This window comes from Symphalangus syndactylus, chromosome 20 (assembly GCF_028878055.3).
Source record: "Symphalangus syndactylus isolate Jambi chromosome 20, NHGRI_mSymSyn1-v2.1_pri, whole genome shotgun sequence".
In the NCBI taxonomy this organism is placed as follows: Eukaryota; Metazoa; Chordata; class Mammalia; order Primates; family Hylobatidae; genus Symphalangus; species Symphalangus syndactylus.
This window is the reverse complement of record NC_072442.2, coordinates 47930359-47991291: the sequence shown is the minus strand read 5'-3', so window position 1 is coordinate 47991291 and position 60933 is coordinate 47930359. Positions and strand designations below refer to the sequence as shown.

At 40.9% G+C, this 60933-nt stretch overlaps 1 protein-coding gene, 1 non-coding gene and 2 pseudogenes across 7 annotated transcripts; all 4 read right to left on the bottom strand.

Moving 5' to 3' along the window:
- Window positions 1-3900: 3900 nt before the first annotated feature.
- Window positions 3901-50789, bottom strand: EFCAB3 (EF-hand calcium binding domain 3). 6 transcript variants are annotated; one of them, XM_055257559.2, is made up of 12 exons: window positions 50740-50789; window positions 49709-49813; window positions 46172-46225; window positions 42034-42084; window positions 37002-37092; window positions 32629-32705; window positions 28099-28242; window positions 26490-26561; window positions 24967-25087; window positions 9523-9716; window positions 8983-9167; window positions 3901-4586 (listed from the first exon to the last, which is right to left on the bottom strand). In XM_055257559.2, the coding sequence occupies exons 2-12, from the start codon at window positions 49740-49742 to the stop codon at window positions 4260-4262; spliced, it is 1350 nt and encodes a 449-aa protein (XP_055113534.1). In that variant the 5' UTR covers window positions 49743-49813; window positions 50740-50789; the 3' UTR covers window positions 3901-4259. The 6 variants fall into 6 exon arrangements, with proteins under 6 accessions (XP_055113534.1, XP_055113535.1, XP_055113536.1 ...); XM_055257560.2 differs by lacking the exon at window positions 26490-26561; XM_055257561.2 differs by lacking the exons at window positions 42034-42084; window positions 46172-46225; window positions 49709-49813; window positions 50740-50789 and adding an exon at window positions 39270-40627.
- On the bottom strand, window positions 21488-22469 carry LOC129470124 (small ribosomal subunit protein uS12-like; annotated as a pseudogene).
- Window positions 36887-36950, bottom strand: LOC129470827 (U7 small nuclear RNA). Its single transcript, XR_008653349.1, has one exon. It is a non-coding gene; the product is annotated as a U7 small nuclear RNA (small nuclear RNA).
- On the bottom strand, window positions 37695-39622 carry LOC129470521 (large ribosomal subunit protein P2-like; annotated as a pseudogene).
- Window positions 50790-60933: the final 10144 nt, after the last annotated feature.

Genomic DNA, 60933 nt, shown 5'->3' with positions numbered 1-60933 from the left:
CAGGAGGCTGAGGCAGGAGAATCGCTTGAACCTGGGTGTTGGAGGTTGCAGTGAGCCCAGATCACGCCACTGCACTTCAGCTTGGGCGACAGAGCGAGATTCCTTCTCTCACACACAAAAATAAATAAATAAATAAAAGTAAATAAATAATAAATAAAATAGCTGGGCACGGTGGTGGGTGCCGGTAATCCCAGCTACTCGGGAGGCTGAGGCAGGAGAATCGCTTGACCCGGGAGGCGGAGGTTGCAGTGGGCTGAGATCGTGCCACTGCAGGCCAGCCTGGCGACAGAGCAAGACTCCGTCTCAAACAACAACAACAACAACAAGAAAACCCAATTACATTCATCCATTTTAAGTGTACAGTTCAATACATTTTCATAAAAATCTGTATTTGTGTAATCCGTATCACAGTCTAGTTTTAGAACAACGCCTTGAAGTTCTCCCATGCCACTTAGCAGTTGTAGTCTGCTTTTTAACTTAATAATAACTTGGGGACATTATTCTTTTGTTCGAAATATTCTTTTACAACATCACTTAATGTCCTTCTGGTATTGTTTCGTATAGCTATATCATGCTTTATTGGACATTTAGGCCACTTTAAGTTTCATACTATTAAAAATTTAACGGCTGGGCGCAGTGGCTCACATCTGTAATTGGGAGGCCGAGGCAGGTGGATCATGACGTCAGGAGTTCAAGACCATCCTGGCCAGCATGATGAAACCCCGTCTCTACTAAAAATACAAAAATTAGCCAGGTATGGTGGTACACACCCGTAGTCCCAGGTACTCGGGAGGGTGAGGCAGAAGAATAGTTTGAACCCTAGAGGCAGAGGTTGCAGTGAGCCACAATCACGCCACTGCACACCAGCCTGGGCAACAGAGTGAGACTCTGTCTCAAAAAAAAAAAGAAAAAAAGAAAAAAATTCAACATGGTGTACATCTTTGTAATGAAATAATTTTGTACATTCATGATTATTTCTTTATGATTAGTTTCTAGAAAAGGAATTGCTGAGTCAATGGTTATAATTAGCTCCATCACTAAGCTCTGTGAGGTTAAGTCATTTTACTTGTTTGTTAACTGTTATATGTCCAGGTCCTAGAACTAGGTCTGGCACACAGTATGCAACTCAGTAGATAATTGATGAATGAATGGATGGATGAGTACCCTCTTGCTACACCATATTTCAGCACAGAGATGCCAATTTACACTGTCATCAACAGTGTGTGACAATTTAATAGAAAGAATGTATTGCTGTACATTTTAGATTTTCCAGGACAGATCCTACTAAAAATATTCTGCCCTGTTATCTTACTGATGCAAGGAAATATTCCAGGAATTGTAACATTTTGGCATCCAAATTATATCTCCTAGATTCCCTGTTATACCCACAGCCATATGAAAAGTCTCTTGTCAAGTCATAAATCTTGTTTTTAGCTAGAAAATATGGCTGCTTATCTATCTATAAGGTTAGTTCTTCTCTCCAACATTGTATCTTTATAAATAATAGCAGGTATATTTAGACTCTTTTAACTATTCATGGTAACACTCACAAAATTACCTCAAGGCCATTTCAATAAACAGTTTTGGGGGCACTATGTTCATTGCTTTTTCCTGGCATTTTATAATTTTACAGCAGGGCACAGTAATTCGTGCCTGTTATCCCAGCACTTTGGGAGGCCGAGGGTGGCAGATCACCTGAGTTCAGGAGTTTGAGACTAGCCTGGGCAACATGGCGAAACCCCATCTCTACTAAAAATACAAAAATTAGCTGGGTGTGATGGCACGCACCTGTAATCCCAGCTACTTGGGAGGCTGAGGCAGGTGAAACGCTTGAGCCTGGGGAGGTGGAGGTTGCAGTGAGCTGAGATCACGTTGCTGCACTGCAGCCTGGGCAACAGAGTGAGACTCTGTCTCAATTCTTTTTTTTTTACATTATGAGGCACTGTCCCCATCAATATTGGACATATTTTCCTTTTTCTGGGTCAAAATTTTTCTAGAATAGTGATTTAAAAAGCATTTGTTTGGCCAGGCGCGGTGGCTCACGTTTGTAATCCCAGCACTTTGGGAGGCCGAGGCGGGCGTATCACGAGGTCAGGAAATCGAGACCACGGTGAAACCCCATCTCTACTAAAAAATACAAAAAATTAGCCGGGCGCGGTGGCGGGCGCCTGTAGTTCCAGCTACTCGGAGAGGCTGAGGCAGGAGAATGGCGTGAACCCGGGAGGCGGAGCTTGCAGTGAGCCGAGATTGCGCCACTGCACTCCAGCCTGGGCGACAGAGCGAGACTCCGTCTCAAAAAAATAAATAAATAAATAAATAAAATAAAAAGCATTTGTTCTATATGTTGAGTGTGATGGACTGGTTTGCACCCACACACCTGCAAACCAGCTTCTTGGACAACATTTACAAATAGTTGATCTCATCCCTTACATTTTTAGATCAGAATTGGCACAAGAAATAAAACACTTTGCCATCCTGACGCTAGATCAGAAGGTTAATATAGGTTTAGTCTTGATACATCCAGATTTCCTGAGTCCAAAAGTGGTCTGTCTCTCTGTGGGCAACCCTTGAGAACCACAGAAAAATACCCCGATGGGACTGGGCACAGTAGCTCATACTTGTAGTAACAACACTTTGGGAAGCTGAGGTGGGAGGATCACTTCAGCCCAGGAGTTTGAGACCAGCCTGAGCAACATAGGGAGTCCATGTCTCTACAAAAATAAAAAAAATTTAGCCGGGCATGGTGGTGCGCCCCTGTAGTTCCAGCTTTGTGAGAGGCTGAGGTGGGAGGATTACTTGAGCCCAGGAGGTTGAGGCTGCAGCGAGCCATGATTATGTCACTGCATACCAGCCTGGGTGACAGAGTGAAACCCCGTCTCTAAACACACACACACACACACACACACACACACACTACAAACCAAAACAAAAAACCCAGTAATGGATGATACACACTTAAAAACATGATTGAAAGGGCAAATTTTATGTAATGTATATTGTACCATAATAAAAAATTATAATCCCCCAAACTTGTAATATAGTTATATATGTGCTTCTTTATTAAATGCATTAAAAAACAGCAACAATAAATACAATGGATGTGATCAGCTATTCATTTTGTTTTGTTTTGAGACAGAATCTTGCTCTGTCACCCAGGATGGAGTGCAGTGGCATAATCGCACTTTACACTCACCATAAACTCACTGCAACCTCCACCTCCCAGGTTCAAGCGATTCTCCCGCTTCAGCCTCCAGAGTAGCTGGGATTATGGGTGTATGCCACCATGCCCGACTAATTTTTGTATTTTTAGTAGAGACAGGGTTTCACTATGTTGACCAGGCTGGTCTTGAACTCCTGACCTCAGGTGATGCGCCTGCCTCACCCTCCCAAAGTGCTGGGATTACAGGCATGAGCCATTGCACCTGGCCATGTTCAGCTATTTGTAAGAGCAATCTAAGTGTGCAGGTGTGTAGCTAAGGAGCCTTGGGAATACCCAAATTTAATCAAGGTTCTTTAGGGCTTGCTGATCTTATTCCTTGAAACTGAAAGGTCATCCTCATCTGCTGTCTCTAGTCTCTTTCACAAACAATTGAAAACCTAACCCAGTTTACACTCACCATAAACGCAGAGGTTTATTGCTTGGAGGGCCCTTAGCTCAGGCCAACTTTTCTCCTTCCTGCTGAGGCTTAGGCAGTCTTAAGCCAGGTAGGGGCAGCAGAGTGCAGCTGGTTGCTAGGGAACTAACAGCCCAGCATCTATTTACTAGTAAACATTTAGGAAAGGGGGCCGGGCGCGGTGGCTCACGCCTGTAATCCCAGCACTTTGGGAGGCCGAGGCGGGCGGATCACAAGGTCAGGAGATCGAGACCATCCTGACCAACATGGTGGTAACCCCATCTCTATTAAAAATACAAAAATTAGCTGGGTGTGGTGGTGGGTGCCTGTAATCCCAGCTACTTGGGAGGCTGAGCCAGGAAAATGGCTTGAACCCAGGAGGTGGAGTTTACATTAAGCCAAGATCATGCCACTGCACTCCAGCCTGGTGACAGAGGAAGACTGTCTCAAAAAAAAAAAAAAAAAAAAAAAAAAGATTTAGGAAAGGGAAACCATTTTATGACTTAAACTTTTTTACTGGTCAGAATCCAAAAGATGTCAAAATTTCCAGCTTCTAAGAATGTACTTAGTCAAAAGCAAGAAACCACAATTTTGATAACTATGAAAAAGTAGTTTGTGATGAGCTGTTTAGAAAATGTAGAAATTTCATTGTTGAAATCCCTTTAAACCTTTCCGTTTTCTTTTTCTTCCTGAGTCTGTGTCACATTCACTGGTATCTGATGAGGAAGAGGATCTGGAGTTATGGGAGGAATTTCTATTCACATAGGCATCATATAACCTTAAGTCCTTAGGAGAAAGTAATTCTTGGCAAACATTCCAGGACCATGTATAAGTAGAAAAGGTGTCATAAAAGGACTCATTTCTAGAGTCTATCCCAATCAAATCCCCTCGGATCTTCTGCCAGAGATTGAGCATTTCTTTCCGGTGTTCAAGGGCAATTCCTAAATTATAGGTATCAGTAGCTCTCTTCACCTGCAGTGAGAGACCAGAAGTTTATTGTAGTTACCTTAAAGTAGCTTTGATTTGTGGACCACAATGATAGATACCCCAAGAGTTATGTCCCTGGGCTACTCGAAAGTCACTGAATCTATACATTGGGTGGTGCCTCGAGAGGACATGTGAGCTAGGAGTTGATGGACAATCAAAATGTACTGCTTGGGAATAATGAGGTAATAAGAAATTTTATAAGGATATGAAAAATACAATGGACTAAAATAGGGTGAAGTATGGTATGGAGATAGGCTATGGATATAACAAGAGTGCCAATTCAGCCACTCAGTTCAGCCTAGGATAGGGAGAACTGACTGGGAGAAGATGCTGAGCTGAGTAGGTCCTGAAGGATGTGATCAAATTGAGGGAGTAAGTGGTGAGGGGAAGGTGTTCCAGGGAGAGGGGACAGCATAAACAGCTTAAACAGAGATCCCAAGGCAGTAAATATCCTGGAGGTGTGGTAAGAGGGTTCAGGCACTTGGTATTGCTGGAGTGTCAAGTTTAAAGTGGGAGGAATAAATAATGACAAAGGACAGGCAGGCCCTTACACTTAATCTTATAAGTCAGTAATATCTGTGAGGCTGGCAAAAGCCTGTTCCTCAGTGAAAATCATGCTGTAGTGACCCACTGTTTCTAATGAAAGTGAAATCAATCCCTTAAGCAGAAAATAGAGTTGAAATTGCCATCATTGAGAGGGACGTGTTCACTTTTAAGCAGGACAGTGCCATTCACTTCCAGGGATCCACATCTCCTGACCCTGAATGGGCATCTAAACCCCAATCCCAACCCATCAGGGCCTAGATCTGTAGGATCTACCTACCACTTGTTAACTTGTGAACTTGTTATTCTGGCTTTAGGCGCGCTCTCTCTCTCTCTTGCTTTCTGAAACATGGGGTTTTGCTTTTTTTTGAATACATTTTTGAATGTTTGTCATTTTATTTCATGCAGTATTCACATATATATATATATATATATTTTGTAGAGACAGAATTTTACCATGTTGTCCAGACTGGTCTCGAACTCCTCGGCTCAAGCAATCCACCTTCCTTGGCCTCCTAAAGTGTTGGGGTTACAGGCATGAGCTACCATACCCAGCCCTATCCAATATTTTAATGTGGTCATAGGGAGTCTATGTGTGGGGTCAGGTAGTGTTCATGTATCTCAGTTACTTTCTGAAACTTGAAAGTACCATTTCTTTCTTTTCTTTTTTGTAGAGATGGGGTTTCACCATGTTGCTGAGATTGGTCTCAAACTCCTGAGCTCAAGTGATCCAGCCACCTCAGCCTCCCAAAGTGCTGGGATTACAGGCATGAGGCACTGTGCCCAGCCTATTTCTTGGTTCTAATGAACATTTATTTTATTTTGAGATGGAGTTTTGCTCTTATTGCCCAGGCTAGAGTGCAATGGTGCGATCTTGGCTCACCACAACCTCTGCCTCCCGGGTTCAAGCGATTCTCCTGCCTCAGCCTCCTGAGTAGCTGGGATTACAGGCATGTGCCACCACGCCCAGCTAACTTTGTGTTTTTAGTAGAGATGGAGTTTCTCCATGTTGGTCAGGCTGGTCTCAAACTCTTGACCTCAGGTGATCCACCCGCTTTGGCCTCCCAAAGTGCTGGGATTACAGGCGTGAGCCACTGCGCCTGGCCTCAGATGAACATTTATAAATATACAATTATATTAGATTAGATGTAATATACTACATAGTATATTAGATATACTATATATGTATATAACTATAAACATATAGTTTAATAGAAATAGCATTAAATGTAGTATATTATAATATTTGTAAATACAGTACATATACAGTAGGTATAGATGTAAATATACATATGTATGCATGTAGTATAATAAATATAAATATGTAGTGTATTAGAGGTAATATACTAGTAAATATGTAATAGATGGTAACAAGTGTTATGAAAAAAATCAGGAAAGGGGGTAAGGTATTGGGGGTTGTGATTTTATTTGAATACATATATATATATTTATTTGTGCAAAAATTTTTATTTTAAATTTATTTTTAATTAAAAAATTTATTTTTAGAGATGGAGGCTCACTATGTTGCCCAGGCTAGAGTGCAGTGCATTCACAAGCATGATCATAGCACATTACAGCCTTGAACTCCTGGGCTCAAGTGATCCTCTTCCCTCAGCCTCCTAATCAGGTGGGATTAGGGGTGTGTACCATTGCACCCAGCTATTTAAATACTTATTTAAAAAATAATTTATTGGCCAAGCATGGTGGCTTATGCCTGTAATCCCAGCACTTTGGGAGGCTGAGGCGGGTGGATCACCTAAGGTCAGGAGTTTGAGACCAGCCTGACCAACATGGTGAAACCCCCGTCTCTACTAAGAATACAAAAATTAGCCGGGTGTGGTGGCGCATGCCTGTGGTCCCAGCTATTCGGGAAGCTGAGGCAGAAGAATTGCTTGAACCTGGGAGGTGGAGTTTGTAATGAGCCAAGATCACGCCACTGTATTCCAGCCTGGGCAACAGAGCAAGACTCTGACTCAAAAAAAAAAAAATTATTAAAGTGAAAATTCATGTAACATAAAATGAACCATGTGAAGTGAACAATTCAGTGGCATTTAATACAATGACAATGTGGGGATTGTTATTTTAATGGGGTTGTTAGAGAGGCCTCCTAAAGTGACATTTGAGACAAGACCTGAAAGAGGTGAGGGGAGAGCTATGATGCAGCTCTCTGAGGAACAACATTAAAGCAGAAGAAATAGCAAAGCCACAGACCATGAGGTGAGAGCACATCTAGTCTGTAAGAGGAAGAGTAAAGAGGCCTTGAGGATGGAGTGGAATGCACTGGACGGTGAGCAGTGGAAGATGAGATTGTTGGATAGGCAATGAGAGCCTAGATCAGTAATGGCCAATAACATTTTCCTCAATAATGGAAATTTTCTATATTTCTGTGTCATCCAGTATAGTAGCCATTAGCCACATATGGCTATTGAGCATTTGCAATGTGACTGGTATGACTGAGGAACTGAATTTGTAATTTTATTTGATTTTAATTAATTGAAATTTAAACAGCTACTAGTGGCTACAATTATTGGAAGGCTCAGGTTTTGATTGTGTGGGACATTGTAAGCTATAAAAATTTTGGTTTTCATTCTGCGTGATATGAAAAGCCATTGGAGGGTTTCAATCTGATTTTAACAGAACCACTTTGGCTGCTGGGTTGAGAATCGATTGAAGGGGACAATAGTAGAAGCAAGGGGACCATTTAGGGAGCTATTGACATTATTTCTGCTGAGATTATTAGAGACAATCTAGCATATAATATGCTCTCAGGAAATAAAGTATTTGTATTACAGTATTCTTTCTTCCAAAAAATACTGAGTTACCTGTGAGCCAAATTCATTTTAGATGATAGGGATACCTCAGTGAAAGAAATACAACCCTTGTGTACATGAATGTTATATTCTAGTTGGAGAGATTGACAATAAACAGATAAGCATCTGGCGTGGAGGAGTAGTTGAATGTTGGGACATAAGTTTAAAAGAGGATAAATGTCCTCTTATTTCCATCTTCTCAGTGATATTTGCCTGTGGGTGTTACTTCATTTGGAGAAAGACAAAGTCTGAACTTGAGGTCATTTGTGACAGTGATACCCCTCTGGGCCTCTTAAACTCTATGTGTGGAGGGGCCTTCTAGGAACTGTACAGTGATGTGAACAACACATGGACCTCTGGAACCCAGAGCTCTGCAGGGTGAGCTGGCCTCCAGTTAAGTTTCCATTCTGTTTCTTAGGCCTAGAGGCCTTACCTGGGGTGAGGCCAGAGCCTCTTGAGAGTTTATCTAGAAACTTGGGCATAGTTGCTGGAGACCTTAAAATTTATGATGACAAAAGTATATCCTGGGAGGGGGGGCAAAAAGACTAGAGTCAACAGAACTTGAAGCAAGGCCAGAAGGTGCAGCTGGGACCATAAATGGGGATCTAGTCGAGGGCAGGATGGCCCCTCCATCACAGCACTGCTCCTTTGGGTTGTGGGCCTGGTCTTCTCATCACATGGTGTTTGCCCATCCACAATCTAGAGTGGATGGAGGGTGTCCAGAGTGCAGCTTCTGGTCCCTGAGTGGTTGGGGGAGCAGTCAGAGATAGGAATGGATAAACTATTTTTGTTATTATTCCTATATTCCCCATCCCCAACCCCAAAGCTGTATTTTTTAGTAAGTTTAACTATTTGTTGAAATTAAATGAAATGTTAATACCTGGACTTAAATTTAGGAACATGGTTATGGCATCTGGTTTGAAAATAATGACTAAAACTATTTGTTGTAAAAAGCATGTTATTAGTTCTGTTAAGTTAGTGCTTAAAAATCCAAGTATTTAACTAATGTGACATAATCTAAATCTCACCTGTGTTTTCCAGTCTCTTTTATGGAAAAAATAATCCTCAAAGAAATTCAAAGGCTCCTTTCTTTTTAGCATCTCTAATTTCTGCATGTCTTTGAATGGCTTTCCCATCACCACCCCATCCACATTAGGTAACAATGGAAAGATGGGTATTTTTGAATATGGGCTATCTGAACCAGAATTGCATCCTAAAAAAGATAAAAACAAAAATGATATCACAAACAATGTAAGAAGAAGTTCACATAAAAGACCAGCATGTGGTGCCTATTTTGCTTTGTCTATTCTCCTCAGTGGCCATGGCCCTCATTCTTCACTCTCCTGCTCCCAGCCCCCACCCATCCACAGACTCTAGGCTTCATCAGGTGTCTGAGGATTCAGTTACATCTACATTTGCTTTCAAATGACATCTGTATGACACAGAGTGGTCACTCAGAATAGGCTGTGGTCCTGTTCTTACGGCATTTGGGCTCTAGTACTTCTTTCTGACCAGTCATATACAAATAAATCCTTTACGACAGTAGAGAGAGAACAAATGGCTCTTACTCTTGAGCTCTTCAAGAAATTTAAATAAATCATTTTCTTTCATTATTGCAATCCGGGCAGCATTAGCAAAGGCAGCCATGCTTGAGCTTGGAGGTGTGCATATGTCTGGCTTAAGTGTCCTTTTTCCATAGCCCGTAGTGTAGGGACTCCACAACATTCCTGGGCAAGTATGCTGGAATTTTCTTTGGAAATAGCTTTAAAAAAAAAAAGCAATTCAGAAATGGATACAAAGAGATATAGGACAAAAATTTTAAAAAGTCAAGTTGCTAGTTACATATGCTGAAGAAACTTATTTTAAATCGAATTTGCATATTCACTCAATAATATTTGAGTGCCTATTTCTGTGATATTTATAGAATATTTACTGATACCTTCCACAGGCCATTTGACTATTTATATCTGTATTCCTTGGCTTTTGGTCTCCTTTTTCTCCCCAAGGCTTCCCAGAGTTTTTGTTTTTTGTTTTTTTTTTTGAGGCGGAGTCTCACTCTGTCGCCCAGGCTGGAGTGCAGTGGCGCAGTCTCGGCTCACTGCAAGCTCCGCCTCCCGGGTTCACGCCATTCTCCTGCCTCAGCCTCTCCGAGTAGCTGGGACTACAGGCGCCCGCCACCACGCCTGGCTAATTTTTTTGTATTTTTAGTAGAGACGGGGTTTCACCGTGGTCTTAATCTCCTGACCTCGTGATCCGCCCGCCTCGGCCTCCCAAAGTGCTGGGATTACAAGCGTGAGCCACCGCGCCCGGCCTGTTTTTGTTTTTTTTTTAGAGAGAGATGAGGTCTTGTTATGTTGCCAGGCTGGACTGGAACTCCTGGGCTCAAATTCTCCTCCCTCTTGAACCTCCTGAGTAGCTGGGACTATAGGTACCTGCTATCATGTCCAGCTCTGACCTCCCTGTTTTGTTTAGAAAAATACGTATGAATTACGATCCTTGACAAACACTTAAGTGGTACCAGCTTGAATACAAACATTAATTATTATTACTTTGTGTTAGGTTTAAAAATGCAACTTTTGTTTTAAATTAAAAGAAATTCTCATTGCAGAGAATTTGGAAAACATAGAAAAGTATAAAAAAGAAAAGAAAATACTACCAGTAAGCTTATGATCTGGAGTAAATCACTATTGATTGCATTTCTTTCCTATCTTTTTTTTTTGGAGTGTATGTGTATGAACAGACTTAGAAGATGTGTTACTGGGCGTTTTAGGTTATACATCCTTTAAGAATAAGTACAGCTGGCAGGCTGTATATGATAAAGGACTCTGATCCATAGTATAAACATCTGACTTACAAACATGCATGCCTCGAATATCAGTGACTGTGGTGGTAAGTGATCAGCTTCCTCCTTGCTGCCAGAACAGTGGACTTCTCTCTGCAGCTATGGTAGGGATCTGCTTACTGCTGCTGAGGTGGAAGGACTTGCTTCTCACTGCTTTGGTAGTGGAACCTCTCACATCTCAGTGTTCTGAGCAGAAGAGCATCACTTCATGCTGTCTCAGAGGACAAAGTGTAGGACCTTGCTTCTCATTAATACATAGGCTGATTTCTTCCTGTTACAGCAATGGGAGGCTTCACTACTCTCTGGGATGGTGACAGGCAACCTTTCCTTTCCTCTCAGGAAGAGGGAAAGGACTCATTCTAAATGTTGGGGCTGAAGCAGTGGTTGGTAGGAAATGTGCCTATGGTGTTCTGATTACAGTCTGACTTATGATCAGATACTTTCTTCCCTAGCCTTGAACTCAACCATTGACGATGTCATCACTTGCCTCTGAAAATGGCATAATGTAATGTAATTCCCACCAGGTCCTTCAAGGCTCAGTTTTTCTTTCCCTCAGAGTATTCTCTATATACCCTATGGCTCTGAGTGTGGTCTTCAGCACCACTGGGAAAATACAAATTGTGGGAAATACAAATTCTTGGCCCTGACTACACACCTATTAACTTAGAAATCCTGTAGCCTAACAATGTGTTTTAACAATCACTCCAGCTGATTCTGACACAGTGCAAGTCTGAGAACTTTTGCTCCTGTCTATAGTTTCCTTTCTTTTTTTTTTTTATTATACTTTAGGGTTTTAGGGTACATGTGCACAATGTGCAGGTTTGTTACATATGTATCCATGTGCCATGTTGATTTCCTGCACCCATTAACTCGTCATTTAGCATTAGGTGTATCTCCTAATGCTGTCCCTCCCCCCTCCCCCCACCCCACAACAGTCCCCGGAGTGTGATGTTCCCCTTCCTGTGTCCATGAGTTCTCATTGTTCAATTCCCACCTATGAGTGAGAACATGCGGTGTTTGGTTTTTTGTCCTTGCGATAGTTTACTGAGAATGATGTTTTCCAGTTTCATCCATGTCCCTACAAAGGACACGAACTCATCATTTTTTATGGCTGCATAATATTCCATGGTGTATATGTGCCACATTTTCTTAATCCAGTCTATCGTTGTTGGACATTTGGGTTGGTTCCAACTCTTTGCTATTGTGAATAGTGCCGCAATAAACATACGTGTGCATGTGTCTTTATAGCAGCATGATTTATAGTCCTTTGGGTATATACCCAGTAATGGGATGGCTGGGTCAAATGGTATTTCTAGTTCTAGATCCCTGAGGAATCGCCACACTGACTTCCACAATGGTTGAACTAGTTTACAGTCCCACTAACAGTGTAAAAGTGTTCCTATTTCTCCACATCCTCTCCAGCACCTGTTGTTTCCTGATTTTTTAATGATGGCCATTCTAACTGGTGTGAGATGGTATCTCACCGTGGTTTTGATTTGCATTTCTCTGATGGCCAGTGATGATGAGCATTTCTTCATGTGTTTTTTGGCTGCATAAATGTCTTCTTTTGAGAAGTGTCTGTTCATGTCCTTTGCCCACTTTTTGATGGGGTTGTTTGTTTTTTTCTTGTAAATTTGTTTGAGTTCATTGTAGATTCTGGATATTAGCCCTTTGTCAAATGAGTAGGTTGCAAAAATTTTCTCCCATTCTGTAGGTTGTCTGTTCACTCTGATGGTAGTTTCTTTTGCTGTGCAGAAGCTCTTTAGTTTAATGAGATCCCATTTGTCAATTTTGGCTTTTGTTGCCATTGCTTTTGGTGTTTTAGACATGAAGTCCTTGCCCACACCTATGTCCTGAACGGTATTGCCTAGGTTTTCTTGTAGGATTTTAATGGTTTTAGGTCTAACATATAAGTCTTTAATCCATCTTGAATTAATTTTTGTATAAGGTGTAAGGAAGGGATCCAGTTTCAGCTTTCTACGTATGGCTAGCCAGTTTTCCCAGCACCATTTATTAAATAGGGAATCCTTTCCCCATTTCTTGTTTTTGTCAGGTTTGTCAAAGATCAGATAGTTGTAGATATGCGGCATCATTTCTGAGGGCTCTGTTCTGTTCCATTGATCTATGTCTCTGTTGTGGTACCAGTACCATGCTGTTTTGGTTACTGTAGCCTTGTAGTATAGTTTAAAGTCAGGTAGTGTGATGCCTCCAGCTTTGTTCTTTTGGCTTAGGATTGACTTGGCGATGTGGGCTCTTTTTTGGTTCCATATGAACTTTAAAGTAGTTTTTTCCAATTCTGTGAAGAAAGTCATTGGTAGCTTGATGGGGATGGCATTGAATCTATAAATTACCTTGGGCAGTATGGCCATTTTCACGATATTGATTCTTCCAACCCATGAGCATGGAATGTTCTTCCATTTGTTTGTATCCTCTTTTATTTCATTGAGCAGTGGTTTGTAGTTCTCCTTGAAGAGGTCCTTCACATCCCTTGTAAGTTGGATTCCTAGGTATTTTATTCTCTTTGAAGCAATTGTGAATGGGAGTTCACTCATGATTTGGCTCTCTGTTTGTCTTATAGTTTCCTTTCTTCCTTGAAATTCTAATCTTTGCTTAACAATTTATGTCACATTATATTTTATAACTAATTGTTTCATGTATATTACATACCAAAACTAGTGGCTTGTGTTTGTATTTGCTGTCTTTATTATTATTATTATTATTTTTTGAGATTGAGTTTTGCTCTCGTTGCCCAGGCTGGAGTGCAATGGCGCGATCTTGGCTCACTGCAACCTCTACTTCCTGGGTTCAAGCGATTCCCCTGCCTCAGCTTCCTGAATAGCTGGGATTAAAGGCATGCGCCACCATGCCTGGCTAATTTTGTACTTTTAGTAGAGACGGGGTTTCTCCATGTTGGTCAGGCTGGTCTTGAACTCCCAACCTCAGGTGATCCATCCGCCTCGGCCTCCCAAAGTGCTGGGATTACAAGCGTGAGCCACCGCGCCCAGCCTGCTATTTATTATTATTATGTTTATTTTAGAGACAGAGTCTCACGGTCTCCCAGGCTGGAGTACAAGGGTGCAAGGCTCACTACAGCCTTGAACTCCTGGCCTCAAGCAGTCCTTTTGCCTCTGCCTCTTGAGTAGCTGGGACCACAGGTGCAAGCCACCCTGCCTGGCTAATTTTTAAATTTTTTGTAGAGAGTTTCCCTACATTGCCCAGGCAGGTCTTGAACTTCTGGGCTCGAGTGATCTTCCTGCTTTGGGCTCCCAAAGCTTTGGGATTACAAGAGTGAGCCACCATGCCTAGCCTGTATTTGCTTTTAATAACTATATAATTTTGCTAGATTTGCATATCCCTGTTTCCCGGAATTCCTGGGCATATCTAAAAATATAGGAAAGATATTCTTTGCCACACAATATTACAAAGTATAATAAAAGAAAATAGGGCCAGGCGTGGTGGCTCACGCTTGTAATCCCAGCACTTTGGGAGGCCAAAGTGGAAGGATCACCTGAGGTCAGGAATTCAAGACCAGCCTGGCCAATATGGTGAAACCCTGTCTTTACTAAAAACACAAACACTAGCCGGGCGTGGTGGTGGTGGTGCGTGCCCATAATCCCAGCTACTTGGGAGGCTGAGGCCAGAGAATCGCTTGAATACTGGAGGTTGCAGTGAGCTGAGATCGTGCCATTGCACTCCAGCCTGGGTGACGAGAGCGAAACTCTGTCTCAAAAAAAAAAAAAAAAAAGAAGTATAATAAAAGAAAATATACATTCTATAAACCTATATTCACAATAAAGGATCAGTCTGTATAGGGGCCCAAGTGTTCTGGGCAAGCCCAGTCTTTACTCATTTCCCTCACTCACCTCCAGTGATGTCCTGGCTTGTAGTAGGCTTTTCCTCTGCTGAGGTTTCACACCTTCCTGACAGTCCAGTGAATTCACTGACACCATTCTAACTGTGTGATCCTGGGCATATTATTCAATTTTTAAGGTGCCTCAATTCCCTTATCTGGGAATAGGGGTAATGATAGTATCTACTTCATAGTGTTAAATGAAATAATATACATAAAGACTTCAGGGTGGTGTCAGGAGCATAGTAACAACTCAGCATATGTAAGGTGTTGTTGTTATTTCTCTAGTTCCTCGCAAGATCCATGATCAAACACACAGGACTTCTATATACTTCACTTTTTGTTTTCTTGAAGAGATCTACCCACCTGGAATGGTTTCAGTGCATAGTTATTGACCCAGAGTTATTCGTCACCACCATCCTAGGGAGGAAGTCCCTTTGTCTGTCTCCTTTTTGGATCTTCTGTTTCCTGGATCCTGTTTTCCTTTTTTTTTTTTTTTTTTTTTTTTGAGACAAGGTCTTGCTCTGTCACCCAGGCTGGAATGCAGCGACCTCCTGGGCTCAAGTGATCCTCCTGCTTCAGCCTCCTGAGTAGCTGGGACTACAGGCACATGCCACGTCTGACTAATAAAAAAATTTTTTTTTTTTTTTTGCAGAGATAGGATCTCCCTATGTTGCCCAGGCTGGTCTTGAACTCCTGGGCTCAAGTGATCCTTCTGCCTCAGTCTCCCAAAGTGCTGGGATTATAGGTGTGAGCTGCCTGTTTTCCTACTTATGTATACTCCCTCATCTTGGTAGGGTGTATCCTTCAATAGCTTCCTAAGGAAGAATGCATAAGTACATTTTTTGAGGCTTGGTAACTGGAAAGTGTCTTTTCTTTTTATACTTTGCAGTTTGGCTGGGTAGATTGGAAATCATTTTTTCTGAGGCACTGGTCCATTATTTTCTGGCTTTCAGTGCTGTACTTGAGAAGTCTTATGTTTCCTTTTTGCATGCAGAAAAGTAAATTTTTTTCCTTATTGGAAACTTTTAGCATCTTTTTCCTGATGTTCTGAAATGTTATAGTAATGTGCCATGTGTGGGTATGGGTCTTTTATCATTCATTGTGCTGGACATTCAATGGATACTTTAAACCTATAAACTCATGTATGTGAGTTCTGGGAAATCTTCTAGGACTATTTTTTTTTTGATGATTTCCTGCCTTCATTTGGTTTTCTTGTTCATCTTTTAGAATGCTTACTATTTGGAATGTTGGACTGATTTTCTCATCTTTTTTTTTTTTTTTTTGAGACGGAGTCTCGCTCTGTCGCCCAGGCTGGAGTGCAGTGGCGCAATCTCGGCTCACTGCAAGCTCCGCCTCCCGGGTTCACGCCATTCTCCTGCCTCAGCCTCTCCGAGTAGCTGGAACTACAGGCGCCCGCCACCACGCCCGGCTAATTTTTTGTATTTTTAGTAGAGACGGGGTTTCACCGTGGTCTCGAACTTCTGACCTCGTGATCTTCCCGCCTCGGCCTCCCAAAGTGCTGGGATTACAAGCATGAGCCACCGCGCCCGGCCGATTTTCTCATCTTTTCTAATGCTGTTTTCTCTTTTTCTAATATTCTGAGAGATTTTCTTAATTGAAATTTTCACTTCTTCTATTCTATTTTTAATTTCCAAGAGCTTCAACTTTCTTCTTTCTTTTGAATGTTTCTTTTATATAGTTTCCTATTCAAATTTCATGAATGCAAATTACCCCTCATATCTTGGAGGATATTACAATAATTTTTCTGTATCATGCATTATCTCTACTTCTTCAGTTTGTTCTTCTTTCTTTTTTGTTCTTCTTTCTTTCCTTGTTTTAATATTTCTTTACTATTAATCTAAGATTAATAATTTAATAATAATCTTCCTTAAATATCTTTTTTTTTTTAAAGAGATGGGAGCATCATTATGTTACCCAGGCTGGACGTGAACTCCGGGGTTCAAGTGGTCCTTTTGCCTCATCCTTTTGAGTAGCTGGGACTACAGGCATGTGCCACTATGTCCAGCTCTTAAATGTCCCTTGATTCCTTGGGTGTCTATTCATATTTTAGAATGAGAGTAAGCACTTGTTAAGTCCAATTGGAAGCTCTTTGGTGTGTTAAATCTTATTGATGGGAGCTCTACTGTCAGGTAATTGGTTGGAGCCTTGTTTCATCAAGAGACTTTTTAACTGTGAGTGTGGGTTTTTTCTCTTGGGCTAGTCAATTTCCCTGAAGACTAATCGTCTACAGTTTTACTTGGGTGATATAAGTCTAGCTTCCAACACATTGGGAATATGGAAGGAGAAGGGGGCTAGTGGGAGGTCTTGCCATTCAGTAAGTACATTTTCTTTTCTTTCTTTTTTGAGACAGAGTCTTGCTCTGTCACCCAGGCTGGAGTGCAGTGGCCTGATCTCGGCTCACTGCAACCTCCACCTCCTGGGTTCAAGCGATTCTTGTGTCTCAGCCTCCCAAGTAGCTGGGATTACAGGTGTGTGCCACCATGCCTGGCTAATTTTTGTATTTTTAGTAGAGATGGGGTTTCGCCATGTTGGCCAGACTGGTCTCGAAGCAATCTGCCTGCCTCAGCCTCCCAAAGTGTTAGGATTACAGGCAGAAGCCACTGTGCCCAGCCCCCTTTGCTTCCTCTACTTTCCAGAGCTATTTTTCTTACCTCTTCATTTGTCTCTTGGCCATCAGTCTGTCTTTCTACCAGACTTTTCTATATACTATTTCCAGGTCAAACTCCGCCACTCCTCTATCAAAATCTTTCTTCCTCACTGCTCCCCTCTCCCAGCACTTTGGCTCCCCACTGCTTGGAGGAAATCTTAGAGGAGATTTTCTATAATCTGGATCCAGTACATATTTTCCACCTTATCTCTTCCTGTTTCCCTACACAAATATCATGTTGTAGCCAAACAAATGTAGACTGTTTTCTTTTTTTTTTTTTGAGACGGAGTCTCGCTCTGTCACCTAGGCTGGAGTGCAGTGGCACAATCTCCGCTCACTGCAAACTCCGCCTCCTGGGTTCATGCCATTCTCCTGCCTCAGCCTTCCGAGTAGCTGGGACCACAGGCGCCCACCACCACGCACGCCCGGCTAATTTTTTGTGATTGTTTTCTAAGTCTTTTTCTCACAACATTCTCTTATTGAACTGCTGAATCAGATATTTAATAGCTGTATAATCTTGGGAAAGTCAATTAAATTCAACAAGTATTAAGTGCCTAGTTTGTTTTGTGCTGTGTGTTAGGTGCGGGAAAAAATGAATAAGCCTGACATGGTCCCTGCCCTTCTAGAGCTCACAATCTAATGGACAAGGCTGCCTGTTAAACCTGTAACTTCAACAGTGCAATGTGCTGTATGATAGGGAGAGAAGAGCATGTAGGAGCAAGCCTGACCCAGAATTGGGGGTCAGAGAAGGCCTTTCAGAGGGAGTGACTACTCACAGGGACAGAAAGGATAAACAGGAGTCAGCTAAGCATAGATAGGTAGAGTGGGTTGAATTGTGTTTCCCAAAAAGATGTCCAAGTCCTAAGCCCTGTACCTGTTGTGGGACCTTCTTTGGAAAGTATCTTTGCAGATGTAATTAAATTAAAGATCTTGAGATGAGATCATCCTGGATTTAGGGTGGGTCCTAAGTCTAATGACTGGTGACCTTATAAAAGAAAGGAGAGGGAGATTTGAGACAAAAATAGAAGAAGGCATTGTGAAAATGAAGGCACAGATAGGAATTATGCTGCCACAGGCCAAGGAATGCCAGGAATCACTGGAGGCTGGAATTTCCAGGGAAGGATTCTCGCCTGGAGAAGGAAGGGGTGTGGCCTTACTGACACCGTCTGGCCTCCAGAACTGGGAGAGAATAATTTTTATTGTTTTAAGCCACAGAGTTTGTGGTAATTTTATTAATTAATTTATTTTAGAGATGGCGGTCTTGCTATGTTGCCTAGGCTGGAGTGCAGTGGCTATTCACAGGCATAGTTCTGCTGCTGATCAGCATAGGAGTTTTAACCTGCTCTGTTTCTGACCTAGGCTGGTTCACCACTCCTTAGGCAACCTGGTGGTCCCCTGCTCCTGGGAGGTCACCATATTGATGCTGAACTTAGTGTAGAAACCTGATTGGCATAGTGCACTATAGCTCAGAGCTCTTGGGGCTGAAGGGATCCTCCTGCCTCAGCCTCCCAAGTAGCTGGAACTACAGGCCTGTACCACTGTTCCTGGCTATGGTAATTTTTTATGACAGCCCTAGGAAACTGACTCACAAAGGGGGAAACTGTTTTAGGCAAATACCAGGAGGTGAGAGAGCATGGAGTATTTGAGGATACGAGTTAAACGTAATCTAGGGTGTGAGAGGGGAAGTTACAAGAGATGAGGGCTGGGCACAACTGCTGTCACCTATAATCCCAGCACTTTGGGAGGCTGATGGGGGTGGATAACTTGAGGTCAGGAGTTCAAGACCAGCTTGAGCAACGTGGTGAAACCCTGTCTTTACAAAAAAAATGCAAAGATTAGCCAGGCATGGTAGTGCATGCTTGTAGTCCCAGCTACTCCGGGAAGCTGAAATGAGAGGATTGCTTGAGTCTGGGAGATAGAGGCTGCAACGAGCCTTGATCGCCCCACTGCACTCCAGCACTCTAGCCTGGGAGATAAGAGAACAAGACTCTGTGGAGAGACAGAGAGAGATATATGAGACTGGAGGTTAAGCAAAGGATATATTATGAAGGACCTTTAAAATGTCACGTTAAGTTAGAACTTTTTCATAGGAAACATGAGAGGTCACTGTAGGCTTTTTAGAAGGTAAGTGATGTGATGATATGATTAGATTTGTGCTTGGCATTGTAGGCCACTTAAATATTTTCTAATATATTCAGTTATGATCTGGCTGCAGTGTGGAAAGTGGATGGAGATGGCAAAAATGGAAACAGAGTGACAAGGCAGGATACTGCAGTTAAGTCCAAGAAGATAGTGACTTACTTACGCTAGGGTAGTTTCTGTGGGGATAGAGAGAAGTGCATGGCTTTCATGTTGAGGAGGTAAGATAGACAGGGCTTAGTGATTGGTTGGATGTAGAGAGTGAGAGAGCAGTGACAACTGAGGATTATGCTGCGCCTTTGGCTCAGACAGTTGGGTAAATACACTGAGTTGGCAAAACCATGCACGGAGATCTGAAACTCAAGTGGAAGAACTATAGAAGTATCTGTGGACACAGAGATACAAACTACCATCAGATATAAACACCTCTACACAAATAAACTAGAAAATCTAGAAGAAATGGATAAATTCCTGGATACGTACACCCTCCAAAGACTAAACTAGGAAGAAGTTGAATCCCTGACTAGACCAATAACGGGCTCTGAAATTGAGGCAATAATTAAGAGCCTATGAACCAAAAAAAGTCCAGGACCAGGCGGATTCACAGCCAAAATCTACCAGAGGTACAAAGAGGAGCTGGTACCATTCCTTCTGAAACTATTCTAATCAATAGAAAAAGAGGGAATCCTCCCTAACTCATTTTATGAGGCCAGCATCATCCTGATACCAAAGCCTGGCAGAGACACAACAAAAAAAGAAAATTTTAGACCAATATCCCTGATGAACATCAGTGCGAAAATCCTCAATAAAATACTGACAAACCGAATCCAGCAGCACATCAAAAAGCTTATCCACCATAATCAAGTGGGCTTCATCCCTGGGATGCAAGGCTGGTTCAACATACGCAAATCAATAAACATAACCCATTATATAAACAGAACCAAAGACAAAAACCACATGATTATCTCAACAGATGCAGAAAAGACCTTTGACAAAATTCAACAGCCCTTCATGCTAAAAACTCTCAATAAATTAGGTATTGATGGGACATATCTCAAAATAATAAGAGCTATTTTTGACAAACCCACAGCCAATATCATACTGCGTGGCAAAAACCGGAAGCATTCCCTTTGAAAACTGGCACAAGACAGGGATGCCCTCTCTCACCACTCCTATTCAACATAGTGTTGGAAGTTCTGGCCAGGGCAATCAGGCAAGAGAAAGAAATAAAGGGTATTCAATTAGGAAAAGAGGTAGTCAAATTGTCCCTGTTTGCAGATGACATGATTGTATATTTAGAAAACCCCATTGTCTCAGCCCAAAATCTCCTTAAGCTGATAAGCAACTTCAGCAAAGTCTCAGGATACAAAATCAATGTGCAAAAATCACAAACATTCCTATACACCAATAACAGACAAACAGAGAGCCAAATCATGAATGAACTCCCATTCACAATTCTACCATTAACCAAATCAAGACCTGCTTTTTCAGGAAATTAAATAATTATCTTTGCCACTTATTTGACATTTATTTAACATATTTTGGATTATGTTACTTCTATTTATTTAAATATCCACATATTTCTGACTTTTCTCTCCATTCATATATATATATATGTGTGTGTGCATGTGTGTATACATATATAATTATTATTTTTTCTTTCTTTCTTTTGAGACAGGGTCTCATTTTGTTACCCACGCTGGAGTGCAGTGGGGTGAACATGGCTCACTGTAGCCTTGACCCCCAGGCTCAAGCAATCCTCCTGCTTTAGCCCTTTAAGTAGCTGAGACAACAGGTGTGTGCCACCACGGTGGCTAATTTTTTGTTTTTTTGCATATAAAAATTTATCACTACAGTTTTTTTTTTTTTTTTTTTTTTGAGACTAAGTCTCACCCTGTTGTCCAGGCTGGAGTGCAGTGGTACGATCTCGGCTCACTGCAACCTCTACCTCCCAGATTCAAGCAATTCTTGTGCCTTGGCCTTTTGAGTAGCTGGGATTACAGGTGTGCAGCACCACACCCGGTTAATTTTTAAATTTTTAGTAGAGACAGGGTTTCACCATGTTGGCCAGGCTGGTCTCGAACTCCTGGCTTCAAGCAATCCACCTGCCTTGGTCTCCCAAAGTGTTGGAATTACAAGCGTGAGCTACCACGCCTGGCCCATCACTACAGTGTTTTCACCATTAAAGTTTATGATCTTGGTCTTTCCTTCGTGCCTTTGTATAGGGCCAAAAGAGAGACATTGGGCACTTTGAAACCTTAAAGCAGACTCCAGGAATATCGCCTTTTTTTTTTTTTTTTGAGATGGAGTCTCGCTCTCATTGCCCAGGCTGGAGTTCAGTGGCATGATCTAGGCTCACTGCAACCTCTGCCTCCCAGGTTCAAGTGATTCTCCTGCCTCAGCCTCCTGAGTAACTGGGATTACAGGCGCCTGCCACTGTGCCTGGCTAATTTTTTTAAATTTTTAGTAGAGACGGGGTTTCACCATGTTGGCCAGGCTGGTCTCGAACTCCTGACCTCATGATCCACCTGCCTTGGCCTCCCAAAGTGCTGGGATTACAACCGTGAGCCACTGTGCTCGGCCCAGCATGATCTTTTTAACCAAATCCAGCAACAAGAACTTTATCGTTCTTGTTGAACTTTCAGCAACAAGAACTTTTCAGCAACAAGAACTTTCAGCAACAAGAACTTTTTCTCAATAAAGTTCAAGCAACCACCATTGGCTACAAAGGCTGTGATTTTCTTGCTATTCTTGATCAGCTAGATGCTGGCACACTTCCTGATGGCAGAATTTGGCTGTTTGGTTTCAACCCCTACTTTTTCCAGCACAATTCCTTTTGCATGAGAAGCACCTCTCATGCAACCCTCAAAAGGGTTGGCCTTCAGGGCTGTGCCCAAATGGGCTTTCTTGTACTGTTTTTCATGCCACTTCTGGTCTCGTCAGTGACTGTGGAACTTCCTAGCAGCACGAAGTCCATGACACTTGCCCATCCTGCTGGCACCACGGGCCTAAGTGAAAGAGCTAATTTTTGTAGAGATGGGTTTCACCAGGTTGCCCAGGCTGGTCTCAAACTCATGGCCTCAAGTGATCCATGCACCTCAGCCTCTCAAAGTGTCTCCATTTATACATTAAATACTATGTCTTAAATATTTTTAATCTCCTTAGGTATCAGGCACTAGCAAGATGACCAGATAAATAATAACCAGATAAGATAACCAGATACATAACAGCCACGCCACAATAACAATAAAAACGCCAACATCAGCTAACATTTCCTAAGCACTTACTGGGTGTGAGAGGCAGTATAGGGAGATAGATAAGAGCATGAGTTCTGGAATCAGACTTAGCTAAAATATAGGTACCATTCCCTCTTGGGCAAGTTATTTAACTGACCTGTGCTGCAGTTTTTTCATCTGTAAAGTGGGAGTGATGATAGTATATACTCATTAGGGAGGTGAGGATTAAATTAGATAATATGTATATTCTTTTTTAAAAAAATTTATTTTTATTTTATTTTTTTAGAGGACGGTCTCACTCTGTTGCCCAGGTTGGAGTGTAGTGGTACAATCACAGCTCACTGTGACCTCAAATTCCTGGGCTCAAATGAGCTTCTTGAATAGCTTAGACTACAGGTATTCACCACCATGCCTAGTTAATTTTTTTAATTTTGTAGAGATGAGGGTCTTGCTATATTGCCCAGCTGGTATGGAGCTTCTGGCCTTAAGTCATCCTCCCATCTCAGCCCCCTGAGTAGCTGAGATTATAGGTGTGAGCCATGGTGCCTGGCTATAATTTTTTTTAAACGAAGCTTCAATTTTCTTTTTTTTTCTTTTTTATTTTTTTGAGATGAACTCTCACTCTGTTGCCCAGGCTGGAGTGCAGTGGAGTGATCTTGGCTCACTGCAACCCTCCGCATCCCAGGTTCAAGCTATTCTCTTGCCTCAGCCTCACGAGTAGCTGAGATTACAGGTGCCTGCCACTACACCCGGCTAATTTTTGTATTTTTAGCAGAGACGGGATTTCACCATGTTGGCCAGGCTGGTCTCAAATTCCTGACCTGTGATTCGCCTGCCTCAGCCTCCCAAAGTGCTGAGATTACAGGTGTGAGCCACCACGCCCAGCTGAAGCTTCAATTTTCAAGATAATATGTGTATGCTTAGTCTAGTTACTTCCACATGATAATAATAGCTAACATTTATTGAGCTCTTATAATGTGCTAAGCACTTCACATGTATTGTCACACATCAGCCCCACAATTGTCCTATACGGTAGGTATTATTATTATCATTCCCTTTTTATAGATGAGGAAACTGAGATTGAGAAGTTAAACAATATGTTGAATTTGTGTACCAACATCAGGCTTTACTAAGTGTCTTTGAGTTGGAATGAAAAGTAGAATTTTGTGCATCCTCTATTCTACATCTGACAGAGAGATAGGAGAGTATAAATAGACTACTTATTGAGGGGCAGAAGAATATTTTTACATTGTTGGTGGAATTCTATACTCTTAAGTCTCTCTAGGTGGGAGACTGGAATGCTTTGAAGGAGTATAAATTGAAAAGACTGACAATAGCAACATTTGTTTAAGATAATGATAAAAACAGATTGAGGTGATTTACTCTCAGCGCTACTTGCTGGAATAAATAATGCAGTTGGTGTGTGTTATTTATTTAAAGGATGAGAATTAAAGGTTTAAAGGATGAGAATGTTTCCTCATCCTTTATTCTCAAGTCTAATTCTGGCTCTGCTCTAGTCCAAAGGCTACTTTCGGAGGTCTGAATTTGCTGTACCTCATCTCTGAGTTAGAGATTTTTGAGAGCCCCTGGTAGTTTCAGCATGAACAAGAGTGTCTTATATTCCAAATTGGATTTCTAATCCCACCCAAAATTATTCCTGGAAAAGTCTTGTTCTGCTGGAATTCTTTTTTTTTTTTTTTTTTTTTGAGACAGAGTCTTGCTCTGTCCCCCAGACTGGAGTGCAGTGGCGCAATCTCGGCTCACTGCAAGCTCCGCCTCCCGGGTTCACGCCATTCTCCTGCCTCAGCCTCCCGAGTAGCTGGGACTACAGGCGTCCGCCACCACGCCCGGCTGATTTTTTTTTTTTGTATTTTTAGTAGAGACGGGGTTTCACCGTGTTAGCCAGGATGGTCTCGATCTTCTGACCTTGTGATCCGCCCGCCTCGGCCTCCCAAAGTGCTGGGATTACAAGCTTGAGCCACTGCGCCCAGCCATCTGCTGGAATTCTTTGGCCTGAGATAGAGGAGGCTAAAATTTCTTGGTTGTCTTAGGTCCTCAGTGGGGCCCTTGGGTGGTCTGAGGTCAGCCTTGCAGTTTTAGAGCTGGGCAGGACTGTGGAGATGAGGGAATAAGGTCTCATGTTGTAGCACAAGGGCATTTGCCCAGATACCTTCTTCTCCTGTGGAGTTGGATGTTAGTGAGAGCTGACTGCCATGTTAATATCTTCATAATGCTTCTGAGAAGGCTGTTTTTGCTCCTTTCCTTCTCACTTACCTTACTATTTCTATTATAGACTTTCTGGGTAGGGCTGAAATCTCTAGAAGCCTTGATAGGATTTCAAACAATAGGATTCCTGGGTTGCCAGCTAAATCTAAACAGGTCTCCTTTTCTGGAACTATGGAGGGAAAACAAAAGATAGATTTTTAAATACCTTCTGAAATAAGAAATTGACCACTTCTTTACTGATTATTTACAATAATAACATCAAGTCAGGAACTAGAGGTACAGTAAAACATTAAAAGTCTGTTCTATTTGGTAGAAAGGCCATTTTGGTTACTGAGCAGACAGAATAAAATGGAATGTTAAAAAATACTTTTAGTTCAATAACTTCTAAGAAAATGTAGTAATATTTTTAACACAAACATGAATTTTGTGTTAATGATTATTATCTGGTTCTAGGCAAAGATTCTAGGCAAACTCCCATTACTATAGTACTGCTTGTAAGAAATAACTTCTCTTTATCCTAAGAACAGTTCATAGCTTATGAATGAATATATTTTCAAAACTGTATACAGTATTTGGAAATTGGAATGTTTATCCTGGAAAACATGAATAATGGTTAGCTTTTCCAAGGCAGCCTGTTAAACGTATAAACAAACCATGAGGGGATTAATGACAATATTTCAAGTAGAACTACACATCATTTATAACCTTGGGGGAGAAATAATAGAAAAATTATTTTCTATTAGTTAGTGGAAGCACGTGACACCTTAATGCTCTCTAACCTCCAGCAGACTCTCCAGCCCTAGCATTGAGGGTAGAGGCTTCATCAGTGTGGGGAAGGTATTTTTTTAAGAACAGTAAATTATCGATACCCTAGATTTACATGAGAGAGTGCATTTTTCTTTTTCTGAAACAAAATTTTTTTTTAAATAAAAGGAATGCCTCCCAAAGTAGTGCAAACACACATTATAGGCTGGGGGTGGTGGCTCACGCCTGTAATCCCAGCACTTTGGGAGGCTGAGGCAGGTGGATCATGAGCTCAGGAGATCGAGACCATCCTGGCTAATACTGTGAAACCCCATCTCTACTAAAAATACAAAAAATTAGCCGGGCGTGGTGGCGGGCGCCTGTAGTCCCAGCTACTGGGAGGCTGAGGCAGGAGAATGGCATGAACCCGGGGGGCGAGCTTGCAGTGAGCTGAGATTGCACCACTGCACTCCAGCCTGGGTGACAGAGCAAGACTCCGTCTCAAAAAAAAAAGACAAAATAATTCAGACATTATAGAAGGCAGCCACATTTTTCTACGCCAGTCACTCCTTCAGTGTTCTCATTGGAGACCAAAGGGCAGTGTCTCTTGCAGTAGGCGTTTGGATAGTGCAAGTGCCTGCTTGATTTAGTTAACACTGTACCAATTTGTTTAGCAAATACTGTTCTGGAGAAGCAGTACAAAAGTAACTCACATCCCAGACTACACCTTCCTGACCTGTCTCCCAACTGGAAGCCTGTGAATGATCTTTGCTGTGCAGTGAGTTGTAGCTGCCCAACTGCCTTCTGTTCATAACGTCTCTACTCACCCACCGCCTTGAGGAAGAGATTCTTATCTGTTAGCACCTTGATAAAGTCTGAGAAATTCACCTTCCCATCTCCTGCAACAAAAATCTGAGACTCAGGACAAGGATAAGATGTATTTTAATTATCAGAGTATATATTAAATATAAAAATTAAAACACTCTGGATGATTTAATATTAAAAACAGGGCATTTCAGGGCTGGAAATATGCTCAGGTGAGCCCTGGTCTTCTTGAAGTGGTCTTAGCACCATTACATGAGTCCTCCACAGCCCACAGAAGCAACGGTGGTTGTAAACATCCAGCCAGGAGCACCCAGCCATTGCAGTCTGTCCGCCTGCCCCTTTCTCAGAGACTGGCCATGTTTGCAAGGAATCTGTCCTGTCTTCCCATGCTATAACTGCCCCTATTATTCCTATTATAACATCTCCAAGCTGTATTCCATTTCCTCTAAAATTGAAGGATGATGAGTATTATTAGAGGGGTATGTGTATGTTTCCATGAAATAATAGAAAATTTTGACACAGTTAGTAGAAGCAAGTGACACCTTAAGTGACATTGAATGACAGGTGGAACTGATGTTGATTGAATAGGGCACTAGCAGTTGGGTGGGGAGAGGTGAGAGGAGATAATATGCTGCATATATTTTTCACACAGCATATCAGTTTGGGCTACTAATAATTCGGTCAGTATATTCACTAAAAACATTATCTGTGGCTGGGCGTGGTGGCTCATGCCTGTAATTCCAGAACTTTGGGAGGCCGAGGCGGGCGGATCACGAGGTCAGGAGATTGAGACCATCCTGGCTAACATGGTGAAACTCTGTCTCTACTAAAAATACAAAAAATTAGCCGGACGTGGTGGCGGGCCCTGTAGTCCCAGCTACTCAGGAGACTGAGGCAGGAGAATGGCATGAACCCAGGAGGCGGAGGTTGCAGTGAGCTGAGATTGTGCCACTGCACTCCAGCCTGGGCGACAGAGCAAGACTCCGTCTCAAAAAAAAAATTATCTGTATGCTTTAAAAATACCAACAAAAGTGCTGTGGCATTTAAAATTCAATATAGGTGGGACTTGATGGAAAAAAAAGATTTGTTCTATTTTGATTCAAACAGAAACAAAAGGCTTGAATTCTCTTGGTAACATGTCATTATTAACATTGTTACTGCTTTTGTACATCAGGACAGGTAACCTGAATTTGATACTGCAATCAGACAATCACTCTTAGCTTCCACACAGCGTTTTTCAAATAGTCCATTTTCTAGGATTAATTTGATTTCACAACTTGTACACATACCTCACTGATCTCCTTAAAGGGACATACATACATACATACACAGACACACAGACACACACATATATGTGTGTGTCCCTTTAAGGCTATATATATATGTGTGTGTGTGTGTATACATAGATATATGGATATATACATATATGTATATTTGTATATAGTATTCAAATATATAGTCTACAAACATATAATATACAAATTATATATATATATATTTGGGGGGCAAGTAAATAAGGTTTGTTTCTCATGTTTATACAGTCATTAAAAGAAAACAATATATTCACAAAAATCTTTTATGGGAAAAACAATGAGAAGCCAAAGGACTCACGATCAATATCAGCACATTTCAATTCATTATAGACATCATGCTTGGTTAGATTCATTCCCAGCTTAGCTACAGTGCACATCAGTCCATGGAAATCAATACAGCCAGTTTTGTCCTTGTTGAAGAAGTTGTAGGCATCTTGGAAAGCTGGGGAAATAGGATTATGTTATTCAGGACAGTTGTTCAAGAAGAAGTACATACACTAATAGGAGTAGGGCAGACAATATAGTTGACTGGAGATCATGTTCTAAAAAAAGGATTGTGAAAAAAATGAATGCTTAATAGACATTTCTTATAAAGGACAGTATCCTTCCATGGAACTTGAACTGGAATGAACTAACTGTTGCAAAACCAAGTGTTGGTAGGTAAGATGGCTTTCCAAAGATATCCACACCGTAATCCCTTAACCTGTGAATATGCTATCTTACATGGCAAAAGGGACTTTGCACATATAATTAAGATAGATTATTCTGGGCTCAATCTAATTACATGATCCCTTATATAGCTAGAAGCCAGAGAGATGTGGCAGAAATCAGAGAGGTTTAGAGCATGAGAAAGACCTGACCCACCATTGCTGATTTATCAGCCAGGAACTTCTCTGCTTGCTAAAGAGGCTGAGAAGCTCCTGGCTGATAAACAGTAAAGAAACTGGAATGTCAGCCCTACAAGAGAAAAGAACAGAATTCTGCCAAAAATCTGAATGAGACTGGGAGCAGATTCTCCTCCAGGAGATCCTCGTGGATCACGAGGTCAGGAGATTGAGACCATCCTGGCTAAGGCCAGGCTGGCCAACACCTTAATTTCAGTCCTATAAGACACAGAGAAGAGAAACCAGCTGTACCCACCTGGGCTTCTGACTTATAGAACTCTGAGATAATAAATTTGTGTTGTTTTAAGCTGTTATGTTTGTGGCAATTTGTTACAGCAGCAATAGAAAACTAATCTGTCAAACTGGACCCAAATTACATATATGTGTGTGTATGTTTTGTATGGATCCAAAGTTTTTCAAAGAAATAGTCAAGGCACTAACTGGAGCCAAAATTACATATGTATTTTCTGAAATTAGTGAATGAGGAAATAAACCTGGAACAAAATATATCCCAAATGACACCTGAATAAAACTTACTTCATATCACATTCAAGTCTCAGCGTCTCTATGTATAAGAGTGATTAATCTCCTACAGAGATAATGATACCTGCTCTGTAAGTGTGTAATGTAAAAAGGTAACATCTTTCTCCTTGATAAAAGGTAGGCTTCTCTAGGGCTGGAACCGAACTATCTCTGACTTGTTTCTGTTTTTCCCACTATCTCTTGCATGTTAGTAGGCAGTCAACAAATATTGATTGCATGCTTTCCATGGACCAGGTATTGCTCCAAGTGTTTTGGATACATTAGTGCACTAAATAGACAAAGATCTGTGACTTCATATAAATGTAATAAATAGGTAAACTAGATGCCATTTTAGAAGGTGGTATGTACCATGGAAAAAAGAAAAAGTAATTCTGGGTGGATGATTAGAAAGAAGAAAAGAAATAGAATTCCTACACACTCCCACCTCCATGTCTACTTCCTGACCAGCACCTGTACCTGCATGATCTTCCCTCCCTTGTGGATTGGAACTCATCCCCTCTCTCATATTCAAAGAATTTACTGAAGAAAGGGTCTCCTCTTAGGTAAGGGAAATATCATTTTTTCATTTTCTATTATATCAATCCTATTGTTGTATAAACTTTTGCTATTTCTCCCTTAAAAAGTACATTGTGACCCCATTTCCCCCTCCGGCTATTGCTACCTCTGCCATTTGTCTCTTCTTCCTATTGAAAATTTAGTCATTTATGGCCGGGCGTGGTGGCTCATGCCTGTAGTCCCAGCACTTTGGGAGGCCAAGGCGGGTGGATCACGAGGTCAGGAGATCAAGACCATCCTGGCTAACACGGTGAAACCCTGTCTCTACTAAAAATACAAAAAATTAGCCGGGCGTGGTGGTGGGCGCCTGTAGTCCCAGCTACTCGGGAGGCTGAGGCAGGAGAATGGCGTGAACCCCGGGGGGCGGAGCCTGCAGTGAGCCAAGATCGCACCACTGCACTCCAGCCTGGGGGACAGCGTGAGACTCCATCTCAGAAAAAAAAAAGAAAAAAATTAGCAATTTATTTCTATCAGTGTGGATTCATGGATGTTTATTTTATACTTTGGGTTATAGTCAATTCTATATTATTAATTTTTATTGCTCAAATAGAAAAAGTTGGTGGAAGGCAGAGTATATGGATACAGATGCTGGTAAGGAGGTAGACATGGAGGTGAGAGTCTATGGAAATTCTACTCTGATTGCTTCAGTTTTCTTCAGGAAAGTAAGGAGACCAATTGACAGTAAGGATGGGAGATGCTGGGGATCTTGAAGTATTCAATAAATATTTGTAGAATGAACAAATTAACCTCTCATAGGAAAGTTGTGAGGATTAAGCACTGTAACGAACACATTTTCTAGTTTCCATATTTGATGTTTTGATATCTGGGGCCTTGCTGGCCCTGGAGGGACTGCCCCTCTCAGGGCTGGTCAATTCCTAGAAATAGTAACTACTAGCTTGTGAGTGTGTCTTTCCTCTGCAAACCATCCAATTCCATAGACCATATTCCATAGACCATATCCTCAACCACCTGCCTTCTCCACCTCTTACAGTCAGAGCCACTACTTCCCTGCCCTAGTCATCCCAGGGCTAGGTACCAGACAACTAGGGACAGCCCTTACATGCCAGAGCCCACTGAAGTCGTTTAAACTAGCTAACCCCATACCTACTTACCCTGCCTTGTCCATTCCTTTTTGCAGAAACCACAATAGAGTTTCTTGTCCACATGCTGCCCCTGCCCACTTCCTGACTGACCCTGGTGCTTCCTCTTGTGGCCCCACATGCTTGGCTTGCTGTGCCCTGTTTCTAGGGATCTGTGAGTATGAAAAACTTCCTTTGTGGCCATCATTTCTGTGTCTGCATGTCTCACCATATCTGACTAAAATAGACCCCTTAAAATGAGCACCAAAGTATCTTAAGGCACTTTAGAAACCTTAAAGGTCTATAAAACCATAAGCTGTTATTATTAAGGCATTTAGCTCAGTTTTACAATGAAAAATGCCAATCTGATCATGACAATCCTTTGCGTTTTCCAAACCGAAATTCCCAGCAATAAAGGTTGATTGATTATAGAATGAACAAATTAACCTCTCGTAGGAAAGTTGAGGATTAAGCACTGTAAAGAACACATTTTCTAGTTTCCATATTTGATGTTTTGCTATCTGGGGCCTTGCTGGCCCTGGAGGGACTGCCCCTCTCAGGGCTGGTCAAGGTCGATTGATTCTATGATTCATTTCTGTCTCCTGGGTCAATTTCTAAATTGGTTCTAAATTTAGTGGGGTAAAGCATCAGCCTCTCCAGAAACCAGACACAACCCAAACACAGCCACACTTGACTTCTTTGAATTTTTCTAGTGCATCATGCTTTCCCTTTTCTCTGGCCTTTGTAGATTCTGTTCTTTCTGCCTAGAACACTCCTCTCAGCGCTATTTGCCTGATTTACTCCAATTCGTCATTCAGCCTTCTCTGGGACTCCCTTTCTTCCCTCACAAGACCAAATTAGGAGGCTTTCCTTTAAGCTCCTTAACACTCCATACTTTTCCTATCATAACTTGTGTTATATTGTAATTTAAATGATTTATTCAGCAAGTTCATGCCTTTTTTGTTTTCGAGACGGAGTCTCGCTTTGTCACCCAGGCTGGTGTGCAGTGGTGCAATCTCGGCTTACTGCAACCTCCGCTTCCTGGGTTCAAGCAATTCTCCCTGCCTCAGCCTCCCAAATAGCTGGGATTACAGGTGCCCGCCACCACGCTCTGCTAATTTTTGTATTTTTAGTAGAGACAAGGTTTCACCATATTGGCCAAGCTGGTCTCAGACTCCTGACCTCAGGTGATCGGCCTGGCCTGCCTCAGCCTCCCAAAGTGCTGAGATTACAGGCATGAGCCACTGTGCCTGGCAAGTCATGGTTTAACAGCCTGTCTTCCCTATTAGACTTCCTATCAGGACAGGGACCACGTCTGACTTGTTTTGTTGTTTCCCACACCTAGTACATTTTTGGCATTAAATAAATATTTGTTGTTTGGATGAATAAACTTTAGCCAGTGTAGCTCATTTTATATTTTTTTCTTTGAGAAATCCTAGGACTGTAGCTGTGTTTGTGTTCTTTATTACTTGATTTATATTTGTTCTTTTGTTATTTTTGTTCTTTTTGCATTTGTTCTTCTTTTCCACACCCACAAGTTCTTTTTTGAATACAGTTATTTGACCAGCACTGCCTAAATTCTAGGGAGATGTCCATTTAAAAGCAATTTCCCTCCTGTCCCACAAAAATGTAAGGTTTTTTTCCTTTCTCTCAAATGATGGTGGTGTAGACAACCCTTGAAATCTCAGATCTTTCTTAGAGAAGAAAGGATCAGACATATTAAGGAGCTGTTGTTCATGCTTCAATTTTGAGGATGATTCTCATTACCTGCCATTTGTGAAGCACTTAGCTTCTTTTCTTTGTGTTGTAATTGGCATTGAAGAGATCCTGGTAAGTCTCTATCCCTGAGGAAAGATATGAAAATATTTAGATTTACTACATATGTGAAACCAGCAGATATTAGTCCTATTCATCAGTTTCTGCTTACTGGAATGAATGTAGCATCTCAATGTATCCAGTCTACTATCCTAAGGGATCTTCTATTTAGGATAGCCAATAGCTACAGGATGAACAGTGAGAAAATGTTGGCCACTGAAATCCACCTCTGCCCTAAACTTGCCCATCACCCCTCCCTTAAAAAATTATAATTTCAGTCCAGCCATGGTGGCTCATACCTCTACTCCTAGCCCTTTGGGAGGTCAAAGCAAGAGGATCGCTTGAGCCCAGGAGTTCAAGACCAGCTTGGGCAACATAGCTGTCTCTATTTTTTGTCTCTACAAAAAATAAAAAAAAAATTAGCCAGGTGTGGTGGCACAGGCCTGTAGTCCTAGCCACTCAGGAGGCTGAGGTGGGAGAATTGCTTGTGCCTGGGAGGTCACGGCTGCAGTGAGTCATGATTGCACCACTATGCTTCAGCCTGGGTGACAGAGTGAGAGCCTATCTCAAAAAAAAAAAAAAAAAAACCAAACCCAAAAACCAGTTACGATTTCCCCCCATTTTACAAAATAAGAAACAGAAGCTCAGAGCAATTAAATAATTTGTCTCAGGTTATACAGATAGTAAATGAAAGACCTGAGATTCAAACCCAGATTTGTCTGACTCCAAAAATCAAGGCCATAATGCTTTACACTATTCCTGTTGTTAGAAAGAGAAGTTGTTTCAATTTTCTTTTTTGCTGGCTCCAACTCTCAGCCTTGAGTTTAAAGTTTTAAAACAGTATAAATATTGTTGTGGTGAATACCCTTACAGAGAAACCTTTGCATCTATGACTATTTTACAACTTTTTTTTTTTTTTTACAACTTTTACAACTATTTTACAATCGTCAAATTGTATTTTTACCAGCATATGTATGGGTGTATAAGAGAGAGAAATAAAGATAGAGAACACTTCTGAAAATTTGAAACCCTGGGTGACCTTTCATTTATTGAGGAAAGTAAAATCTGGAAAAGGCAGGAACATATTAATACCCTCAAGATACTTTGTACAGCTCTGAAGTAATTTATTACTTTAAGAACACACAAAAATATATCATGTAAAACTGAGTTTGCTTATAATATGATAAATAAAATTTAATTACATTTAAGTAAATGTGATTTAACTCCAAAATTTAATTATAATCAATTTTATAAATTTATTTAAAGTGCATTTAGTTTTGATACTTGTAAAACTAAACGTTTAAAAAATATGAAATCTCATAGTTTTGTGGCTTTATAAGAAGCAGTTTAAAAAGTAAAACTAGGCCGGGCACGGTGGCTCATGCCTGTAATCCCTGCACTTTGGGAGGCCAAGGCGGATGGATCACGAGGTCAGGAGATCAAGACCATCCTGGCTAACATGGTGAAACCCCGCCTCTACTAAAAATTAAAAAAAAAAAAAAATTAGCCAGGCATGGTGGCAGGCGCCTGTAGTCCCAGCTGCTTGGGAGGCTGAGGCAGAAGAATGACATGAACCCAGGAGGCGGAACTTGCAGTGAGCAGAGATCATGTCACCGCACTCCAGTCTGGGCGACAGAGCAAGACTCTGTCTCAAAAAAAAAAAAAAAAAAAAGGAAAACTAGGAGAAATACTAAACATTGTAGTTAAACAAAAAATTATTATGGTTTATTAATTTAGTATCCCCTAAAGTACTTATTAGATTCAACTCATTTTCAAAGAGTGGCCTGGGAGAAAAGGAGGTGATAGTCTCAAAACTGTTCTTAACTTTTGAAAGTGGCATTTTATCTAACTTGTCTTATTTTCTCAGTTTTTACTAACATTGATTTCTTCTTCTGGTGCTTCCTCTTTATTATCTACTTGAATTTCTTCTCTTTCTCTCATTCTTTCAAGACAGAGTCTCCCTCTGTGGTCCAGGATGGAGTGCAGTGGTGTGATCGTGGCTCACTGCAGCCTTGACTGCCCAGGCTCAAGGATCCTTCCACCTCAGTTTCCCGAGTAATTGGAACTATAGGTGCATGCCACCATACCTAGCTAATTTTTTATTTTTTGTAGAGACAAGATCTCCTTATGTTGCTCAGGCTGGTCTTGAACTCCTGGGCTCAAGTGTTCTTCCCCCACTACCTCCCAAAGTGCTGGGATTACAAGTGTGTGCCACTGTGCCCAACCTGTAATTTCTGAAGCTCAGGTTTGTCCTTATTCAGATAGGTTATTTTATATTTATTGTACAGATGTTCCTTGATTCATGATGGGGTTACATCCTTATAAACCCATCATAAGTTGAAAATATTGTAGATTGAAAATGCATTAATTCGCCTAAACTACATAGCTTAGCCGAGCCTACCTTAAATGTGCTCAGAACAGTTACATTAGCCTACATGTGGGCAAAATCATCTAGCACAAAGCCTATTTTGTAATAAAGTGTTGAATGCCTCATGTAATTTATTGACTCCTGTACTGAAATTGAAAAACAGAATGGTTGTATGAGTATTTGAAGTAGAGTTTCTACCAGATACATATTGCTTTTGTACCACTATAAAGTCAAAAAATGGTAAGTTGAGCCATTGTTAAGTTGGGGACCATCTGTATTTCTAAATATAAACAAATTTCTTTTGCATGATGTAAAAGATGCAGTACATGGAGAAATACTATGTTCTCAAGAAGCAGGAGGAAAGTAGAATTCAAGGCAGTGTAAAGATCTTTTTTCTTTCGAGACAGGGTCTTACTCTGTTGCCCAGGTTGAAGCGCAGTGGTGCGATCTCAGCTCACCCTAACCTCTGCCTCCTGGGCTCGAGCAATCCTCCCACCTCAGCCCCTTGAGTAGCTGGGACTACAGGTGTGCACCACCACATCCAGCTAATTTTTGTATCTTTTTTGGTAGAGGCTGGTCTCAAATTCCTAGGCTCAAGTGATCCACCCGCCTCAGTCTCTCAAAGTGCTGGGATTACAGATGTGAGCCACCGTGCCAGGCCAGGCAACATAAAGTTCTTATTACCTGTCTTTAAAAAGACACTCTTGGCACAATTTCAAATCTTATCTTGGATCAAACATTGGAGAAAGACTTTATTTTTCAAAGTTTCAAATGACTGAAGAATCTTACATTTGGAAGGAACCCAATCCAGCCTCTCATCTAATGTAGGAATTCCCTTTACATGTAGTATTGTCTAGTCTTTGCTTAACTACTTTCAGTGACAAGGAACTCACTACCTCAAAAGATAGCTTGCATAGTCACTAGAAAAGATACACTCAGAATAGAAAGTAAATGGATAATTGTGAAAGAGAAAAAAATGTTCTTCTTATGATCTGATAAAATATAAATCAGGTTCTCATTTTTGGTCATTAGTGGCTGTTTATTGAAATTTGTTGTTAGGTGACTAAGAAAAAGCCATTGTTAATGTCACAGGTAAATCTCCCTTCTCAATTTTAGCCCAGGGTCAGTCATGGCTAATTTACCAGCTTTCGTTTACCAGCTATATTTGAAATATAGACCCTTTTTCTACACTTTGACTTGGTTATGGGTTTAGGTCTTCTTTATGACCTTCTAAATTTTTTCTTCCTTAAACTGGCACTCAAAATATCTCAAGGTATAACTGATAACTCCTTGAGCCCCCTAGGGTATTTTGTATCCTAACATAAAAACAGCTTCTCCTTTGGGAGGACAGGAGGGAGAATTCTGCTCTTCCTATCAAAAAAGATGTATATCTTTTTCTTTTCATAAAAAATCTTCCTCTTCAATTCCGATGTTTTGTTTTATAACTAAACTTATCATATAATAAATATTTGAAGAGTATTTTAATTGTTTCATCATAATCTTTATGAGCATTTAATATATTAATAATTTTTTTTTGAGATGGAGTCTTGCTCTGACACCAGGCTGGAGTGCACTGGCACAATCTCGGCTCACTGCAACCTCTGTTCCCCAAGTTCAAGCAATTCTCCTGCCTCAGCCTCTCAAGTAGCTGGGACCACAGGTGCACACCACCACGCCTGGCTAATTTTTGTATTTTTAGTAGAGACGGAGTTTCACCATGTTGGCCAGGATGGTCTCGATCTCTTGACCTCATGATCCACCCACCTCAGCCTCCCAAAGTGCTGAGATTACAGGTGTGAGCCACTGCACCCGGCCAATAATCTTAATAATTTTCTTTTTTTAAGGGGCTTCCTGGTAAAGACTGGAAAACCTGCTAGACAAAATTCTGAAGGAGCCTGTAACACTAATAATTCTTTGTCATAATACATTTATCACCCTTAATACATTCATTACCTACCTTTTACTGTGGGAGATGGGTACTTTTGTTAGAGGATTCAGCTTAAGTTTTGGTTTAACTTCTGAAACTGCCATGTGGCCAGTGACTCTGTCTGGAATTCAGAATGTACAATTAAGAAATCAGTTTACAGATTAATTCTTTATATTCTTTTGTAACTTTTTCAGCTCCAAGCCTGGAGTTTGAAAAATCTAGGGCCTCAAGGAATGGTAATAGATGCAAACTCAAGTTAGAGGTATGCATAAAGTTGGAATGCCATGTGGAAAGTCCCCTTCATTGTTCCCAGATTTCTAAGCAAAGTTGCTTGTCACTGCTCCCCCTTCAATTAGTGTCACTCTGATCCTATGTAAAAATAAATGCTAAGTGAAATAAGCCAGACACAGAAAGACCAACGCTATATGATCTAACTAATATGTATAATCTAAAATAGTCAAACTCATAGAAGCAGAGAGTAGAATGGTGGTTGAGGAAGGAGATATGGGGAGATGTCGGTGATACAAAGTTTGAAGATGAATAAATTCTGAAGATCTAATGAACAGCATGGTGACTACAGGTAATAACACTACTGTACTGTATACCTGAAATTTGCTAAGAGATTAGATCCTAAGTGTTCTCACTACACACACACACACACACACACAAATAGTAACTCAGTGAAGTGATGAATATGTTAATTAGATTGATTGTGGTGATTATTTAACAATGTATACATATATCAAATCATCAAGTTGTACACCTTAAATAATAAAAATGGTGCCATGTGACACAGATAATGAGCATTCTGGAAATATATGGAAAAAGTTATTTAAAGATGCTATTTTATTATGAAATCAGTAGAGCTTTCAAATCATAATTGACAAAGAATAAAATTTGCCTACTTGTTTACATCTTAGATACCTGCCTAGTAGTAAGTAGACTTTCCCAGGGTTTCTTTTTGGGAGACTCATCCCTGCCCTGTCACTTCTTGGGAACCAACTGTTGTTTGTTTGTTTTTGTTTTTAGATGTGTAAAAAGGCTTTATTTGCAGGGGAGCAGGAATTTAATAAAAGAGACCAAATCCCATGTCATCGTCTGACTCTTTGGACACCTCCTCCTCCTCCTCCTCATCTTCTCCTCTGCTGCAGCAGGGGTGGAACCAGCAGCAGGAGCTGCACAGCCTGGGGCAGCAGAGACAGCCATAGCCCCACCGGCAGGTACACTGGCAACCTTGCCAATACCCTGGGCGATGACGTCTTCAATGCTTTTTCCATTCAGCTCACTGATAACCTTGTTGAGCCAGTCGTCGTCTGCCTCGATGCCTATGCTGTCCAGGATCCTCTTGATGTCTTTGGGGCTGAGGGAGGTGTTGCCCCCGAGGGCAGCCAGCAGGAGGGAGGTGACCAAGCGCACTGGGGGCAGGCGTCTATGGAGGCGGCAGCGAGGCCTCCATGCGTGCGATCTCGGCGGAATCAGAGAGGAAAAGCCCAGGTGGTCTTGGTTAACAGTAGGAATGGGGGTGGGATACAATGCAGTTCTGATACCCTACACCCTGGAAGGAACTCGTGAATTACCGTCGCCTTTCCACTTGGCATAGTTTGAGAAACAGGGCTTATGGATCAGAAGCTGGGTTGGCTGGGCTTCCCCCTTTGTTGCTCTTTGAACCAAGCCAAATGTCCAACAATGATAGACTGGATTAAGAAAATGTGGCACATATACACCATGGAATACTATGCAGCCATAAAAAATGATGAGTTCATGTCCTTTGTAGGGACATGGATGAAGCTGGAAACCATCATTCTCAGCAAACTATCGCAAGGACAAAAAACCAAACACCGCATGTTCTCACTCATAGGTGGGAATTGAACAATGAGAACACATGGACACAGGAAGGGGAACGCCACACACTGGGGCCTGTTGTGGGGTGGGGGGAGCGGGGAGGGACAGCATTAGGAGATATACCTGATGTTAAATGACGAGTTAATGGGTGCAGCACACCAACATGGCACATGTATACATATGTAACAAACCTGCACATTGTGCACATGTACCCTAAAACTTAAAGTATAATAATAATAAAAAAAAGTAGAGTGTATTTGATAGTTCACTGACAAGAAAACTAGGTTGCTGACTTAGGAATAATGGATAATTGAATACTATTCAACCATGAGGAAAAAAAGTCCCTGAATGTTCGGTTAGAATTTGATCCATTTTCCCAGGCCTTCACCTCAGAGCCCAGAAAGCAGTTGTTTCCAAACAACTCAGTTTACAAGTTCTCAAAATCTGAAAACCTACCACAGAGCTGGGAACTCCAGAATGGCTCAACAATTCAGGCACTTGAAAGGTGCTGTGAAATCATCCCCATACCTCAAAATAATCATTTCTTTAAAAAAAATACCTTCAATTCTCATAGATAATAGATTTGTAAAAAAGGACTTAGCATAGAATCCTACAAAATCATGATATTTACCTACTTTTAAGCTGTGCTACCTACCACTTCTGGGCTTCAATCAGATCAGGAATCCAATAAAGGGTTTGTTCCATCACACAACTGTGACCTCAGTAACTGCTCAGGCTCAAGCCCAGGGAGAGAATCACCCAGGAGCTCCTTCCAACCTTACAGCAAGTGTGTTTTCAGTGTGGTTCATTCAGCACCCTTGGTGTATATGAGGGTGTGATTTATAAAATCTGAACATTTTGACACTGTTGGGATTTCAGGGAAGGGGGATAATTTTTGTTTCAAGTTCTATATTAATATATTTTCATGTTAATCTCTTTATCAGGCTGGGCGTGGTGGCTCATGACTGTGATCCCAGCACTTTGGGGGGCTGAGGTGGGCAGATCACCTGAGGTCAGGAGTTTGAAACCAGCCTGGCCAAATGATGAAACCCTCATCTCTATTAAAAATACAAAAATTAGCTGGGTGTGGTGGTGCACACCTGTAATCCCAGCTACTCAGGAGGCTGAGGCAGGAGAATTGCTTGAACTCAGTAGGCAGAGGTTGCGGTGAACTGAGATCACGCCCCTGCACTCCAGCCTGGGTGACAGAGCGAGACTTTTGTCTCAAAAAAAAAAAGAGAAAGTCTTCATCAGTCAGTTGAAAGTTGTTCAATTAAAACATTTTACTCAGCTGCCTTCACTGAATGTGATTAAGAATCATTTCATTAATTGTTTAAGTCTAGAAAGAGAGGCAAAAAAACTCTCACAGGCTTGTAGTCTTTAGTATTCTTGGGAAAAGTCCTTTGAAAAGAACAATTACAGAAAAGATTGTTTTAAGCAGAAACCAAGGTATTCATGATCTGACATGTCTCATGGCATTGTAAATACTCTAGTGCAGGAGTTAGGAGTGTCTTTAGTCTATCATGGCTAAGTACAGATATCTCTGGCACCCAAGGCTTAGCTAGTTACATAGCTGGGCCCCTAAAAGTGCTTCAGGTATCACTTGCAGCAATTCTAGAGGTTTCCTATTCCTGCTCAGGGGGATTTGTTCATTATGAGCATAATTTGACTTTAACCTAATCTTTTTAAGCTTGGTACACTGCCTCCCATTCTGGACAGGAACACACAAGGAAAGAAAGGGAAAGCTTAATTTATAAATTACTTCAACAATTATTTACTAAGAGCCTACTATATTAAAGACTACTTACTTAGATTTTTTTTTTTTTTTTGGTGAGGTCTCACTATGTTGCCCAGGGTTGAGTGCAGTAGCAGGATCATGGTCCACTGCAGTCTCGACCTCCTGGGCTCAAGTGAGTCTTCCACCTCAGCCTCCCCAGTAGCTGGGACTACAAGGTGCAGGCCACCGTGCCCAGCTAATTTTTTGTATTTTTGGTAGAGATGGGGTTTCACTATGTTGCCCAGGCTGGTCTCAAAAGCCTGGCCCCCAGCAATCTCCTTGGCCTCCCAAAGTGCTGGGATTACAGGCGTGAGCTACCATGCCCAGCCTTATTGTTGCATTACAGCATTCTTTATTTTGGAGACTAGATCCTTATCAATTACATAATTCACAAATATTTTTCCCTATTCTGTGGGTTGTCTTTTTACTTTATTGATAATGTCCTTTCAGCCACAGAATTTAGTCCTGGAATTTTAAAGCTGAAAGATAACTAATAGATCATCAACCTAATTCTGCCCCCAACCCACCACATTTTTTTTTATTATACTTTAAGTTCTGGGACACACGTGCAGAACGTGCAGGTTTGTTACATAGGTATACACGTGCCATGGGGGTTTGCTGCACCCATCAACCTGTAATCTACATGAGGTATTTCTCCTAATGCTATCTCTCCCCTAGCCCCCCACCCCCCTACCCCCCAACAGGCCCCAGTGTATGATGTTCCCCTCCCTGTGTCCATGCCCATTTCATTTTTTTTTCAGAAGAGACAAGTTCTTTCTTTGTTAGCTGAGGCTGAAGTGCGGTGGTGCAGTGATGGCTCAATGCAGCCTCCAATTCCTGGGCTCAAGTGATCCTTCCACTCAGCCTCCCGAGTAGCTAGCACTACAGTAGGCAAGTGCCACTATATCTGATTAATTTTAAAATTTTTTATAGAGAGGGGGCCTCGCTGAGTTTCCAGGGCTGGACTCATACTCCTGGCTTCAAGTGATCTTCCTGCCTCCGCCTCCCAAGGCTCTAGGATTACAGGTGTGAGCCAATGCTCCAGGTCTTCACCCATTTTATTTTACTGCTCAGGACACTAAAGCCCAATGAACTGAATTAATTTCCTTAATGGCAGAGTCAGGAACACCTGCTTTGTAAATTGCACTGTGATACCAAATAGGCTACAGTGTTCTTAGAGGTTAAAAAAAAATCACAAATGGAGCATTAGAAAAGAATATAAAATACTTGATAATCACATGTGATTCAGTGTGGTGTGGACTGTAAAGGTACAAGGAACTTAGACAGTTGGAGAGATAACGGTGTTCATTCACTTTATGGACAAGTAGATGGAGGATAGAAACTGACAAGACAATTAGGGAAAGTAACTAAGGTATTAAAAAATGTAAGTCAAAGTATTAAGCCCCATCTTTACAATGGCTTCACATCAGCTTTCACACTCACCTTTAATATCATTTGCAGTTTTCAACTTATGCAGAGTCACCATTCCTTTTGCTTAAAGACAAGATTAAGAATCAAAATTACATGAATTCTGAAGTTATGGAAAGTAGACTAGGAGGGCATAATTTATCTTATTTTTTTCCCCAGATGAGTGAAAAATTAAGAAAATGTCAAGGTTATATGGGATATCCATCTTCATTCATATTGTTTCTTTTGGTGCCTTAATGTATTGTACTCCAAAAGCAAAAATTGAAAAGCACTATAGTGTCAGCATTGAAATCAAGACTATTCATTTATCATCTTTTAGGATGTAAAGAAGTGGAATGACTTTGAAAATCTGTTGATTCAGGAGGAAGATGATCTGTTACCCACTTCATTTTCATGAATGCTTTGTTTAGGAAGGTATTGACTAATTAGATACCTTTTAATGAGATAGATATTTTTTTCTAGTGAATTATCCTATCAAATATGTGGGTATAATTAACTAACTGCAAAATCTTCCTTCACCCCACCCCTTTCTATGGCCAGAACAACAACCAACCAAAACCTTAATAGTACAGATTTAACTCTTTTTCTTTTCTTTCCTCTAAAAATGTGGGGTAGTTTTGTTTTCTAAGCATGAGAAGATTAATACTCAGGAAAAAAGTGTGGCTATAATAACTCAGTTTCCTATATTTGGTTTGGTTTGACCTGGCCAGATAAACCAATAATGTATTATTTTAATATCAAAAAAGGTCCATGGCAGATGATGAAACATGGAAACATGGAAAATATTTGGTGATCCCTTTAGGTTATAGAGGCTATATAAGGTAATATATAATGCAGAAAGCAATACATATAAAGAAGAAATATCTTTCCTATGGGGAAAGGATTAATTCTAATATAAAACACATAATCTGTAGAATTCAGAAAAACCTACACCTATGAAGCACCTTTTCTTTCCCTGCCTCTGATCTGTCACACTCTCTCTCTCTCTATTGCTTGGCTCTTTTCCCTTCCTGGATATTAGTTTGCTAGAGGCACCCTATGCCATTCTTAGACACTGCATGTGGCAACATTCTGGTTGAGAATGTGACTTAGAAGATGACAAGAAGCAGACTTCATTTTTATATAGCAACTTTTTTTTCTAAATGTATGTTAGACTTTCTCTGTGTCCCTAGTAAGTACAGTTTTATAAATTCTCATGTGGAACCTTACAACCCCAGTGCCTCTGAAGGCCAGAGTGAAGCTCTGAATGTGCACCATCAAATAACAGAAATTTTAGCAGGTCTTGAAGTTGTTCATGTATGAATGTTATTTCCACGTTATCATGCTTAGGTAGCTGAAATTCACCTTTATTCTTTAGAAAGTAGAAATGGTGAAATGGGAATGGGAGAAAAAAATATTTAAGTGTGAAAAATGCCATTGCCATTATGCCTATGTCTGTCATCTGAAATTTGAGTGTGAAGACTTAAATCACAGTACTATATTAGAAGGTAAATGTGTTAATATGGCATTAAGAAATAAAATTTGTCCCTTAATACTTATATAAAGAAAACTTTCTTTAAAAGTTTTTTTAGGCAGAGTCTTGCTCTGTCACCCAGGCTGGAGTGCAGTGGTGCGATCTAGGCTTACTGGAACCTCTGCCTCCCAGGTTCAAGCGATTCTCCTGTCTCAGCCTCCCAAGTAGCTGGGAGTGTGCCACCAAACCTGGCTAATTTTTGTATTTTTGTAGAGACGGGGTTTCACTACGTTGGCCAGGCTAGTCTCTAATCCCTGACCTCAAGTGATCCACCTGCCTCGGCCTCCCAAAGTACTGAGATTACAGGCGTGAGCCACCGTGCCCAGCCAAAGAAAACTTTATAAGTGAAAATGTAGTATTATTGAGTGAACCTTTGAAATAGAAACCAGTATTTGAAATTTCTAAAAATATGAAACATACTTTAAAACACCTAAATACCCTTTAAGGCACTGTAGACTTCACAGAATAAAATATGTTTCAGTGGCAGCAGGTGGATTGGGGCTTATGAAGTGAAGAAAACATGTGGGCAAGCTGGGTAGCCATGTGAAATGTATATGTTTGATAAAGAGACTGGAAGAAAAAGAAAGAATAGCACTAGAAAAACAAGGGGAAGCTGGAGCAAAAGAAAAAAATATATTTTTAGAGATATGGAGAAGACAATAAAAGAGGATAAAAGAAGAAGTGGAGAGGAGAAAGAAGAATGATAGAAAAGTAAGCAAAGAGATCTGAAGTGTTGTGCCTTCCTGGCTTTATAAATGGTTAAGAGCCAATTCTGATATGGGTGACTCGCCTATGTTACCTGGGGTTGTTAGTTTTACAGAACTGTTTGTTCTGAGTTGCCCAGCTAGGAGAGATTATCTTAAGAATGACCTTGATACAGCCGCTTCGGTTAGTGAATCTTCAATTATCTGAAAGCAGGAGACTAGAACCTCTATCAGGTAATCAACAAGTATTTATTGAGCATATACGGTGTACTCAAAAACTAAGCTTTTGTGAGAGTGGGAACCTTGCTTTATCTTTTGTTCATTGCTAAACTTTCTTGAACAGTGTCTGGGTGCTCAAAAAATACTTATTGGTGAACATAGAACTTATACATGGCCATGGGAGATGGTTTCCAGTATCTCCAGTTGGCAGATTGATTTTAAATGCTGGGGATAAAAACTAACAAGTGAACATTCCTGAAAGTTTTCTGGCACCAACAACAAAAGCAGCAATAGATGGGATAGACTGGACTTATTAAAAGGCATATATTTTTTCTTTTACAAATAAAATGCAACAGGACTAATTTGGAAATATTAGGTATGGGTACCCAGAATTTAAATTTATTTTCTATTAAAATTCATTTTGTGGATACTTGCATAACATACCTTAAATTATGCTTACATCTTCCTTTTTTATTTCTTTTTACAGACAAGGTCTCACTCTATCATCGAGGCTGGAGTGCAGTGGTGCAATCACAGTTCACTGCAGCTTCAACCTCCTGGGCTCAAGCAATTCTCTGACCTCAGCCTCCTGAGTAGCTGGAACTACAGGTGTATGCCACCACACATGGCTAATTTTTGTAATTTTGTGTAGAGATGGGGTTTTGCCATGTTGCCCAGGCTGCTCTCCAATTCCCGGCCTCAGGCAATCTGCCTGTCTTGGCCTCCCAAACTGTTGGGATTACAGAAATGAGCCACCATGCCCTGCAACATCCTCCTTTTTGAAACACAGTCAGGCTTGCAGAGACACAGCAAATTTCTTTTTTATTGCACTTGTTAGGAATGCAGATGCAGAGAATAAATCAAGATTACTTAAAAATGAATTAAAGATTGAGGTTGCACCTGTGTGGGAAGAGGGCAGAGACAAGTTTTACCTTGCCTCTGTTGATAATTTCACAGCATAACGTTCAAATCTCTCATTCATTTGGAACATGGCATTTTGGCAATAAGAAACTTATTTTAGAAATAATTAAATATAAGGGGCCTACAGGCAAAAAGTACTGAGATTATGTATTAAATTTCAGAGGCATCCAGAAAGGAACTTTAGATTATTAGCTTTATTTATTTATTTATTTTTTGAGATGGAGTCTATGTTGCCCAGGCTGGAGTGTAATGGCACAATCTTGGCTCACTGCAACCTCCGCCTTCCAGGTTCAAGCGATTCTCCTGCCTCAGCCTCCCGAGTAGCTGGGACTACAGGCGCGCACCATGACGCCCAGTTAATTTTTGTATTTTTAGTAGAGATGACCATGTTGGTCAGGCTGGTCTCAAACTCCTGACCTCAGGTGATCCACCTGCCTCGGCCTCCCAAAGTGCTGGGATTACAGGCATGAGCCACCGTGCCCGGCCTAGCTATATTTATAAAAAAGTAAGATTTTAATATGAGTAAGAAAATGGAATGTAAATACATTGGACATGGATAAAAATGCACAGAAATTATGTATGCATAAGGAAAAAAATTGTGGTGATAAAATTATGGACTATCATTGGAGGACAGAATTAAGAATTATTAAAATTTCCTTTTTTGTCTTTTCATTTGCTAAACATAGAAATTTTCTATAATGAACATATATTACTTTTATAACCAAGAAAACACAGATAAAAATACACATATAGCACCAGATTACAATTTTATATTGTATCATTAATTTTCACTTACGTTTAAACTTCTTCAGGCCCTCCATTACTGAATTAACATTAATCTTTCCATTTCCTGTAAAACATTTTGGCTTACAGAGGCAGTCACATAAAAATTCATAACAGTTGTGAAATTATTAAAAACAATATAATAGGCTGAAATTCTTCCATGAGTTAGAAGAACTAGAAACATTGGTTTGCTTTGGAATTTGGATTCATTTTTCTGTCAGGTGAATATGATGGGAAAAAAAAGATGAACTTTTGCTTTGGCTCTGTCTGGCTCTGTCCTTCAGGCTGGAGTGCATGGCGTGATTATGGCTCATTGCAACCTTGACCTCCCTGGCTCAAGCGATACTCTCACCTCAGCCTCCTGAGCAGCTGGGACTGCAGGTGTGTGCCACCACACCCAGCTCATTAAACATTTTTTTTTTTTTTTTGGTAGAGATGGGGGGGTCTCCCTATGTTGCCCAGTCTGGTCTTGAACTCCTGGCCTCAAGTGATACTCACACCTTGGCCTCCCAGTGTTGGGATTACAAGTGTGAGCCACTGTGCCTGGCAAAGATGAGTCTTCGAAAGAGATACCTATTTCTACTTTTTTTTTTTTTTGAGGCAGGGTCTCACTCTGTCACCCAGGCTGGAGTGCAGTGGCGTGATCTCAGCTCAGTGCAACCTCTGCCTCCTGGGTTCAAGTGATTCTTGTGCCTCAGACTCCCAAGTAGCTGGGATCACAGGCATATGCCATCATGCCCAGCTAATTTTTTTATTTTTAGTGAGATGGGGTTTCGCCAGGTTGGCCAGGCTGGTCTCGAACTCCTGGTCTCAAGCAATCCACCCACTTCAGCCTCCCAAAGTTCTGGGATTACAGGCTTAAGCCACTGTGCCTGGCCCTATCTCTGCTTTTTAAAAAGCAGTTCATCTTTTCTGTGCTTTAGGAAATTGTATTAATCAAAGGGACAAAAATAAGAAGGAACAAGGTATTTTCAGGGAACTGTGGGTAGTTCAGTTGGTTTGGAGCATGACATGTTGGAAGTAGTGGAGGAGAAAGCTGAGAAGTACATGGGGGCTGTGTTGCAGTGGGTTTTGTTTGGACTTTTTTGGGAACATAGGAAAGAGTCATGAAGGCTTCTGACCATCGCTATGTAAAGATTGATCTGAAGGCAATCTGACTTTTTAGAGGCAGGATACAGAGAGATAAATGAAACTGAATATGTTGGAAAGGAATTATTAAAGCAGTAATTTTTGAAAAGAGAGTAGATGAGGTCAAGAGTAGTGGATTTAGAAGGGTTGTAAAGAATCTCTTCAACTGGCCGGGTGCAGTAGCTCATGCCTGTAATTCCAGCACTTTGGGAGGCTGAGGCAGGTGTATCACTTGAACCCAGGAGTTGGAGACCAGCCTGGGCAACACAGTGGTACCCCGTTTCTACAAAAAATACAAAAATTAGCTGGGCATGGTGGTGTGTGCCTGTAGTCCCAGCTTCTTGGAAGGCTGAGGTAGGAGGACAGCTTGAACCCAGGAGACGGAGGTTGCAAGGTTGAGCCCAGGAGCTGATAACACGCCATTGCACTCCAGCCTGGGTGACAGGGCCAGACCCTGTCCCCAAAACAAAAAACAAAATCTCTTCAACTGAAGAGAGAAGAGGAAGAAAATATAGGTGAAAAGGAAGAAATGAAAAACTAGAGAGAACGGAACATGGAGATATGCTTGCAATGGATTGGTTCAAATTTATTGCTATAAAACCATGATTTGAAAAACCTAACGGTTCAGTGTCTCGTCTACTTTCAGTTGGGCTTTGTAGAGAAAGCGAAGTATGTCTCCTTTCTTCATCCTTGTATTCCTAGTACCTAGTATAGGGCCTGACATATTCAGTGACCAATAAATATTTGTTGGTTGAATAAATCAATATACTCTTTTAAATTCAAGGCCAGGCTGAATAGAAACTCTCTGACAACATCACTGAAGCATTATAGTAAGAAACGCTATCCTCCGATGCACTTAGAATATCTTTTTTAGGATATCAGAACAAAAAAGAAAGTGGTAGAAATAAAAAAGTATTTATATAGCACAAGGGCCAGTGAGTAAGCCATGTAAATAGACTCAATAAACAATAATAAAATTTCAATAAACAAACAACCCCAAATTCCCCCTCCTTCCCCTGTGTACCTCTTCCTAATACTCATTTTATTTTCTAGTTTCACTCGCTGTAATATTTTTCCTTATTTTTCAGGCTGGAATCATACCGTCAGGCACAACTTAGCATATTGGTTGTATTTGTGATTTAAGAAATGAAAGTCATGCACAATCTTTTTTTTTTTTTTTTTTTTTGAGACGGAGTCTTACTCTGTCACCAGGCTGGAGTGCAGTGGCGCAATCTTGGCTCACTGCAACCTCCCCATCCCGGGTTCAAGTGATTCTCCTGCCTCAGCCTCCTGAGTAGCTGGGATTACAGATGTGCGCCATCAAGCCCAGCTAATTTTTTTTTATTTTTAGTAGAGACGGGGTTTCACCATGTTGGTCAGGCTGGTCTCAAACTCCTGACCTCAGGTGATCCACCTGCCTCGGCCTCCCAAAGTGTTGGGATTACGGGTGTGAGCCACTGTGCCTGGCAAGTCAGGCACAATCTTAACATATCATGTCTTTTTTTCATCTTTTAGGTCTCTGATAGGCAAAAGGTGGCTCGTGCACCAGCATCATTGGCATCATCTGAGAGCGTGTTAGGAAGGCAGAATCTCAGGCTCTACCCTATTCTTGAACCAAAATCTGCTTTTTTTTTTTTTCCTTTTTTTAAGGAGACAGGGTCTTGCCCTGTTGCCCAGGCTGGAATGCATGGTGCAATCATAGCTCATTGCAATCTCGAATTCCTGGGCTCAAGTGATTGTCCTGCCTCAGCCTCCCAATTAGCTAGGACTATAGGCATGTGCCATCACGCCTGGATAATTAAAAATTTTTTTTTGTAGAGACAGGGTTTCAGTCTATTGCTCAGACTGATCTTGAGCTTTTGGCCTCAAGAGATCCTCTTGCCTCAGCCTTCCAAAGCACTGGAATTATAGGTGTGAGCCACCATGTCTGGCCCCCAAATCTGCATTTTAACAAGATGACCAAGTGATTCATATGCACATTTAAGTTTGGGAAGCTATGTTCTAGGTGTTACAAAGATAAGGATCATTTCTGAGGATGTTATGTACAGGATGACAAAAATACACTTCTTCTTTTTTTTTTTTTTTTTTGAGACAGAGTTTCGCTTTTGTTGCCCAGGCTGGAGTGCAATGGCACAATCTCAGCTCATTGCAACCTCCCCCTCCTGAGTTCAAGCGATTCTCTTGCCTCAGCCTGCTGAGTAGCTGGGATTACAGGTGCCCGCCACCATGCCCAGTTAATTTTTTGTATTTTTAGTAAAGACGAGGTTCCATTGTGTTGGTCAGGCTGGTATCGAACTCCTGACCTCAGGTGATCCACCCGCCTCGGCATCTCAAAGTGCTGGGATTACAGGCGTGAATCACCATGCCCAGCCCCAAAATACACTTCTAAGAAGGCAACATAATTATAAAACATACATCTCACCGTTAAATGTCAAATGAGGCATCAACTCCTTCATTTCTCCTTCTGTGAGCTCAATCCCTTCGCTTGCTAGAAAGTTGTCTAAGTTCTGGACATCAATCACCTCTCCTTAGAAAGGGTGAGAAACGAATTGCAGAAATATTACAGAATTATTTGCAAAGGACAAAGAACACTATCTGTGCTTATATACATTATCATCCAGAATAGGAGAATCAGAAACAAAAATCTTTAATTCTGATTGAAAGAATCAGAAAGTGGCTACAAAGAAGAAAGTAACCAAGGGTTAGGAATTGACTGGTGGGTTGTTGCAATATCCACAGCACATTAAAATACATATAGGGACTTAGTTTTATGTAACAACATTACAGATTAATGTAACGGGGAAAGATAGAATTCCATCACTCTAACACAGGAACCGTTTTTAGTTTTTGATATTCCATTTTGGTCTTGGCAATAAGACTGTACTTTTACAGTGTGGAAATCTAATATATGTACAATTCCATATTTTGCTTTTCCAACCTAAAATCATTCCTTCATAAACATGTTTCCAAGTTGCCATATAATCTTTACAGTTAGCATTTTAACATGTTATCTCATTAAACTGACATACCATGGTTTATGTAGTAATTCCTGTATGGTTAGATATTTCTAATCAGTTTCAATTTTCTCACGATTCTGAGAATGAAAGTCCTTAGGCAGAAAACTTTTCATTTTATTCAATAAAACTATTTTTAAAGGATAAATTTCTAAGACTGGGGTTAGTGGGGAAAAGGGTATGAATAGTTCTGTGGCTCTTGATATCTATTACTACTTTGAAGAACTCTTTTGCGGAAAATTTTGGAGACTAGTATGGGCACTGATATATAAATACAGATTAGTTATTGTTTACTCAACTTCAGCAGCATCCACAAAAATGGAACATATGTTATATGAAAAATCTGAACACTTATGAATGGAAAATATTCTTCTCCAACATTAATTGCAAATATTAAGATGTTACTTATAACATCTTCCCATTATAGCTTGCAACTCACCCTTGATATAATTGACAGCATCCAGTAAGTCATTCAGGTCAACTGCTGTCTCACCTGTAAGGCAAGGGAAGTATACCTCAGAGTCATATGAACTGATGTTACTGAGACCCTCAACATTAATGCTGTATGAAGTTCTGAAGTTATGAAGATCGTAAGAATTCAGTAATCTTTTTCTTTTTTTTATTTTTTGAGGTGGAGTCTCACTCTGTTGTGCAGGCTAGAGTGCAGTGGTATGATCCCAGCTCACTGCAACCTCTGCCTCCCGGGTTCAAGTGATTCTCCTGCCTTAGCCTCCCGAGTAGCTGGGATTATAGGTGCACGTCACGATGCCCAACTAATTTTTTGTATTTTTAGTAGAGATGGAGTTTCACCATGTTGGCAGGCTGGTCTTGAACTCCTGACCTCAAGTGATCCACCCACCTTGGCCTCCCAAACTGCTGGGATTACAGGCGTGAGCAACCATGCCCAGCCAGAATTTACTATCTTTAAATTTTTCCTTAGAATTTTATGGACTTATCCTCAGAGATAAGAGTGTTATCTTAGAAACAAAGAAAGCTTTAATTGTGACAAATCTATCAAATTTTTTGTTTTTCTTTGTGTTAGAGACCACCAGAGTGGTCTAAATTAAGAAGTGATTGGTTACAGTTAAGCATAGGGAGAGGATAAATGACTCTGACCCTATGTACTTTTATTTAGCCAATTAATCAACAGCTATTTATGTATCACCTTCTAGGTGCCAGGCACTTGGATAGGCTTTGGGGATACAAAAGTAGGCAAGGTGACAGAGTTCTGGCTTTTAAGGAGTGTACAATGTAGTGAGAGAGACAGATAATAAACATATAAACAAAAAAGATAATTTGGTGTACTATTAAGATGCTATAGAGCAACATAATAAAGAGTAATAGAGGATGGGATTGATTTAGACAGGGAGGTCAGGAAAGGCCTCTCAGAGGAAGGTCTATTTGGGTTTAAGGCTGAATGATGAGAAATGAGTAGCCATGTGAAGAATTGGGGGAAGACCATTCCTAGTAGAAGAACAGCATGTGCAATAGTCCTAAGGTGGGAATGAATTTGCCATGATCGAGAGACAGAAGGTCAGTGTGACAGGGGCCAAATCACGCAGGGCCTGGTAGGGCATGATGATAAAGTCTGGATTTTACTTTGATTGCAATGCAATGTCATTGGAGGCCTCGGAAAACTGGAGTAACTTGACCTGATTTCAGCTTCCAAAAGATCACTCTGGCTGGTGTGGATAGGATAAGGAAACTGGAGGAATGGAGACCAGACAGGAGCCTGTTTCACTGGCCCAGTAAAGAGATGACAGTGGCTTGGGCTGTGGTTGCAATAGTGGAGATGGTGACAAGTGATGGATTCAGGATGTATTTTTCAGTTTGAACCTACATTTCTTTTTCAAAATTTGGTTTTCCCTTCTTTTCACAGGTGTTGATGAATCTAGATTTACATGTGGGATATGAAGGAAGGAGAAATCAAAGATGAAACCTAGTCTACCATCCCCAGTCAACAGGGTGGATGGGATGCCTTTACTGACTTGGGGAGGACTTGAGATATTTTAGGAGAATTAACCAATAATTCCATTAAATTGGTGATGACTTTTAGAAATCCAAGTGGAGATACCAAATAACTAGTTTGATATGCTATTGCTTAGATAAATTGAACTAGAGATATAAATTTACTCTACCAGCTTAGAGAAGGTATCTGACCCAATGAGACTGAATGTAATCTCCGAAGAGGAGAGTGTAGATAAAAAGACAGCCAAGGGTCTAACCCTGGGTCACTTCATTATTTAGAGATCTTGTAGGGGAGGAACAGTCAGAAAGAAAACTGAGAAGAAAATGTCAGCAAGGGAAGAAGAAAACCAGGTGAGTATGGGGCTTTAAAAGTCTAGAGAAAAACACATTTCTTTTTCTTTTTTTTTGAGACAGGGTCTTGCTCTGTCACCCAAGGTGTAGTGAAGTGGCACACAATCACAGCTCATTGCAGCCTCCACCTCTCGGGCTCAGGTGATCCCCCTGCCGCAGCCCCCCGAGTAGCTGGGACTACAGGCATGTGCCACCACAGCTGGATAGTTATTTTATTTTTTGTAGAGACAGGGTTTCACCATGTTGCTTAGGCTGGTCTCAAACTCCTGGGCTCAAGTGATCCACCTGCCTCGGCCTCCCAAAGTGCTGGGATTACAGGCATGAGCCACCGTGCCTGGCTGAAAAATGTATTTTAATAAAAAGGGGGTGGCCACTTAGTCAAATGCTGCTAAGATGTCAAGTAAAATAAGAACAAAGAATTGACTGTGAGCCTTGGCAAGAAATAGATTATTGACAGTCTTGTTGAGAGCTCATTTGGTGCCATTGTGGAGATAAATACCTAATTGGAGAATGCTGAAGGGTGAATGGGAGGTGAGGATATGGAAACGATGAGTAATGACAACTTTTTGAGGCAACTCTGCTGTGCAGAGGAACCAAGAGATGATGTGGTAGCTAGGAGGGAGCAAGTGTGAGAGAAAAGCATAGCTGCATGTCAAGAGAAATATAGATAGAGATACTTCAGAGAGGGAGAAATTGATGATGCAGGAAAGGGGGAATATTGCAGGAGGTAAGTTTTTGGGAAGGCAAGAGGAAATAGGATCCAGGGTGCAAGTGGAAAGGCTGGCCCATGAAAGGAGCATTCTTTCCCCCTTATAGCAAGACAAAAGGCAGGGCATGTGGGCATAGGTATACATAGGTTCATAGAAACGGAGGTAGGAAAATGAGGTCTTCTTCTCTAACTGCATCTATTGTCTCTATGAAGTTTGAGATGAGATCATCAGCTGAGAGTTGAGGTGAGGAGACACTGGAAATTTGGACAGAGAAGGTGTGAAATTGTCTCTGAGAGTAAGAAAGTGAAGTTACTTGGAAAACATAGCAGGGACTTTTTTGGCAGTATTAAGGGCTAACTTGAAGTTTCTGCCCATTATGTGGAGTGAGTTCTATTAGCATGGCTTTGTGATCTTCTCCAGCAATGTTAAGCTGTTCAGGGGTAAGCATGGAGTAAAAAGATGGCCAAGTTTTTGCCAAGGAAATTTGAAGTTCAGAGAGTTTGTAAGCTTATATGATGTTGAAGCAGTGAATCTAATTTAAGTAAGGAAGAAAATTAAGAGAGGTGGTGGTGGGGTTGTTGAATAATAAAAGAATAGTAGGGTCAAAGGCATGAAGGTCTCCACATGGCTGGAATAGCTGGAGTTGGAGTTCTATACTCTGTTCTGGTACAACATATGATTGATTCAGTAGCACTGTTTCATCATATTCAGTTGGTAAATGGAATGATGTCACAGTAATGTGAATGGTGTGTTGGTTCATACATAATTTTTTCTAAATAAGAAGGGAATTCTTTTCTTCAGCAAGCAAGAAAAAAAATCTTAGGTTGGGGCTACAGCTGGAGCCCTTTCTGTTCCATATTTTAATAAAATTAAAAAATTAGTGCCTGTGATGCAGGAGGGGGAACCAGCTTCACTGGCTCAGAGCTCTACTTCCATCTACACTATTTCAGAATGGCAAGCCAGCTCTTTAACTCCTTTTTTGGGGTGTGTGTGTGTGTGTGTGTGCGTGTATATGCATTTTTAATTTTTTTTTTTTTTTTTTTTTTTTGAGATGGAGTCTCACTCTGTCGCCCAGGCTGGAGTGCAGTGGCGTGATCTTGGCTCACTGCAACCTCCACCTCCTGGGTTCAAGCGATTCTCCTGCCTCAGCCTCCCAAGTAGCTAAGATTATAGGCGCCCGCCACCACTAATTTGTTGTATTTTTAGTAAAGACAGGGTTTCACCATCTTGGCCAGGCTGGTCTTGAACTCCTGATCTTGTGATCCACCCACCTTGGCCTCCCAAAGTGCTGGGATTACAGGCATAAGCCACCATGCCCGACCCATTTTTAAATATCTTACAGCTGTTCTGTGCTATTTGCTTGGGCTGTACAAGTTTCCTTGTGCTTTTGGTAGTGTTCTGGTTACAAGCTGGCATAGATTTTGAGTGTGCTTCCAGAATTTTCTCCATAAGCTCCGTTACTTTAGTGGGTAATTTTACAGAACAGGAGGTTTTTCAGGAATTCCTATGTGGTGTTATGGCAAAAATGTCTGCATAGTAAATGAACTGGAAGGAAAAAGGTTAGAGAGTGAGTCTATGAAACAGAAATTTTGGAGGTGATGAAGTATTAGGGAAGGATAAGTTCTAGGTCATTACTATGTGAGTGGTAATCAAGATGGAAGGGAGGAAAAAAATGACTGAAGTTAAAGATATCAAGGAACAAGAGATCAGAGTATTGGATGGATGACCTGTATCAGGAGTTTTTAACCTAGGTCTATTGACCCTGTATTGCCAGAATTCAGGGAGGTCTTGAGCTGGAATGGGAAAAAAAAGACTTTCTTTTTTCTTTTATGTTTTGAGACGGAGTCTCGCTCTGTCGCCCAGGCTGGAGTGCAGTGGCGCCATCTCAGCTCACTGCAAGCTCCACCTCCTGGGTTCACGCCATTCTCCTTCCTCAGCCTCCTGAGTAGCTGGGACTACAGGCGCCCGCCACCACACCCGGCTGATTTTTTGTATATTTTTTAGTAGAGACGGGGTTTCACTGTGTTAGCCAGGATGGTCTTGATCTCCTGACCTCGTGGTCCGCCCGCCTCAGCCTCCCAAAGTGCTGGGATTATAGGCATGAGCCACCATGCCCGGCCTTTTTTTCTTTTTTTTAAATAGAGATAGGGTCTTGCTATGTCGCCTGGGCTGATCTTGAACTCTTGGCCTCAAGTGATCCTCCCACCTTGGCCTCCCAAAGTGTGTTGGGATTACAGGTGTGAGCCACAATGCTTGGCCAAATGTGTGTCTTTCTTTTCACTAACCATTAACTTAAATTTATTATTTTCTTCAATTATTAATGTAGGCAATAAACCCAAGAATAGTGGCAGAAGTTGTGACTTTGTCAGTAATAGAAATCACTGACATTTTCAAATCATAATATAGTTGTTCCAAATATGTTGAAATGTTGCTCATGCTCATTATTACTTTATTTTTTATTTATTTTATTTTTTTGAGATGGAGTGCAGTGGCGCGATCTTGGCTCACTGCAACCTCTGTCTCCTGGGTTCAAACAATTCTCCCGCTTCAGCCTCCCTAGTAGCTGGGATTACAGATATGCACCATCACGCCCAGCTAATTTTTTTTGTATTTTTGGTAGAGATGGGGTTTCACCATGTTGGCCAGGCTGGTCTCAAACTCCTGTCCTCAAATGATCTGCCCTCCTTGGCCTCCCAAAGTGCTGGGATTACAGATGTGAGCCACCGCACCTGGCCCTCATCATTACTTTAAAAATATAAAAATAATTTTTACTCCCTGTAATCCCAGCACTTTGGGAGGCAAGGCAGGTGGATCACCTGAGGTCAGGAGTTCAAGACCAGTCTGGACAACATGGTGAAACCCCATATCGACTAAAAATACAAAATTAGCTGGGCATGGTGGTGTGCACCTATAATCCCAGCTACTGGGGAGGCTGAGGCAGGAGAATCATTTGAACCCAGGAGGCGGTGGTTGCACTGAGCCAAGATTGTGCCATTGCACTCCAGCCTGGGTGACAGGGCAAGACTCTGTCTCAAAAAAAAAAAAAAAATTGATCTGCTACTAGAAAGTGTTCAATGTTTTAATAAATACTAATAATTTATATTTTAATGTTTTGATAAATTATATTTTAATATAATTAGCTTCTTTGCAATCCTATTATTTTATTTTATACATTTTAAAACACTATACTTGGAAGTGGTCCATTCAGATTTTCAAAGGGGTCATGGCACAAAATCAAAAGCCCTTGATCTATATGAAAGATTTTGAAGAACAAGGACAGGAGTAGGAGAGAAGGAAGTCAGTGATCCCAATGCTATTTCTTATAGGATGTTTCAAATTGCATATTGTCTTATTTATTTATATAAAGGTAATAATAAATATGTATTGTTAGGAAATATTTTCATAACAGGAAAAATTGATTAATAGATTATAGAATTTCCTTTTTCATTCTGTTCTTTTTTATTATTATTGTACTTTAAGTTCTAGGGTACTTGTGCACAACATGCAGGTTTGATATATAGGCATACATGTGCCATGTTGGTTTGCTGCACCCATCAACTCGTCATTTGCATTAGGTATTTCTCCAAATGCTATCCCTCCCCCAGCCCTCCACCACCCAACAGGCGCTGGTGTGTGATGTTCCCCACCCTGTGTCCAAGTGTTGTCATTGTTCAATTCCCACCTATGAGTAAGAACATGCAGTGTTTGGTTTTCTGTCCTTGTGACAGTTTGCTGAGAATGATGGTTTCCAGCTTCATCCATGTCCCTGCAAAGGACATGAACTCATCCTTTTTTATGGCTGCATAGTATTCTATGGTGTATATGTGCCACATTTTCTTAATCCTGTCTATCATTGATGGACATTTGGGTTGGCTCCAAGTCTTTGCTATTGTGAATAGTTCCTAGAAATAGGAACACTTTTACACTGTTGGTGGGAGTGTAAATTATTCAGCCATTGTGGAAGACAGTGTAGCGATTCCTCAGGGATCTAGAACTAGAAATACCATTTGACCCAGCCATCCCATTACTGGGTATATACCCAAAGGACTATAAATCATGCTGCTATAAAGACACATGCACACGTATGTTTATTACAGCACTATTCACAATAGCAAAGACTTGGAACCAACCCAAATGTCCAACAACGATACACTGGATTAAGAAAATGTGGCACATATACACCATGGAATACTATGCAGCCATAAAAAATGATGAGCTCATGTCCTTTGTAGGGACATGGATGAAACTGGAAATCATCATTCTCAGTAAACTATCGCAAGGACAGAAAACCAAACACCGCATGTTCTCACTCATAGGTGAGAATTGAACAATGAGAACACATGGACACAGGAAGGGGAACATCACACTCCGGGGACTGTTGTGGGGTGGGGGGAAGGGGGAGGGATAGCATTAGGAGATATACCTAATGCTAAATGACGAGTTAATGGGTGCAGCACACCAACATGGCACATGTACACCTATGTAACAAACCTGCACATTGTGCATACATACCCTAAAACTTAAAGTATAATAACAATAAAATTAAAAAAGTGTTCCTATTTCTCCATCTCGTCTTCAGCATCTGTTGTTTCCTGACTTTTTAATGACTGCCATTCTAACTGGTGTGAGATGGCATCTCATTGTGGTTTTGATTTGCATTTCTCTGATGACCAGTGATGATAAGCATTATTTCATGTGTCTGTCAGCTGCATAGATGTCTTCTTTTGAAAAGTGTCTGTTCATATCCTTTGCCCACTTTTTGATGGGGTTGTTAATTTTTTTCTTGTAAATTTGTTTGAGTTCTTTGTAGATTCTTATTAGCCCTTTGTCAGATGGGTAGATTGCAAAAATTTTCTCCCATTCTGTAGGTTGCCTGTTCACTCTGATGGTAGTTTCTTTTGCCGTACAGAAGCTCTTTAGTTTAATTAGATCCCATTTGTCTATTTTGGCTTTTGTTGCCATTGCTTTTGGTGTTTTAGTTATGAAGTCCTTGCCCATGCCTATGTCCTGAATGGTATTGCCTAGGTTTTCTTCTAGGGTTTTTATGGTTTTAGGTCTGACCTTTAAGTCTTTAATCCATCTTGAATTAATTTTTGTATAAGGTGTAAGGAAAGGATCCAGTTTCAGCTTTCTACATATGGCTAGACAGTTTTCCCAGCACCATTCATTACATAGGGAATCCTTTCCCCATTTCTTGTTTTTGTCAGATTTGTCAAAGATCAGATGGTTGTAGATACGTGGTGTTATTTCTGAGGCCTCTGTTCTGTTCCATTGGTCTATATATTCTGTTTTGGTACCAGTACCATGCTGTTTTGGCTACTGTAGCCTTGTAGTATAGTTTGAAGTCAGGTAGCATGATGCCTCCAGCTTTGTTCTTTTTGCTTAGGATTGTCTTGGCAATGCGGGCTCTTTTTTGGTTCCATATGAACTTTAAAGTCATTTTTTCCAGTTCTGTGAAGAAAGTCATTGGCAGCTTGATGGGGATGGCATTGAATCTATAAATTACTTTGGGCAGTATGGCCATTTTCATGATATTGATTCTTCCTATCAATGAGCATGGAATATTCTTCCATTTGTTTGTGTCCTCTTTTATTTCGAGGAGCAGTGGTTTGTAATTCTCTTTGAAGAGGTCCTTCACAGCCCTTGTAAGTTGGATTCCTAGGTATTTTATTCCCTTTGTAGCAATTGTGAATGGGAGTTCACTCATGATTTGGCTCTGTGTTTGTTATTGGTGTATAGGAATGCTTGTGATTTTTGCACATTGATTTTGTATCCTGACACTATGCTGAAGTTGCTTATCAGTTTAAGGAGATTTTGGGCTGAGACAATGGGGTTTTCTAAATATACAATCATGTCATCTGCAAACAGGGACAATTTGACTGCCTCATTTCCTAATTGAATACCCTTTATTTCTTTCTCTTGCCTGATTGCTCTGGCCAGAACTTCCAACACTATGTTGAATAGGAGTGGTGAGAGAGGGCATCCTTGTCTTCTGCCAGTTTTCAAAGGAATGCTTCCAGTTTTTGCCCATTCAGTATGATACTGGCTGTGGGTTTGTCATAAATAGCTCTTATTATTTTGAGATACGTTCCACTGATAACCTAGTTTATTGAGAGTTTTTAGCATGAAGGGCTGTTGAATTTTGTCGAAGGCCTTTTCTGCATCTATTGAGATAATCATGTGGTTTTTGTCTTTGGTTCTGTTTATGTGATGGATTACGTTTATTGATTTGTGTATGTTGAACCAGCCTTGCATCCCAGGGATGAAGCTGACTTGATCATGTTGGATAAGGTTTTTGATGTGCTGCTGGATTTGGTTTGCCAGTATTTTATTGAGGATTTTTGCATCGATGTTCATCAGGGATATTGGTCTAAAATTCTCTTTTTTTGTTGTGTGTCTGCCAGCCTTTGGTATCAGGATGATGTTGGCCTCATAAAATGAGTTAGGGAGGATTCCCTCTTTTTCTACTGATTGGATTAGTTTCAGAAGAATGGTACCAACTCCTCTTTGTACCTCTGGTAGAATTCAGCTGTAAATCCTTCTGGTCCTGGACTTTTTTTGGTTGGTAGGCTATTAATTATTGCCTCAATTTCCGAGCCTGTTATTGGTCTATTCAGAGATTCAACTTCTTCCTGGTTTAGTCTTGGGAGGGTGTATGTGTCCAGGAATTTATCCATTTCTTCTAGATTTTCTAGTTCATTTGCATAGAGGTGTTTATAGTATTCTCTGATGGTAGTTTGTATTTCTGTGGAATTGGTGGTGATACCCCTTTATCATTTTTTATTGCATTGATTTGATCCTTCTCTCTTTTTTTCTTTATTAGTCTTGCTAGCAGTCTATCAATTTTTTGATCTTTTCAAAAATCAGCTCCTGGATTCACTGATTTTTTGAAGGGTTTTTTTGTGTCTCTATCTCTTTCAGTTCTGCTCTGATTTTAGTTATTTCTTGCCTTCCGCTAGCTTTTGAATTGTTTGCTCTTGCTTCTCTAGTTCTTTTAATTGTGATGTTAGGGTGTCAATTTTAGATCTTTCCTGCTTTCTCTTGTGGGCATTTAGTACTATAAATTTTCCTCTACACACTGCTTTTAAATGTGTCCCAGAGATTCTGGTATGTTGTCTCTTTGGTTTCACTGGTTTCAAAGAACATCTTTATTTCTGCCTTCATTTCATTATTTATCCAGTAGTCATTCAGGAGCAGGTTGTTCAGTTTCCATGTAGTTGTGTGGTTTTGAGTGAGTTTCTTAATCCTGAGTTCTAATTTGATTGCACTATCGTGTGAGAGACAGTTTGTTGTGATTTCTGTTCTTTTACATTTTCTGAGGAGTGCTTTACTTCCAATTATGTGGTCAATTTTAGAATAAGTGCGATGTAGTGCTGAGAAGAACGTATATTCTGTTGATTTGGGGTGGAGAGTTCTGTAGATGTCTATTAGGTCTGCTTGGTGCAGAGTTGAGTTCAAGTCCTGGATATCCTTGTTAACCTTCTGTCTCGTGGATCTGTCTAATGTTGACAGAGAGGTGTTAAAGTCTCCCATTATTATAGTGTGGGAGTCTAAGTCTCTTTGTAGGTCTCTAAGGACTTGCTTTATGAATCTGGGTGCTCCTG

What these genes read in the sequence shown, in the direction of transcription:
- EFCAB3 (XM_055257559.2), bottom strand. Translation starts at nt 49,742, where the DNA reads ATGAAGGAGTTGATGCCTCATTTGACATTTAACG. An exon ending in TCTATAATAGAAATAGTAAG is followed by an intron (nt 9,717 to 24,966) that starts GTAAGTGAGAAG and finishes TTTTTTTTAAAG; the next exon opens with CTATTTCCAAAGAAAATTCC. An exon ending in ATTTCTTGAAGAGCTCAAGA is followed by an intron (nt 9,168 to 9,522) that starts GTAAGAGCCATT and finishes TATCTTTTTTAG; the next exon opens with GATGCAATTCTGGTTCAGAT.